Source organism: Megascapheus bottae, chromosome 5, assembly GCF_031878675.1.
Source record: "Megascapheus bottae isolate mThoBot1 chromosome 5, mThoBot2.hap1, whole genome shotgun sequence".
NCBI classification, from domain to species: Eukaryota; Metazoa; Chordata; class Mammalia; order Rodentia; family Geomyidae; genus Megascapheus; species Megascapheus bottae.
Window position 1 is genome coordinate 32,710,054 of NC_143513.1, and position 72,089 is coordinate 32,782,142.

Sequence of the window (72,089 nt, forward strand, 5' to 3'; positions counted from 1 at the left end):
CCACGCACATGTATGTGTTTGTGGGCTGATGTCACGGATTGAACGTAGGACCTCAAACTTGCCTGGCTTTTTTGCTTACCATTGCTGCTCTAATATTTGAACCGTATTTCCAGCCAGTATTTTACTGGTTAGTTGAGGATGAATCTTCTTATGACATTTCTTCCAGGTTGGCTTTGAATGTCTTCTTTGGATCTTGTCTCTTGAGTATTTAGAATTATAGTCTAGAGCCAATGGTTCCCAGTTTACAATTATATTTTAAATATTGAATTTAACAGGGTGATGTGACAGTTCTTAACTTATATTCACCTCGCAGAACATTTTAAGCATAAGAATGCAGCAAAAATAAATAAATAGCAAACATCCTATGATAATGGGATATTTTGACATATTTCCTTCCATTAGTAATTAGGGCAACAAAGCTAGAAAAATAAACAAAGAGAAGATGTGGACTGAACTCTACCCTGAATTCCATTTGCATTTGGACCAAAAACAAGTCTTTGTAATGCCCGAGCAATTTGTGAATTGACCCATTTTCTACCTTTGGCCTCCTCTCACACTCCTCTCTGTCTTGCTTAGATTGCTTCAGTTCTTGGCCTCCTTTTTTCTAACAATTCTAGGCATGCTTCCTCCCTTGCCTTTGCTCTGGTTGTTCTCTGTGTCAAATAGCCTCTAGCTCACTGCCTTTCTTCAGCTAAACTTCACTTTCTCAATGACCACTCTTTCTAAAATGCAATGCAGAATCCTTCCACATTCTTTGCTCCAGAGAACCCTTAATCTGTTTCACTTTTTCTTCACTATATTTTTCTAACCTGGTCTTTACTAAATGTACTTGCTTTTACTGTGATCCATCTTCCTAGCCCTACTTGAATACAAATTGTATCCAAGCTTATGTTTTCTTCAGTGACACATACCAAATTGTTGGAACAGCCAGGGACACAAAATCTTCTCTCTCTCTCTCTCTCTCTCTCTCTCTCTCTCTCTCTCTCTCTCTCTCTCTATATATATATATATATATATATATATATATATATATATATATATATGTATATTTTATTGAGTGAGAAGTTCTGGACAGGGCTGTGAAGGATTAATTCAAACCAAGTAGAGAGGATAAGAAAGTCAAAGGCAATTTTTATTCGCATAAAATTTTGGTTTCTAGAAAATGACCATCAGCAGTTGATAGGAAATAAGGAAGTATAGCCAGGTGAAACCGGCCCAGGATACTTGTTGAAGTCTGTTTTAATGCTCATATGTCTTGCTGTACTAGTTCTGTATTCCTTTTGCTTTGTTTTGTTTTGCAATACTGAGATTCAAACCAGAGTCCTCATCTTGCCAAGCAAGCATTCTATCACTTGAGTTACTCTCAGCCCAGGGCAGATTTTTTTTTTTTAATTTTCCATCATTGGAAACAGTAAGGATGACAGAATCTAGGATGACAGAATCTAGGATGTTTGAGGACTTAGAGGTAGGGCTTATTGCTGTGTATGCTCCCTGCATTCTTGATTTATTGCTAATCTCATACTGCTTTTCTCTATCAGTTTTTTGATCAATCTTTGTCCACCAGTGTATGTCAGTGTTATTAGCTTCCAATTCTACCACACAACGGTAACCATACAAATATATATGTAACTATTTAGGGTTTTTGACAACCATTATTAACATCCTTCTAATGGTAAATTTGTGATGAAATCCAGTGAAGGAAATCTGAACAAAGACTGTTCTAACATTTCTTGGCCACCATACAACCCTTAATCTGAGACTTTCCAGTGATCCAAGCACTGTTGTCTCTTTAGAGGATTTCATAATTTTGGTAATTAGGTTCAAGTTCATTTTGACAGTCTTGGCTTTATAAAATATTTGTGGAATTAGACAATAGTCATAGTTGGAAGAATGCCTAGTTTTTAAACCACATTTCTTTTTATCTTTTCTATGATTTCTTTTGCTTTGTCATTAATTTTTACAGCTGAAAATTTCTATATTGGACAGGAAATATGGTAACTTTAATCCCTGATCCTATAAACCACATGAGAATCATAATCACCCCTAGGGCTTTTGTTTCTAATTTGGTGAGACCTTGATTTTATACTACACCAAATTGTATTAGTGTAGAAAATGGAATTTTATTTAATACCATTGACCTTTTTCTGTTTCCACACTCAAAGAGACATTCACATGTATATGTGCAAGCCAAAACATGGCAACAAATACAAAAATAACATTTATATATGTAGTTTTCTCTTGTTGAGTAAAGCAAGGGCACATTTAATTTTGATATGACTATTATTGCAGGGATTAATTTCATTCAAAAGAATAATAAGTTGCTTCTACAACAGTTTGTTTTCACTCTTTCAATATTGTGTTTATAGAAATGTCTTTAAATTATTACTTCAAAGATAATTTTAGTTACAGGATAAAATATTGTTTACATGTTACCAGCATATCAAATATGCTACCAATCACTATAAAGCAGTGAGTAGTATAAGATAAAATATCTACTTTCACCACTTTGCCAATTAAATAAAAATATGTTAATATCTTACATACATTTTTGTTACATTCGTTCAATAAATTGGCATACACACATATACATACATGCATATACTGATTTCTGTGAAACTTTACATGAAAATCAGGGAAAATATCATTGATAACACTTTCACTTTTTTCTTTTTCAAGATGCAAACATTTTTAAACATTAATTACAATAAGCCAAATAATTTTATATTCAGTGTTGGGGACATAGGTTTGAAGATATTTTATATGTAAAAGAACTACATGTAATTCAAAAGTTTGGTGAAATAACTCCTCTTTCTGGGAGATAAATTTACTGGAAAGATTAGATATGGTAATTTCTGAAGGAAGTTCTGCTTCCAGTAATGATAAAATAGCTTGAGTCAGACTTTTCTTCCAACAACTGCAATCTCAGGGGGGAAAATTAAATAAAATAAAGCAATTATGTGAAGTGACTGGAGAATGACCAGAAGCAAAGCAGAAGATACCAAAGGGGAGTTACCATGTGGAACATGGAAATAGCACTGGATAAATTTACTTTTTTTTAAAATCATAGATAGTGTCTTATCCTGAATGCAAGCTCAGACTATTGCATGTAGGGTGACTAAAGTTTAGGAACTTGCAGCTGTCCGAAGTGGCCATCAAATCACTAAAACTTGCCTGGGATTAAAATCTCCAAAGTGCACGAATGCAAATGAACTCATTCCACACCTTGGACAGACTACTGAATAATTAAGGGCCAAATAAGCCTCAGATATTGGACATTCTGAACCTATCTACATCAAAAAAATTAAGTTTAGAAAATTCAGTGGCACTTTATACCAAACAAGACTCAATAAACTCTGAAGAAGTATTAACCAGCAGGAATGTCTATGGTATTCTCATTCACAATTCTTGGTGCACTGTTATTATAACCTGCAGTGAAGAAGACAGTCAACTATCTGGTAATGACTCAAATTTGGATACATGAACAGCTGTATAATTACATTTGTATACATAGATTAAATGTACTTTTCATCAACACACAAGAAGTCTCAAAAATGAAAATAAACAAAGCTATATGCTAATTTTTAATTAAAAATAGTATAACTGAGATGATTCAGATCATTTACAAGATGTCCTTATCTCATATTGTATGTGTGTGTGTGTGTGTGTGTGTGTGTGTGTGTGTGTGTGTGTGTGAAAGAGGGAAAGAGAGAGATGGGGGGGAGAGAGAGAATGGAGACTTAGCTCAGGAGACACAGTGTTTTGAGAGTCTCACTACATTCTTTAGTTCTCTGTTTTTTTTTCACGTTGGTAGTGTTCTGGTATATTTGTCAGTAATAACTACACTTAAAGATATTTAATAGATTCCATTAAATTGAATAAGTTACCTTATAGGATGAATCAAACATCCTTTAAATTTGTGTTGAATCTCAGTCCTCAGATTTTGGGATAAGATCCCCAAAGAGAATCAAATTAAGTTATCATCAGAAATCTTAGAAAAGAGGAACTGGCTATACCCTCACCATGGAAGGAACATGTGAACACATAGAGAAAAATCCACTACAAGGTAAGGAAAGAGGCCTTCAAGGTAGTCAGTGCTGTTGATCAAATCTGGACCTTCAAACTTCATAGGAGTTTGAAAATAAATTTCCATTATTTCCAACACCCAGACTACGCCACTCTGTCTAATTGTGTTGGGAAAATCTCACAGTTTAATTTTCAAAAAATGGTATTAAATATTCAGTATCCAGTTTTTATAGAGTTACAGTTAGATATGAGTATTGCTTTAGGCCATATGTTCATTTCCTCTAAACATTACTTTGGAAGAAAATACTTGAAATTACTCTCCAAATCCCTGTTACATAACACACAGACTGATAGTTCACTTTAAGAATATCATCAGAGGGCTGAGAGTGTAGCCTAGTGGTGGAGCGGTTGTCTACCATGCATGAAGCCCTGGGTTTGATTCCTCAGTTCTACATAGTCAGAAAAAGATGGAAATGGTGCTGTGACATAAGTCTTAGAGCACTAGCCTTGAGAATGTTCAAGGACAGTGCCCAGGCCCTGACATGGAGATCCAAGGCTCGTAAAAAAAAAAAAATGTAAAAATGTCTTATTTGCTCTGAAGACAATACAATAGAAAGGTTTAGAACTAACAAATAACTCAACAAGTCCAGTACTGGGTACATTTTCTGGGGTACGTATGCTTTGGTATTTATTCAAAGGCACCATGTGTAGAAGAAATTTTTGAATCCCCACGTTTATTTATTCACACGGTCATAAGAGTTATGATATTGTTACAAAATAAGAATCCACCACATGCTGAGCTAATGGAGAAAATACAACATATAAGTGAATGAGTAGATAGATCAATAAATGGATAGATGATAGATAAAGATGATAGATGAATGGATGGATAGATAGATGGATACTGATACATAGATACTTATGGGCATATATTCACAATGGAATAATATTTAGCTCTAAAATTTTTGAAATCTACTAATTGCAACAACATGGATGAGGTAGGAAAACATGCTACGTGGTGAAATGAAATGTTGTGGAATGAGAAATACAATATAATTTTTCTCATATATGAAATTTAAAAAATGTTGATCTGTCAGAATTTGAGAGTAAAATGGTGATAATCGGGATGAGGAAGGTGGGACATGTGAATTTTTGGCTAAGGAGCACAAACTTGTAGTTAGATAAAAGAGTAAGCTAAATGATACGCTGCAAGACTACTCCTACATCTAATTATGATATTTGTTATCTCTAATAAAGGTGGAGAGTGAATGATAACTGCTTTCATCACAAAAATTACAACGATGCTTGGTAATACTTATGATAATGAGCTAGACTTCAGCTATACATATATCATGTGATATATATTATATACATATTCTGAGACATACACTTATAAAATGTTATCTATCACTGGAAAATGGCGCTGAGACAATAGGGACGCTGCCTAACTCTCTCCCACAAAAAAGAGAGAAGAGAGAACCAGGGAATCCCACGAGCCAACGCAGGAAAACTAACCATCTGCCCAGCGTGCTGAGACTGAAGCGTGCAGATCCAACCCACGGCCCACTGTGAGGCCACTGGTTGGGCTGAGAGGTAGTCGTGCAGCAGCACACAGCCTCTGGGAACAGGCCAAACACCGGCAAAAACTGCAAACTCTGACCCAGTCAGCAGAGGAATCAATTTGGTAGAGAACCACAGATTTACACAGATTCCCAGAACTACTGGTCCCAATCCAAGTAAAGACCGCCACCTACCGACCAGAGAACGAACTACAACAACAGTTCTCCATGCCCAGGAGAGCACAAAGATGAATTATGACATACATAAATAATCAAAGTCCCACGCAAAGCCCAAAAGGAAACAAGAGTGAAGGGACGAGAGAGATGTCACCATCCCAAGAAATGACACCTGAAGAGACAGGAAATATGACTCAAATCAAGGAGATGATTTTGGAAATGATTAACGAAATAAAATCTGAATTCCAAAAACATAAGCAAGAAATTTCCAAGGAACTCTTCGAATTCAAAAGAGAAGTGGAACAAAAGTTCAATACCCTCTCAGCAGACATGATCAGCTCAGTGTCCACACATCAAGCAAAAATGGAGGCATTAAGCAGCAGATAGACTGAGATGGAGAATAGAATATCAGGAACGGAATATAAAACACAAGAGCTAGAATAGAGAATCGCCACCTTGGAAAAATCAGTCAGAATCCACTAGAGAGAGCTCCAGGAACTGGCAGATGCAGCAAAGAAGTCTAATCTTCGTATAATAGGGATTGAGGAGGGGGCCGAATTTCAGGACAAAGGTATGCAACCTTTATTCACCAAAATCATAGCAGAGAACTTCTCCAACTTCAAAAGGAAAATACTCATATTATTGAAGGTTTCAGAACCCCAAACAGGCAAGATCCTAGAAGGAACTCATCTAGACACATCATAGTAAAGACACTAGACCTGAATACCTAGGAATTGATCTTAAATGATATATCCAGCAAAACTAGCATTAATATTTGAGGGGAAACAAGAATATTTCACTCCAAAGAGAAGCTTTATGAATATGTGCACACTAAACCAGTGTTACAAAAAATACTAATTAATCGAGAACAAATTGTAGACCATCAAGAACCCCCATCAAGAAGAAAATATCTATAACTCACTAAACACAAAAGGGGGAAAAAGAGAGAGAAAGAAACTTAGAAGTAAAAATAAATAACGACAATGGACACTGACCACTTCTCCATAATTTCCTAAATGTGAATGGGCTGAACAATCCAATCAAAAGACACAGAGCAGCAGACTGGATTAAGAAACACCACCATCTATATGTTGACTCCAAGAGACCCACCTTACTGCCAAAGACAGAAACAAATTCCATGTGAAAGAATGGAAATGAATTTTCCACTCCAATGCACCATGCAAAGAAGCAGGAGTAGCAATCTTAATCTCTGACAAAATTAACTTCTCAGTAAAATCAGTACATAAAGATAGAGATGGCCATTATATATTAGTAAAGGGTACAATCCATACCCATAATATTACAGTTATAAACATTTACTCCCCCATCACGGGAGCACCCAAATTCGTCAAACAAACTCTCTTAGAATTACAGAACAAGATAGACCCAAACACAATCATTGTGGGAGACCTCAATACACCACTCAACAAATGACAGTTCAACTCAACAAAAGTTAAGCAAAGACACCATCGACTTAAATGACACCATAGCCCAGCTGGGCTCAACAGATATACACAGAGTCTTCCACCCAATGGTGAAACTTTTTACATTTTTCTCAGCAGCACATGGAACACACTCCAAAATAGATCATATAATAGTTCATACAGAAAACTTAAGCAGATACAAGAGGTCTGATATAATCCCATGCATCCTATCAGACCACAGTGGAGTCAGACTAATTCTGAACAATGCAGTCAAAGTCAAAAAACATTCAATCACATGGAAACTGAACAACACACTTCTGAATAACTCCTGGGTAACAGATCAGATCAGAAATGAAATTAAAAACTTCCTTGAATGTAACGACAATCAAGAAAACTCACAAGGGAACTTATGGGAAACAGCAAAGGCAGTTCTAAGAGGCAAATTCATCGCACTAGGAGCTCATATTAAAAAGACAGAAGAAGAGCATGTAAATAACCTAAAAAAAACCTGAAACACATAGAGGAGCAAGAAAAAGTGAATTCTAAAACAAATAGAAGGACAGAAATAACAAAAATAAAATCAGAAATATCAGAGATTGAAATAAGATCAACTATACACAAAATTGATAAATCAAAAATTTGGTTCTTTGAAAGAGTCAACAAAATAGACAGATCCTTGGCAAGATTAATCAAAAAAAGGCGAGTGGAGTCTCAAATAAACAAGATTAGAGACCCCACAGTAACAATCACAACTGATATCCAAGAAATCCAGTCCATAATGAATAGGTACTACCAGGGCCTACATTCAATGAAACAAGAAAATCTAGTAGAAATGGATGATTTCTTAAATAAATATAGGCTACCCACACAGAACAACGATGAGGTAAACAAATTGAACAAACCAATGTTTTACAATGAAATTGTGGGAGCAATCAGGGAAATGCCAACCAAAAAGAGCCCAGGTCCAGACGGATTTACTGCGGAATTCTACAAGACGTTTAAAGATGAAATAACATCAATACTCTTGAAACTCTTCTGAGAAATAGAAACAGAAGGAACAATACCAAAATCATTTTATGAAGCTAATATCACTCTCATCCCCAAACCAGGGAAAGAACCAACCAAAAAAGAAAACTACAGACCTATCTCTCTTATGAACACAGACGCAAAACTCCGTAATAAAATATTAGCCAACAGAATCCAGAAACAAATTTAAAAAATCATACACTATGATCAGGTGGGCTTCATCCCACAAATGCAAGGCTGGTTTAACATTCACAAATCAATCAATGTAAAACATCACATCAATAGAGCTAAGAATAAGAGTCAGATGATAATTTCTCTGGACGAGGAGAAGGCATTTGACAAAATACAACATCAATTCATGTTGAAAGCACTTGAAAAAAATAGGAATAAGAAGTACATTCCCCAAAATAGTGAAAGCCATATATAAAAAACCTACAGCCAGTATTATACTAAATGGTGAAAGACTGGAACCATTCACCTTAAAATCAGACACTAGACAGGGATGCCCACTCTCTCCACTTCTCTTCAATATAGTGCTGGAACCCTTAGCCAGAGCAATAAGGCAAGAAAAGGACATCAAAGGGATCAACATAGGGAAAGAAGAAATTAAACTATCCCTATTCGCAGATGACATGATCCTCTACTTGAGTGACCCAACAAACTCCACTCGCAAACTTCTAGAAATAATAAACCACTTTAGCAAAGTGGCAGGATACAAAATTAACCTTCAGAAGTCAGTAGCCTTCTTGTACACCAACAATACACAACAGAAGGCCAAATCAAGAAAATGATCCCATTCGCAATAGCCCCCAAGAGAATAAAATACTTAGGAATATACTTAACCAAAGATGTAAAGGAATTATTCTATGAAAACTACAAAAGCCTAATGAAAGAAATTAAAGGGGACACAAGGAAATGGAAAGATATCCCATGCGCATGGGTAGGGAGAACCAACATAGTGAAAATGGCTGTACTGACAAAATTGATATACAAATTCAATGCAATCCCCATCAAAATCCCAAAGACATTCTTTATGGAAATAGAAGATATAATCCAAAGATTCATATGGAACAAGAAAAGACCTAGAATAGCCAAAAAACTTCTAGGCAAAAAGAGCAATGCTGGTGGTATTACAATACCAGACTTCAAACTCTACTATAGAGCCATAATAACAAACACTGCTTGGTGTTGGCACAAAAACAGACCAGAAGATCAGTGGAACAGAATAGAAGACCCAGAAATAGAACCACATACCTATAGGCAACTTGTATTTGAGAAAGGAACCAAAGATATACAGTGGAACAAACACAGCCTATTCAATTATTGGTGCTGGCAAAACTGGGCAGCCACATGCAGAAAACTAAAAATTGACCCTAGCCTTTCGCCATGCACAAGCATTAACTCAAAGTGGATCAAAGACCTCAACGTCAGACCAGAAACTGTGAAACTGCTACATGATAAAGTAGGAGAGACACTGGAACTCATAGGCACAGGCAACAGATTCCTGAACAGAATCCCAGGGTCACAACAGATTGGAGAGAGACTCGATAAATGGGACTACCTAAAAATAAAAAGTTTCTGTACAGATAAAAACATAGTTGCAAACGTAGAGAGACAGCCAACCAATTGGGAAAAGATATTCACCAACAATACATCTGACAAATGCTTAATATCCAATTTCTACGAGGAACTCAAGAAACTAATCCCCCCAAAACCCAATAAACCATTCACTAAATGGGCAAGGGAACTAAAGAGACACCTATCAGAAGAAGAGATTAAAATGGCAGAAAAACATATGAGAAAATGTATCATCCATGGTCATAAAGGAACTGCAAATAAAAACAACCCTAAGGTACCACCTTACCCCAACAAGAATGGCCAAGATTTTGACTCAGACAATGACAGTTGCTGGCGGGGTTGTGGAGAAAAAGGAACCCTACTACACTACTGGTGGGAATGCAGACTAGTTCAGCCACTCTGGAAAGCAGTGTGGAGGTTTCTTAAAGACCTGAAAATAGACCTTCCCTAAGATCCCATCATACTACTTCTGGGCATCTATCCTGAACATCATGACCCAAGATATTATAAGGACACCTGCTCGGCTATGTTCATCTCTGCACTATTCACAATAGCCAGGCGATGGAAACAATGCAGATGCCCTACTGCAGATGAATGGATACAGAAAATGTGGTTTATATACACAATGGAATTCTACATAGCCAACAGACAATATAAAATAATGGCATTCGCAGGGAAGTGAATGAATCTAGAGTGAATCATGTTGAGTGAGACAAGTCAGTACCTAAGGATCAAAAGGCGCATGGCATCCTTAATATGTGGCTATTAAATCCAAAGAGTACAAGAGCGAGCAAGGACTCAATAATGGCATACCCAAAGCTATGGACATTGTAATGGAAATACAAACATAACTATATAAACATAAAAACCTATGACTCTATAGACATAATGTTTTATTTCATAAATTAATATGTTTTTATGACATACAAACCCTTAGCCTAATTTTGATTAAGTTCTAAATACTAAGTCACAGTGATTGTAAATAGAGAATCCCTCCTTGAACACTTGCATGTTAAACTTGTAATTTAAAATATGATGTAAAAATCAACATTAATAAGTTCTTTAAAAATGTTATCTATCATTTAAAAATAAATAAATAGAACTAAAAATTTAAGGTAAAATGTCTATGGTTCATGAAATGTGCATTTCTTATATTTAAGTTAGAGACATTAGAATGCAATGTTCAAAGAAAAGGGAAGAGTTTAGTAAATAATCATAGAATTTATACTGAAACATCAAATGTTCACATGCTATGTTTTCGTTGGCTAAATAAAGAAAGCCAGAGATCTAACGGATTGGTTTTTGTATGTGTTTGTTTTATTGTGATAAAAAATATTGAAGTTTGTATTTGCAATGGGCAAAGTAGGTACAGGGAGAATAAAAAATAGATCCAGGAAATAAGAAACTTTTATATTTTATTAAACTTTAATCTTAGCACAAGAAGTAGTTAAAACATATAGCTATAAAATGCTTTATTTTTCATAAACTTTTCAGTGATGCTTAATTCTTATATATAGATATATAGATAGATTACTTAAGGAACTTAGAGATAAATAATGCTATATACTTTAAGTCAGAAGTCCTTTCTGTTTTAAAATTTTGAAAAGAGCCTTGCTTTCTGCCTTTTATTTAACAATATGTCATAATTAACTTAATAATGACTTCTTTTTTTTTCTTTTTTCTTCCTGTCCTGAGCTTGAGCTCAGGTCCTGAGCACTGTGGTTGGACTTTCTCAAGGCTAGAGCTCAGCACCACTTCTGGCTTTTTCTATGTATGTGGTACCAAGGAATTGAACCCAGCTCTTCGTGCATGCCAGGCATTCTATCACTAGGCTAAACTCCTGGCTCTAATAATGACTTCTTTTTTTTCATATATTTTTATTGTAATTAATAGAAGGGTTACATGATATTTGCCAGATAGATGGTGCATTAATTCCCATACATTGATACCCTTTCACATGTCTTGGTCCCTATTTCCCTCTAATAATGACTTCTATACAAACCTTTTGTTAATGCTTTTTGAGAAAAGATTCATAAAAGAAATAGTGGGGTTTTAGTAAGCCTAGGCTGTCTGAATAAGTCTATCATTACAGGAATGTCACATCAAGATATATTACATACACACACACACACACACACACACACACACCCCAAGATAAGTTTTCACAGAAGAGCAACTCTTGCCAAAGCAACACAGATTCCTAAGATTCCTGAACTTCTTCTTTCCTCTATTTACAAAAGGCTCTCCTATTTACTTTACTAAATGCATTTGCCAATGTTTTGTGATTCCTGAGACTTAGACTGCCAACACCATAGAGGAAGAACAATGTTTCATTCGTCTTTATATCTTACTGTGATAAACAGTTGTTCTTTAATGACTGAAGGAAAGAAAGAACATAGATAATGAGATCATTTCTTCCAGATATTACATACACAATACAGGATGCAAAATCAAGATAACTTAAAATAGTTGTTTTTTTTTTTTAATTTGTTGCCAGTCCTGGGTTTGAGCTCAGGGCCTGAGCACGTTCCTTGGACTTTCTCAAAGCTAGAGCTCTACCACTTGAGCCTCAGCACCACTTCAGCTTTTTTCTATCTATGTGGTACCAAGGATTCGAACCTGGGTCTTCATGCATGCTAGCAAGTACTCTACCACCAGACCAAACTACCAGCCCCTACAATAGTTTCTTTACATACACCTTGTATGCCCTATAGGCCTCAATGTCTTCTGGCCCTCTTTGGATTTCAACTGCCTATTTTCAATCACCTAGCAGATAAAGGGATTTTGTTACTATTAATTTCTTTGGGTGAAAGCCAAATCCATATATCCCCCCACAATCTATCAAACAGATATGAGTTTACCACCAAATTCAAAATAATAGAAAACTATCATTTCGATTGTCAAATGACCCATTTCTCTAGTTGTGCTACAAATTTTCTACGTAGTCTATTCATGAGTTCTGTAATTTTTCTTCTTTTCTATACCATATGTTATGTTCTTTGTCCTCCCCATTGGTCTCATTTTGACATTAATTTGACACTAGTTTTACTTCAAATATCATGCCTAGATATTATTATGCATTAAAAGGTTGTAATATTTGATACAAGTTGCTCATCTGGCATTCTTCAAGGTTCAGCACTGTTATCAGGATTTAATTCCAGTAATCTGCTCACTTGGTGTAGTAGACTAATTTAACTGGGAAGTTCTCTTCCTGAAATAGATGCTGAGCTATTTCTTCCATAAGAAGTCAGGCTTTCCTCAAGGTTGAAAGCCTTCAATTTCATGATGCAACTAGTGACATATCTGGTATATTTCCAACCATATGTGATCCATTTGCCGCTAAAACTCTTCACACACTTTAATGATGTTAATTACAATCTGTCAGTGTCTTATCTATTTTTTATGTTACCTTAAGTGTGTGTGATACAGCTCCCAACTAACTCATCCTCCTACATAAGAACCATCTCCGTTCCACTTTGTGTTTATAATAGAACATAACTCTATGATTTCCAAAGTGGCTAACAGAAGAGTCACTGAAAGAAGATAGAAATACAGCAAGCTATATAAAACTCTCCTACCCACATTCATGCCTAACTGTTTTGATATTTATAGAAATCTTGGGTACTAACTTGGGGAATCCCTCACCACACGTGTGATAGCTTCCCTCTGACTCAGAATTGACATCTTCTTGTCTGCCTGGAATCTTCTTTGTGGTTTTATGTTCTTCGAAACAATATATTTGAAGGACTGTTTACCAAGGGAAACCCATCTGCATTCTCTTTTTCAGTACAGGTACTGCCCACAGAGGAGTCCCAGCAGTATAAATGGCGAAAATATTTACTCTTATCCAGTTATTCTTTGCCCAGAATGGTAGTGATCCCCCTCAGCCCATGTCTGCTGAATCTTGAAAAAGAAACGAGAAAAGGGAACCACTGGCATAGTTGGGCAGGTTGCCCAGACATACACCACATTACTGCCAGTTCTAGGAAGATGCAAAAGATAACTTAATACAAAAAAATGGCTATTTCTCTCTGTAGAATATGAACAGAGTGCTTTATATACTACGTTTAAAAAGGCACTAGTAAGCATACATTACAAAGTGAAATATTTGTCTTATTTTAAAGCAAAGGATTTAAGACAGGGTTGGTGGTATATGACAATAATTCTAGCTACTCAGAAAGTTGAAGCAGCAGGTTCATAATTTCAAGAAAGTTCAAGAACTGCCATGAAATACATTTACTTGACTTCTGAATATATATTTAAACTAAATAAAATCAGTCTTTGAAAGAGGAACCTAGGCTCTCATGTTCACATCAGGATTTTTCATAGCATCTATAATGAAAACTCAACTTTAATGCTCATAACTCTGAACAGATAAATGCTGTTTATCCATGAAGAATAGAATAGTTCAGTCTTTGTAAAGAAGGAAGTTCTGTCATTTGCTATGACATGATTGAGCTAGGGTGCCATCACTAAGGAAAACATTACTAGGGGCATATTTCTAGCCCAATAAGGCAAGCATAGAGAAACCAGTATGACATGATCTTACTTATTTGTAGAAACCACAAGCTTTGATTTCACAAAAACAGAAGGGAGAGGGTTACTGGTTCTGGCTGAGAAGGAAATTGGCAATAAACATTTATGTTAGCTGGGCGCCTGTGGTTCATGCCTGTAATCCTAGCCACTCAGGAGGCTGAGGCCTGAGAAATACAGTTCAAAGCCAGTCCAGAAAGGAAAGCTAAAGAGACATTTATTTCTAATTAACCACCTACACATATGTGAACCTGTGGCTTAAAGTGGCAGAGTGCTATCCTTAAACAAAACAACTCAGGGACAATGACCAAGCACTGAATTCCAGCCTTATGACTGACTAAAAAACAGTTGTATTAGACAAGATAAATAAATTCAGCACCTCTCTTCTACAGCATATGAACTGTATTAACAATTTTATTTTGTAAAGAATATCAAAATATATTGTGCAGAGCATTTCAGTATGAAACATATTTCAAGTTTTCACCACAAAGTTATAGCAAATAGATGTTTGATTTGATCAGTTTATGACTTATCTTACCAAAATATCATTTTGTGTACTAATAAATGAATACTACATAAATACATACATACTATTTTGTCAATTATAATCACTAAACCAGTTAGTGAAAAGGAAAAGAAGGAAGAAAAGTTGTGCCTACCAAACTCCAGTGTATGATAATTCTGATTGGACTTACTTTTTGTCTAATATTCAGTGCTAAATGATAATGTCATTTAATTTTCAATGACAAATGACAAGTTAAAACATAATTGATTGAAACATTTTATGGAATTAGGATTTTACCTTAGGAAGATTAATATATGTTAAATATATCTTATGCAAAACTAGACACTGATGCTTAAATTTTACTAGGACTTGGACTGGAATTTGGTGATAATTAAATACTGCCAACTTGCAGAAAGATGTTGAGTCAGTTCAGAGTTTTCTAGATTTTGTTAAGCTATATGTAGCCTGATTAAAATAAATGCACAGAATTGACATGTCAGTTCAAAATTATGTGATTAAATGTATAGTTTTACTCAGTAGTAATCTTTTTCTCTTGGTTATTTGAAATTGGATAGGGAAGGGGGGAAAACAAGATGAGGGGTGGGGGTGGGGGGAGGGAAATGGGGACCAAGACATGTGAAAGGGTATCAATGTATGGGAATTGATGCACCATCTATCTGGCAAATATCATGTAACTCTTCTATTAATTACAATAAAAATATATATAAACAAAGAAAAGTCAATGTCCCTACATGTTATATCCTTATACAATAGCAATATTTGTATTTGGTACATAATTGTTCAATTAAGATTATTGCTATATGTCAAATAAGAGATAGCTATTCATTCACAAGGCAGTAGTTGTCACGATTATGTAAATAGGTTTTATAGGTAGTTTTCTTATTAATAAAGTTGATGAGTGAATTACTACAGGTATTAAATAACCTTTCCTCCTATTCGTTCTCTACAATCTTGTAAATTCTCAGTACGTTACTGAAGCTCATCATCATTGAGGCCTTTCCCGGCCAATGCTGAATAATCTGCTATGGATACTGCTGGCTCTCACATTTACCAGCAACATCCAACCAGCCAGTTCCGAATATTTAGTTTGCCCATTGATATTGTGAAAAGGAAATCAATGCATATTAATTTTTCTGTCAACAGACTTACCAAATCCTTGCGAATTGGTATATTTGTATTAAGAAAATTAAAAAAAACTTCTGAAATTCTGTTAGCTCCTATTAATGTATGGAAATCCAGTTAATTAAATTTGCAAAAATCTAGCCACTGACAAAAAACTGTACATATGATATATGCTAACTTCTTTATTCAATAATTCAAGCTCAGATGTATTAAGTTAACTTGGAATAATCATTGCTGGTAGTATCAAGATGAAAATGATCAACAAATTTTAAGTAATAAAAGAATCCTAAAATCTATTATATATTTTTATAGATTCAATAAATTATACTTTTCATATCCACATTTATTTTCAAATGTCTGTATTTAGTATTGTTATATACATGAATTAAATTAATTAATATAAGACTTCACTGATGTCATCATAACTTTGATTGTTGTGGCTTTTTCTCATCAAAGCTTCTTAAAATTTTCACTACTGCATGATATTGATATTAAAGTCTTTGAACTTAAAAATATTTGATGTCCAAGTATAGTCAACCAAGTAATTGTCTTTATTTGATGAAATCTAATCCATTTCTTTTGTTGTTGTTTGGTAGTAAATGTTCAAAACATCTGGTTATGATGAAATGCTTACAATTTACTAACTAAAAGTTATGTGACACAATTTGAAAAAAGATGATTATGCTAGAAAAAAAAGAATAGTAGATCATGTGATTCTAAACTATTGTGAACTTTTTCAGTCATCATGGTAAACACTAGTAGCCTATTTATAATTCTTTCTCTTTTTTTTTTACCTGAAAGATTGTAATAATTTACACTTCAGTCTAAATTAGGCTAGCACAATGCCAAATGTAGGGTTGGCCAATTACTAGTACTCAGTTAGTGTTCAGCACATGTTAAATACTAGTAATTAAAATGATTGTACCCCAAAGCAAAACAATAATTTGTTTTTTTCCATTTCAAAAGGAGCTCATTGAAACCAGATGATTAGCTTGGCTCACAGAAAAAGTTGGCTAAAGCTATCCAATTCAAATCCTAATCTTATTGACTAACAGCCACAGAATTACATATATAAGAAGCTGGAGGACCCTATAGAAATTTTCTGACCCATTTCCTGACAGGATTGTACTGACAATATCCTAGAAAAATTGTTTCACATCATTCCTGTGTACCATGAAAAACATTCAGGGTAACTCATGTCTTTAAAAATGTATACATCTCTGTAGATGAAAAACCCAAAAGTATAATTAATTTATTCTACTAATAACTCCTCAAAAGAGTTACACATCATTGTTCACTTCAGTACAGTAAAACAGAAGTTTGTAAACAGGCTTCTAATCTACAATATCTTTAACATAATGATTGGAAACCATGTGCTCTTTGTGAGATTAGCTATGCTTAAACTTAAGCATGTCATGAAAGTTGTACTCAAATAATTAACCCATATTTGGTTTAATATGTAATTTTATTAGACATAGACTCATTTATTTATTTTTTATTAAGAAGAAAATAATAGGGCCCGGAGTTTGGCCTAGTGGTTAAAGTGCTTGCCTAGCATGCACAAAGACCCGGGTTCGATTCCTTGGTACCACATATATACAAAAAAGCTGGAAGTGGTGCTGAGGCTCAAGTGGTAGAGCTCTAGCCTTGAGAAAGTCCAAGAACAGCGCTCAGGCCCTGAGCTCAAGCCCAGGACTGGCAAAAAAAAAAAAAGAAGAAGAAGAAAATAATAAAACTCAGCATGAGTATCAGATTTTCTAGAGAATTAGTACTTCATGAAAAATCACATTTTACCTTATACTGAACACATATTACCCCATAGACAATTTAAAGCACAAGTTGAATAACCTCAGACTCTTTAATCAAGCAATAAAAATATGAATTCTGTATTGAAAAGAAGTTTATCTTGCTACATCAGTTGAAAGGCTGTTTTTGAAGTCATTGGGGATTTATTATTAGAAAACAATCCTAAATGCTCCCAATGCTTTTGAATGTGGTCTTTTTTCTGACCTTAGTTGTTTACACAAAATGAAAAAGTATACATTCTTCTGCCACTGTACTTAAAGTCAACAAAATTAAGTAGTTTCAACACAGTTTACTAAGAAGGTGTGATTGTTATGTCATAAAGCAGATGGCATAGGAGAGAAATCAGTCTTCTAAGGTAGAGGTAAGTTGTTTACTGAGCTTACAATCTGTTAGCTAACCAGGGTTTAGCTAGTCTCTCACAACCTGCCCCAGGAAAACTCATTTCCAAAAACGAATGCAATCAATCTTTAAAGCATTTAGTATATTTCAATTCCAACATCATATTCAGTTAGCACAGAATTTAGTTTCTCCATATGTCTTGTGAAATTTTTGATATGGTTAATGAACTGAATTTTTTATGTTTTCTTACTTAGCTTAGTGATGTAAGAAGGTAAATATCTAAACATTAAATATAAATTTTCATGTCAACGTAAGTCATAGGCTTCAGTAATTAAATTATTCCCTTATAATAACAAAACACACATTTCTTTTACATGTAGGTGCTTTTTCTTGATGCAGCCTATTTGGTGGTGGTAAAAGTTTAAGAGAGTGAAGTTTCATTCTCTTAAACCTGAGCAAAAGGCACCAATACCAATGTTAAACGTGCCTTATATATCTATTTTGTGAATATTTGATTCACTTCATGTAAGGATCCTTCCCTTCCTCCCTCCCTCCCTGCCTCCCTCCCTTCCTCCCTCCCTTCCTTCCTTCTTTTTTTTTTTTTTTAAATAATTTTTGTCAGTTGTGGGGATTGAACTCAGGACCTGAGTCCTATCCCTGAGCAGTTCAGCTCAAGGCTAGCACTCTAGCACAATGAGCCACAGCACCACTTTCCATTTTCTGGGCTTAATTGAGGTTTGTGGACTTTCATGCCCAGACTGGCTTTGAACCTCCATTCTGAAATCTCAGTCTCCTTGGTAGCTAAGATTATAGGCATAAGTCACTGGTGCCTCACCATTTCTTTCTTATTCTCTCTCTCTCTTTCTCTCTCCCGCTCTCTCTCCCTCCCTCCCTCCTTCCCTACTCCTCCTTTTCTCCCTCCCTCCCTCCATTTTTTCCTTCCTCCTTCCTTCCTTCTTTCCTTCCCTCCCTCTCTCCTTCCTTCCCTCCTTCCCTCCTTTCCTCCTTCCTTTCTTTCTTCCTTCCTTCCTTCCATCCATCCTTCCTTCCTTCCTTCCTCCCTTGCTTGTGCTGGTCCTGAACCTTGAATTCAAAGACTGGACATTTTCCCTGAGTCTTTGCTCAAGGTTAGCATTCTACTATTTGAGTCACAGCTCCACTTCTTTTAATAATTAGAAACCAAAGTCTCACAGTATTTCCTGCCCATACTGGCTTTAATCTCAATCCTCAGATCCCAGCTTCCTGTGTATCTAGGATTACAGGCACAATCCATCTGTACTCTACAAAATCCATTTCGATTGTAATAACCAGTCATAATAGTATTTCTTATACATTTAAATAGTTATTAGTTGATCAATATCTCATTATTCTCTTAAATTAAGTGTTGACAAAAGTCAAATTATATAGAAAACTGTATTTTGAACTATTTATTTCCATTACATGCCTGTCTAGCTTACATAAATATTTAACATATTATAATGAGAACAGAAATTTTAATTTGAGAAGCTAAACTATTTTTCGGTACAAAAAAAACCATTCAATTTCATTGTCACTATAATTTTCTAAGTGTCCGTGTCCTGCTGTGTTAAAATCACAGAATTTCTGTATTTGATTTGTTTTTCCTTTATTAATAGACCATAATGTGTCTATTGCAACATCTACATAAATATGTTGTGGTGAAGGTGAAAGACCTGTTTAGGTTCATAATTCTGTATCCTGTGTTTTCCCTACGTGCAATCATTATTAACCTGAACAGAAAACATAATTTCTGCATTTGGAAATTTTAATTAATCCAGACAAGAGTCTTTTAGACCATTGTTACTAAAAGTAAATAATTTCAGAGGAATGTTCTATTCTTTGAGCACCTTTGTATTCAAGTCTCAGAATAGAAATGAAGTATCCATTGAACTGAATAAGTCTGATTCAAGAGCATTGTAAGGAAGGAAGTCAGAAGAGATAGGGGTTTCAAGGATAGAGTTGGTTGTTATACATCTAATGTGTTTATATTAGATGTGGTGCAAGAAAGAGCATGCTTTCTTCATTTCTCCTCCAAACTGCTTAATACATACATTCACAGTTCAAAGAATAACCCCACCTTAATTTAATGTTAAGTGTTTCACTAACAGACAAATATGCCCATCCTCTCCTCTCAGGGCACAACCTAAAGGCACACTGTTCAGTCATTCTGTTTAAAGCCAGTGATTTTAGTTTAAGTGCATGTAGCTTAACTAAGACCAGATGTGACTCCTTAGAGAACCAAGGCCAAACTCTAATTATAAATGTAACCAGCTCCATCTCTGCCAACAGACATTAGGGAAAACAGAAACAGAACAATGAATATTCCAGTTTGGAAAACAAGAGGAATTAATTAATAACAGTCTCCTAGTTCTTTATACTGCTACATGTTTGCTATTTTTGAGCAACTCCCTCATCCACGGTTCTCTATTCTCACACGTCTGAGGGCACCTGGGGCACAATGTGTTTTTGCACAGGCTCTGCCACCCAAAAGTGTAGTGGATTCAGTGCTACTTTGGGTCTCACCGGTCCTCAAGGGAGAGGAAGCACATACCTGGATTTTCCTAGTGGAAATGTAAACACAATTTTGTGGCCAATCCTTAAATTATTGATAGGAAACTGAAGAAGAAATTAGATCAAAATCTAGGAAGAATACAAAAAACTGAATAGCTAGAGCACCTTTATATATCACTCGCTTTTTTTCTTTTAGCTGAAATAAAATGCTATAAAATATATTTATCAGAAAACTATGCATATATTATATATATTACAGGAATCTAGTCCACAGCTGTAAAGGCAAGGTTGTGCCTCCTCACCTTGCCTTATAGTTTCATAGTTACCTGTGAAGTATCTAAATAGCGAAATTTAAATTGCAAACATGCATTTTTGTATGTGTACTTTTCTGAATATATCATAAATCTAAAAATTGGCTACAAGATGCTCATAATTAGTAATCGTGAATAATAGTATGCTTTATAAGAAGCTTACATGAATGAGGTTAACTTATATTTAGCAACACAAGTATAATAATATGCTTAAAAAGAAAAGAATAGAATATGGGTTCTACAATATGTTCATATAATTTATAATTACATAACATTTTCTATTTACATGTCTGTATAATGTATTTATTTGTTATGTAAGTATTAGAGTATACCTAGTTTTATTTTGATAGGAATATATACATGTGTATATTTATTTAAGATATTATTGTGACGTGCATTAAGCTTAATAGGAGTTTAGATCTTAAGAAATCAAGGGGCTTTTTCATTTTACTTGCAAAATTTGTCTATGATTACATATATATATATACATATGTATACACATGTCTTACATAGACCAAATTAAAAGAAGAAATGGAAGCAAACCCCATATCACCAATGGTTTAATGGATAAATATAACATACATATAAAAACGATTATTATTCACCTACAAAAGGATAGAAATTCCATGATCTGTAACTATGAATGAATTATGAGGACATTGTGCTAATTGAAGTGAGATACTAAAAGACAAATATTTAGTAATTCCACTCATAAAAGGCATTCCAAGTAGTTTAAACTTATAGAAGCAGAAAGTGCAATGGTGGTGATTGGGGCTCAGGTAGGCGAGGGAGAAGGAAGCAGGAGGAATCTCAGCCACAGATTTACATGAGGAATTTTCTGGAAATCTGTTTTACAATGTGACTATACTTAACATTAATGAACTGTATGTTTAAAAATAGTTCTGATAGTAAATTTGTGTTCTTTCATAACACAATGAAAAAAATTAAACAACTTAAGTCCAAATATAATAAAAATTGGTAGAATTATGTTCTTGTGTATTGGTGTACAATTAAAATTCCAGAACTTCACAAATAAGGCAACAGAATCATAATTCTGAATCTAATCTAGGATATAGAAACTTTCTCAAAAATTTAAACTAATTTTGAAGTGACATGTCTTTATATGTAGGATATTAATTCATGAGAGCTAAATCAGGATAATTATAAAGGGGTTACACTTAGATTAGTCAGGTAATGGGTGCATTACTTCTTGAACCTTGATACACCATCTCATGTTTTTGTCCCCTCTTTCCCTCCCCTCACCTACTGGTGGGAAGGTATTTTTAAACATCATTAGCATCCATTAAAGGGGAAAATATTCAACAGAAAACAATTATTCAGTTTGCATTAAAATTTAAATACTTTACTTCTCCCTACTTATTTATCCACTTCCAGGCACATACGCCATATGTGGTCTACACGGGCCTACCGAGATATGTGGACAAATAAATTGATTTCAGTGTTTTATTTAATGGCCCTTTTTACTCCTTAATGACAGAGATGGAATGACAATGAGCATTGAAAACTGGATAAATGAGTCTTACTTCTCCCCAGGAGAGGTGCTTAAATAAGGTAGTCATACTTCATTGTCTTTCAGTCTGTAGGTGTTAGCCTTCATGACAGGACAGGTAGAATTTAGTATATTGTTCTCTGGTAACATTGCTTCCTTATAACTAAGCAGGCCAGAGAACTGTGGCTCTTGTTCAGTTGTGTCTGAACATGAAATTGTTATCTTCTGCCTTGAAACTTGGCAGAGACACACAAATATTTCAAAAGTAGCTTTCCATTTAGTATATGTCTAGTTACTTAGAGGTCACTTCCATTGTTCAGGGCCTCATGTAAGGAAATGGGAAATCATTGGTAATTCAAGAGAATTGATCCCCACTTTCAGTTTTATAAAGTTTTCTCAAAACACTCTGACAAGATTCTTTTTTTTCCTTTTTTTCATATATTTTTTATTGTAATTAAAAGAAGGGTTACATTATATTTGCCAGATAGGAGGTGCACTAATTCACATACATTGATACCATTTCTTTAAGGAGATAAGTCAATGGCAATAACAATTGAATTGAGGGAAAGGTTTGCAATGTTGTTTGTGTTCTGTTTCTTATAGCCCTATAGCTCAAGTAAATGTGAATATAGAAGGTGGATTCTAGACATTCAAAAATGTCTTTTCTGTTTATCTATGAAGATATACTTATTTTTTACCACAGGAGGCTGAGTGGAAAAGAACTACAGGATCAGAATAATTATAGTATAGTATCAGAGTAATTGTTATATAATTTCACAAGATAACATCAAACTAATTACATTATATACTAAATGTAACCACAATATATGTAGATTTTCATTTTCTACATGAAATATTTCATTTCATTTTAAATCACATCTAAACAATTAAATAGTCTTCATTTTAAGTAAGAAAATTAGGTTTCACAATTGGAAAGAGTTACGTATGAGCACTCAGATACACTGAATAGGAAATGTGAATGTTTAGATATTTATGGCTTCTGGTCTCTATTACCTTAATGTCATTTTGCTGTTTGAAAAGTTAAATTTCTGTCATTTCTATCTTTTTAAAGAAATATATAACTTTGAAGTAAATTTGTAATGTAGTCCTACAACAATTAGACTATTCACTCTAGTGTTCCAGTCTGTCCTCTTGTTAGTATGAAATGAGTCTGTAAAAAAAGATGAAAATTTTAATTTAAAATGTAAAACACATTTAGAATATAACACAGTTAAACTATACATTAAACACTGAATCTCTCTCTGGTCACAGAGATCATGTAAAGTTGAATGTGGAGTCAAGCTTGTTTGCTTACCAAATTTGGTATAAGTTAAGTGGTATGAAGCTCCCATAAATACAGGGAGCACAAAAGGTTTTCCCCACATCAGAGTCTCTGTAACACTTCATTTCACCAAACGCAAATATAGTATAACTTGTCTATTCTATATTTATGGGGCAGGTGTTGACCATATAATAATAACCTTATTCAAGGATTGTCATCTGGCAAAATATACCTCCTGAACAATATTGGTAAACAGTGTAGGCTCATAAGGAAATTGTGCTGTTTATTTCTGTTTTCCAAGCAGGGGCAAGAAGACAGAACATGGCAATTACCTTGAGGCTTTTTGCTTCACAAAAGGTGGCTTCCAATTTCATGACCACAGTTCAGGAAACTGCAGCCAGTTCTGGTGAAAGACACAGATCTGCCTTCCAGCCTTCCCTGCCAATGGGAACAGAGTATTTTTGTGGGTGGGGGCACTGAAAATAACAAACTAGCTCTATGGATGAGACCATTTCTGAAACAAGTCATCTTTTGACAGATTGTTTTCAATGTGTTTAGCAAGAAAAAGTAAAAACAAAAACAATAATAGCCTTCTGACACAGAACTTTAAAAAAATATGATGGAATTAACTGAGAAGATAAATGTCCATTGTTGTCTATGATATATACAAGTTTCTGGGCTACCATTTTAGACACTGTAGCATAAAAGATTAGCATTAAACTTTTTTGACTGTGATTGCTCTGTATTTAAATTCTGCTCTAAATTTAATTTCTCAGTTGATAGTTTTGGTAGGTGTCTCTATCAGTATTTTGAATGCTACTGCAGAATTGCTACACATAAAACCTAACAGTGTTTGGTCATTTCTGTTTTTATGTCCTGGAATGTACTATCTCTGTGCAGTGTTTGATGGAATGCTAATTAATTCTATGCTGTATATGCAATAGAGTAAATAAAACAAAATGCAGTATGTGAGCTATGGAAGGCTGATTATAGTGATTATCAGGTGGCAGGAAAAGAAGAAATTGTGATTATATCAGGTGATGGCCCTAGGGAACTGTACAAAGCAAAATAAGATGGTTTTAAATTGTTTAAACTTTATTCCCAATAGGGAGTTTCTGCTTAAAGGTTTCGTTCCTAGTTTTTCACATGTCAGCACAACTGAGCGAACTATTATAGAATTATAGTTGAGTATTTTTTGCAATCAGGTATTCAATTGTTTGTATGACAAGATAAATACAATACACTGTTTGAAAAATGAACTAAATAAAATATAATGTTAACATGAGTCTTTTATTCATTATAAACTCAGTTATTATATTATACTTCTATTGTAATTTGTTTAAATATTTTAGTGTCTGAAATTAATTTATACAAATATCTCATTTTTCTCAAGTTCTTTGTAGATTGATAATATACAATACAAAATCAAAATCTCCTTTTATCACCCTCCCTAGAAAGGCAATCAACCATTTCACTGATAAGTAAAGATCATTTGCCTTTCCAAAGGACAGAGAAAAAAATCAAAGCAGTGAAGATATGTGATGATTGTTTTTCCATTTTGTGTGATAATAGTCTACTGTGATTTTAGTTACAGCTGTGAGTAGGAGTTTAAAAGAATATTTCTTTCCTGTTTTCTTTGGTGACATAAGTGGCTTTGATATTTTTTTCTTGTATATTGATATGAATGAAAACTTTGTTTAGTCCAAATACTCACATTACCTCATTTTCTTTTTAGCATTTTCTAGACATTCAGAGAAGCTAACAAAAGAAACAATGGAAGCAAATAATTTTAAATTTTAGTAGAGACTAAAACTCTTAGGCAACTAAAGTGTTTATATTATAGAACCTTAGTGATCTGCTATGATGCCTATTTACAGAATGATAAGTTAGTATAAACTTTAGCTTCCCCTGAACATTGAATCCCGGTTTTTAGTCTTAGAAGAAGAGAACAAGCCCTAGGTGGGAGTCATTTGTACAAGTGATTTAATAGAGAAGCAATATACTTGAGCTTGGACCTGTGTAACCTCTTTCCTAGGGAAAAATGCATCTGTCTTAGTTTTTTTTTTTAATTTTTTAAAATACTTTTTATTGGAATTAATAAAAGGGTTACATGATATTTGGCCAGATAGAAGGTGCATTAATTCACATACATTGATACCCTTTCACATGTCTTGGTCCCCATTACCTTCCCTCCCATCCCCCATCTTGGTTGTTTTAGGTTTTATAAGCATCACACTGAGAAAACTAGTGGCCATGCAGAGCAACTACAAGTTCTAGGCAAAAATCACGTCAATAAAAATAACAATGATAATAATATCTTTTAGAAACATTGCTTCAGAAGTAAAACTGTAGTGGAAATGGTGGGGTGTTTTGTTTTCTTGAGCCATTCCCTCACCCCTTTTTCTTACTCTATTTCTTCTTCTTCCTTTCCCCCAATTTTTTTTTATAATTTTAATCCATGTTACCTAAAAAAATAAAAAAGCTTATGAACATGAACATCAATATATCATAGATGCACACTTGCATATTTATGACCTCATTCATGTCTGGCACTAGCATAATGTCTAAGTGAACAATTAAGGCCAGATCTGGAACTATATCAGACTAATAATATGATTTCCACTTTTACTCTGATATGTACCTCAATGGCCTATGCTTTCTCCTTTGTCATGCTTTGTTTTTCTTGGATGATTATAAATTAAGATTTTGGGTTCATCATATTTCAAAAGATCTATCTCAGTTGCTGTATTGACTAGAATTCTGGTAATTAATATAAAATGACAAATCTGGAAGTCAAGATGAGTCTTATGACATAGTGTTAGTGGTATACCTTGTGTTAAAACAATTCTTGAAATTGCAGCAATTCTAATTGTGCTTAGATTTAGCTACAATGACAAACACAAAGATCTGTATCTATATATCTATGTATTCACGTATCCACATACGCCTTTATCTGTGTGACTAGCTATTTTCCTAGCTAGCTAGCTATCTACCTACCAATTATAAAACATCTCTTCTGGAAACACTGCAGCTGCTAGTATGGGATCATCAAAACCCTGGCTGTTTAGGAACAGTAAACTCAGTCTGTTGTCCCGTTTTCACGTGGTCCAAATCCAAGTACTATGAGAACATACATTCCTGGTTTTACAAGCTACGGAGTCAGCCAAGCCAAATTATGATGACATATCCTTTAGTTTCCCATTTCACCCCATGGCATTTTTTCTAGGAATAAAATAAAAAAATTCGATAGGGAAGGGGGGAAAACCAAGACCGGTGGGGGGTGTGGGGGGGAGGGTAATGGGTAACCAGACATGTGAAATTAATGCACCTTCTATCTGGCAAATATCATGTAACCCTTTTACTAATTACAATAAAAAAAAGTTGCACGGAAAAAAAATGAAAAAAATTAAAAATTTCCTGGGCACATTTTGTTTACAGGTAGAATAGCTGTTTCAAGTAGTTTCCTCACTATAATGTACCATTTCATGTATGCTTCTAATAAACACTCATTTTGTAGTTTATCTGTGCTGTCAGAGAAGTCAATGAAATCCTGTTCAGCATAATGACTGGATCTGCCCTCATCACATATTGAAGGAATGCTTTGAGTTCAGAGAAGGAAAAATGACTCACATAAGATTGCTATAGTAAATTTTTCCAGGAGTGTTTATTCAAAGCAGACAGTGGAAGGCACTTTAAAAAACACAAGTCTGACTAGACGTTTTCATCACAGCAGTGGGCAGTATAAGTTGTTTTTAGAATAGTTGGAGTATAGAGGCAGATGACTGGATTTTCTGAGCTAGTTTACTTTCAGTGACATGAAAGGAAGCTGTGGCCCGGTGACTAATTCAAGTGGGAAGAGTGGAAAGCCTTGGAGAAACCAAAATAGAGTTGATGTTCAAGACCTTTCCTTAATTGTTGCTTATTGACCTAACAACCCCTTTCTTTTTCATCATATGGCTTTCAATTGCTTTTTGTATTTGAAACATTTGCTACAGCAATGATTATTTTATTTTTTTCATATATTTTTATTGTAATTAATAGAAGGGTTACATGATATTTGCCAGATAGATGGTGCATTAATTACCAAACATTGATACCCTTTCACATGTCTTATATCATACATGCAATGTTAGATCTCGAACACTGGCTCTGGTTTTAAGGTCCTGTTATATACATTTTAAAGTGAACATGAGTTCTTTACTGTACTGGCAATTGGAAATATCACAGTAAAACAATGAAATATAAAATCCAAAAGAGTAAATATTTTCCAAATGCATGAATTTAACCTGGAAAAGCTACCTCGCTTGAAATTCTAAAGTTCTTTCATAAAAGTAGCAAGTAAAATATGTGCAGCAAAGCCAACATTTCAATAAAAGGTTTAGCTGTAGTATTTTCCTAGGTTTACCGGACCATTCTTCTAATGCCTATTTACACTGATTTAGGCGTCATTCATTTCACTAATTTTCAGGAAGTGAATTTCTTCAAGCTTTGTTTTTTGGCTATTTTTCTCTCTAGTGTTGGCCTGTGTACCTTTCTATAGTAAAAATAGAATGAATATGGGGCCAGGAGTTTGGCCTAGTGGTAGAGTGCTTGCCTAGCATGCACGAAGGCCCAGGTTCGAATCCTCGGTACCACATACACAGAAAAAATCTAAATACATAGTATGACCTTAAATGAAAGGACCTCCGGGATATAGAAACAAAAGCCATATAATGAGTGATTGTTGTCCTTAATGTACTATGTTATCTCTCATCTTTTTTGTTGTCCCTTGGTTATCTCATATTGTTATAGAATTTCACTTTGTTATCTGATATATTGTATATATGCTTATTTGGTTATTTGAAATAGGATAGGGAAGGGGGGAAAACAAGATGAGGGGTGGGAGTGGGGGCATGGGAAATGGTGACCAAGACATGAGAAAGGGTATCAATGTATGTGAAGTAATTCACCGTCTATCTGGTGAATATAGTGTAACCCTTCTATTAATTACAATAAAAATATATGAAAAAAGGAGCTTGATAAAAAAAAGGAGCTTGGTAAGTTAAATTACTTTGGAGACTCAGAGATGTAGGTGCTACTGTGTGGTACAGAGTACAGAGGAGACTATGAAGGAAGGATTGCCGTCTGACACAAAAGCCACTGATAAAGATAACTGGGCTCACATGTATTCTTGTGAAATCTCTCTGCCTGTTAGATTTTATAACTCACTGATAATTCTTAAGACCAACATCTTTCCATATATACAACCTCTTTCTAAGCCTGTCTGAACTGAAGTAACAGGGAGGAAGCAACATAGCAAAAGTCTTTACAAGTAACAATTTTATAATGTGATGATTGATTGTGTTGGACACAGATTTATAAAAATTAAGGAAATTATTTTTCAACCACAGTACACATCAGAAGCCCTTAGGGAGCCTTTTCCAAATTAACTTTCCAAGGCTCCACCCAGACCTAATGAATCAGAACTTTGTGTTTCGTTGACATGAATTCTTTTGTGGAACGATGGAGATTTTGTATCTTGTTTTCTTCATACAGTAGAGACATCCATTTACATCCATTGTTCATCCAAATATTTTTTCATGTTTTCTATGTGTGTGTGTGTGTAGGTCATGGGGCTTAAACTCGGCCTGGGTGCTATATCTTAGCTCTTCAGCTCAAGGCTACCACCCTACCCCACAACCTAGGCGTGATCCTTGAGCTCTTCAGCTCAAGGCTACTGCCCTACCCTTGAGGTGAGCCCCACTTACCATTTTCTAGAGGTTAATTGGAGATCAGAGTCTCAGGTCCTTTTGTGTCTGGGCTGGCTTTGAACCTTGATCCTCAGATCTCAGCCTCCTGAGTAGATAGGATTACAGGCGTGAGCCACAGCATCCAGCTTCATGTTTGCATTTCGGAGAGACATTTTTAATTGAATCCAATCATCTAAGTCGTTCCTATTAATGAGATGTAACTCAACACAAGACACAGAGTGATAAATAGGTAAATGTGAAAGCATGACCCAAGGTAGGAGGATGCCTTCATGCTTCTCTTGGTAATTCTAAAGCCATGGACACGAAGTTATTCTATTTCAAGAGACATAAGAATATTAGAGGTATTTGTGTTTTTAGAAGAAAGATGAGATGGCAAGAAAACTACAAAAGTGATAGGAATCTTAAGCTAGTGTAGAATTGTATTTTTCTACAAATAGATTAAATTCAAGAGTAAAATCGGAAATCATTTTAGGAGATAGTAACCAAGAGCAAATAAAAGTCAACAACAACAACAAAAATACTAGAAGTGAATGGATGGAATGAAGTTGAAATTAAAATTCAGCATACATAGATTTTTGCAAATTCTTCTATCTTAAAATGTACCTTTGGAGCCAAGCATAAGCAGCTTATTCCTGTAATCCTAGCTACTCAGGAGGTTCAAAGTTCAAAGCTAGTTTATGCAGGAGACTCTATGAGACAATCTTCCAATAATCACATAAAAGTCACAAATCGCACTGTGGCTAAAGTGGTAAAGTGCTAGCCTTGAGCAAAATGAACGTTGGGACAATGCCCAGGTGCTAGAGGAAAAAACAGTGTTGGGAAGGGATTTCTTACTTTAAAACGCATTAATTCTCTTTTCTTAATACACTCTAGACAACTTCTAACTTAAGTCCAGATTTAAGGTATTTTAATTATTGGATTCTTGGGGACACTGAGAACTTACTTTGTGAGACTAGGAAAAGGACAAAGATAGGAAAAACAGATGTTTTTAGAAATATATTTTATATATGAGATAGAAAAGCTTGTAGTCAAATAGAACTTTTATAGTAAAAGCAAACCAAAACAAAAATAAAAACAGAAAAAAGAGAGCATTGCCCTTATTTGATTTTGCTAGGACATACACTTATATCAATAATCATTTCAGCCAGGCAGTTAGAGTATAGATAAGGAAATTCACATATTAAGTAAAATTTGAAAGTGATTCTTCTTAGCTTTTCAGCCTAGAGCATCAACTTACCAAACATACTACTTTTTCTTACAGCATTCTTTGCATACATCAAATTGGGCTTGAGAGTATCAGAAGGCTCCTGGCTAAACCAAAAATGTTCTGAAAGGGGTAAAACTAAATAAGCTTGGGCTAAAATATTATATACAATCCACAAGCATTTATGTTTCACTGTACAAATGTTAATCCTTAACTCAGACATTGTCTCACCAAATGAGAGAAAACCGAAGCCTGTTAAAACCCAGACAGCACAGCTGAACCAAGGAAATGGGGAAAAGTATAAACAAATCAAATACTTAACCTCACAATGAAGACACGTCAACATAAACATAACTGTACTTCTCGCTTCCCTCACATATGATAGTGGTAACAGTCTGAGAATGAGCTTTGCTTTCTGTGAAGTGAGCAGTGGCTCTCTATGAGTTCTGAACACCACCATTGGATACTTTCCTTGGACTGATTCGTGTGACCATTTATATTCGTACATTCCTACATGCTTTCTTTATGCCAAGAAGTGCAAGCCAAGTTTTCTGAAAGGTCTCTATTTACAATTGCAACAGAAACAACAAAGGAAAAGTGGGGAATGTATCAATTATCATTTGCTATGCAGAGAACTACCCTAAAACTTAGTAGCTTAAAATAACACATGTTCGTTATTTCTTACAATTATTTGGCCAGCTTAGACAATTCCTTCTGCCTAGGCAAGCTTGACTAACACTTGATGATTTGGAGTGCTCTCACTCGTATGTCTGGAGTTGGCAAGATAATTGGTATACAGAGTCCTCATTAAGAAAGCTTCTCATCCCCCAGGGTTCTCTGGGTAGCTGTACATGATAGTGTCAGGCTTCCAAAGAGCAGTAAGAGAGCAGAAACTGAGGCATAAAGAGTTGCGAAGTCTCTGTGAGCATAATATTTGCTAAATATTAGTCAGTGTTATATGGATATGTGAAGAGCTGAAGGATATAAAATATACTATTTCTTGTTAGAAGAGCTGTAGTTGAAAATGATGCCATATTATATTGCAAAGGGAAGAGTACATAGAAGGATGAAATTTTTGGCCACTTTTGTAATTTTCTAAAGACATTATATGGGTATAATTTTTAGGCCATGACTAAGCAAGTTAAAAATATCAATTTCTTCTTTCATAAATTTTTAAAATTAAATGTTATTATTAAATAGTTATTCTAGGCAGTTCCCATTCAGCATAGTAGAGTATGAATACAATAAATTGTGGTCAATGTCACACCTTTTGTCTGTCATCCTTCTGAATCCAACTTTTCCCCCCCGTTTTCTTAATTGTGTAAAATATGCATTGAATTTTATTACTGTTTTCCCCCATTCCTTTCTTCATTTGTCTACCTTCTCCTTCATCCCACACCACATTTGTATATAATAATGGAATAGATGGAAAGATTAAGATTTTAATATGCTGATACAATTTTTTTTTGCAAGTCCTGGGCTTGAGCTCAGGGCCTGAGCACTGTCCTTGGACTTTCTCAAGGCTAGAGCTCTACCACTTGAGCCTCAGCACCACTTCTGGCTTTTTGCTATGTATGTGGTACCAAGGAATTGAACCCGGATCTTTGTGCATGCTAGACAAGCACTCTTGCCACTAGGCCAAACTCCCGGCCTATGCTGATACAATTTAAAACAATTTTAGGGGCCTAGAGTTTGGCCTAGAGGTAGAGTTCTTTACTAGCATACACAATTCCTCTGTGCCACTCACATAGAAAAAGCCAGAAGTGGTCCTGTGTCTCAAGTAGCAGAGCTCTAGCCTTGAGAAAGCCCAAAGACAGTGCACAGGCCCTCAGTTCAAGCCCCAGGACAGGCAGAAACAATTAAAGAACACAGTTTTAATTTCTCTGTTGTGATGACTTTTCTTCAGGAAAAGACAGCTACCCACCTGTGGAGATCAGTACCAGCTTAATTCCAAAGCCTGAATTTTCCTTCACTGAACAACTCTTTTTCTATCAATGACCTTTTGTGACTAGTGCATCTTGGCAGTTCTGTGTTTAGTCAGGGTAGATACAGGGACTATGGAGTAGGTAGAGAAGGAAGAGTGTCACAAAAAGTCTCTGGAACCTCAGAAACACACACATAGGAGGAAGTTACTTTGCCTATGGGTAAGACCCATCTTGAATATGATGCATAAGTACTTGGAAATAAGTTATAAACCATTTCTCAAAAAGTACCTATACTTTTTAGTAGAAATGACATGATATGCAGGTAACCAAAAATCAAAGTCATTCTCCTAAAATTAACCTTTTATTTCGTAGGACAGCTCTATCAGGCATGAAAAGAACATGAGGTAGAAGAGGATGTCACTGACATAGCCTCGTTCATTCCCAGTGAGGTACTTACTGCCCTGAATAAGTGAAAATAAAATTGTATGAAGAACTGTAACTGCATGCCAGTGGTTAGAATAATAATAATAGCAACATCATCAATACATCAACATCAATATATATGTATAATTGCGAGATTGAATGTCCCCAAATAGTCAATAATTTTTTTTTACCTAAAATAGTGGCTAGTAAGAGGTCAAAAATCTAATCACCCCTGACTTCAATTTGTAGTCTGTCACTTAACATTAGTTGTGTTACTCCTCCGAATTTAAATTCCCACTTTGGGGGCTGGGAGTTTGGCCTAGTGGTAGAGTGCTTGCCTAGCATGCATGAAGACCCGGGTTCGATTCCTCGGTACCACATACATAGAAAAAAAAGCCAGAAATGGTGCTGAGGCTCAAGTAGTAGAGCTCTTTAACTTTGAGAAAGTCCAAGGACAGTGCTCAGGCCCTGAGCTCAAGCTCGTGACTGGCAAAAAAATAAAAAATAAATAAATAAATTCCCACTTGGTAAAATCATAATCATTCATTGGGAATGATAATAGTGTATTTCATTAGCAATCATGTTATATTATGGTTGCTAATTGTACTTTTAAACAAATGAGGTATTTACTCTCTTTTATTGAACATAAACAACTAGTATAACAGCTAACCAAAATCACAAATATTTCTAATATTTTAAAAGTGTGATTCTCCAGACTTGTTGTAACTAGCCTTGTGTTTGTGATTCCAGTTCTAATGATGTGATTGTTTGTTTGTGTGTGGGTATTTCAGCTGAAAACCAGGATCTAACTCTGCTTATTCTACTGTGATATTAGATAATCATTTCAAAGACAGAAGCTTATGTTCCATATGACCATTCAATGTAGGAAGCTGGAATACAAGTAAATGCTTGCATACCCTGGAAATAAACTAAGTATTTTATAAATTGCCATGCTTCCTGTTCATTGTCTCCAATAATTGGCCAGGTGTTCACGGAAGCCAACTTTGAGGTTTTTACATTCTTTCCATCCTCTCCAGACCCTTGGGGCAGTACTTACCTCAGCAAAAGATCAGATTCCCTCCGAGTGCAGGAAGAGAGCTGTTTATTATACACAGTAAGTGCCAAATACATTATTGGAAAAACAGCAAAGGTTATTGCACCCTATTACAAAAGAACACCCCAGAGTTTGTTGTTTTTTTGTTGGAGTTTAACTGCTTACATTTAAAGATGGAAATGTAATACTGAATACTAAACATGAATATAAAGTCACAACAAACAAAAGCCATCTCAACTTTAGCCACCTATTCTGCCTAACCAGGTAAATCAACAAAGAAAAAGCATTGTCAGTATACAAATTTCAGAAATACCACAGACATGCCACATCTGTAGCAGTCAAAACTTGCTATCAGCCAAGTTTAGAAGTTCACCTATCATCTCGTATTGCCAATATTCATGTTCAAGAGAAAAATATTCTTAATCTTATGCTAATGAAAAAATTTAAAACCATTCATGACTGATGAAACGGCACTAGAGATCTTTATCCTGTATTGATAAATGGTAATTTGCTTCTAAATAAATAAGGGAAAATAAGATTGATTTCAAACAGTTTTAAATACAGCCTTTCATTAATATTTTTTAAAATCTCAATTTCAGCAATATTTTAATATTATTTCTTGTAATAGTTTTGTGAAAAAGACATGAATGTTTGAAAAACTCAGAAAGGATTATAATTTTGTCTTAAAGCCTACTGACATATCTCATTCCCTTCTGGTCTGATTTTCTTTTTCTTTTTAAAATTTTGGCTTTAGTATAACAGTAGGATATATATAGTATAACAGTAGGATATTTTGCTGTTGTTATTCTTTTCTTGTTTCTTAACTCTTATTACAATGATAATAGCTCTTATTTTTTTTTTGCCAGTCCTGGGCTTGAGCTCAGGGCCTGAGCACTGTCCTTGGACTTTCTCAAGGGTAGAGCTCTACCATTTGAGCCTCAGCACCACTTCCAGCTTTTTTCTATGTATGTGGTACCGAGGAATCGAACCCGGGTCTTCATGCATGCTAGGCAAGCACTTTAACCACTAGGCCAAACTCCTGGCCCCAATAGCTCTTATTTTTAAGATAAAATTGTCTTTGATTCACAAAATAATTCTAATATGTTTTATCTATATTTATGAGGGAGAATAATTAAAAATTCCTCCCATGTAGGTTTTTCATAGAAAACATTAGACTATCTTGAGACTATAATATGTAATTTCCTTTTATATTAGTCTAGTAGTTTATATTAATGTGAATTTAGAAAAGACTTCAAGGCTTTATAGACCTATCTGTTATGTTTTTTTATTAAATTGTACGTATAATGTACAGAGAGGTTGCAGCTACATAAGTCAGGTAATGAGTACATTTCTCTTTGAAAAGTGTCAGCCTTTCACTTTTTTTCTCCCAGATTTTCCTCTCCTGTTTCCTCAAGTTGTATAGTTACTTTCTAATGTAGTATCCAATGAGCATCACTGCTAGTTCATTCACTATTGTCCCACCATTTCTGTGCTTTTTCTTTTCCTCCTTTAATCTGAAAAATTGATATACAAGACAAGGAGTACAGAGATGCAAAATAGTGAAAAAAGGAATAAATCAAAAAAGAAAAAGAAGAAGAAGAAAGAAAGAAACAAACACCCACAAAAGGGGCCCAGGAATTTGGCCTAGTGGTAGAGTGCTTGCCTCGCATGTACATCGATCCAGGTTTGATTCCTGGGTACCACATACATAGAAAAAGCTGGATGTGGTGCTGTGTCTCCACGTGGTAGAGCTCTAGCCTTCAGAAAGCCCAAAGACAGTGCCTAGGCCTTGCATTCAAGCACCAGGACTGGAAAAACAAACAAACATCAAAAATTCCCACCAACAGTTCAATAAAAAATTCTCTAGTTTCTATTTCTTGGAGTTCGTTTTAATAATCATCATATTATATGATCATATACATACAACACATGGATCCTCTCCTTTTCTCACTGTGTGAATATTTAAGGTATTGCTTAATTAATTACATCCAAGTGTAGCTTCTTTGTCTTTTACTATACATTGGATTGACTTGTGGATTTATAGACACATTCTAAGTATTACAAATGAGAAAAACCATGTAGCCTATGTTTCTTTGTGTCTGGCTGACGTAGCTTAATATATTTTTCCCAAAGTCTTTCCATTTTCTTATAAATAAGGCAAGATGATTCTTTCTGATGGAAGCATAGAATTTCATTGTTTATTTATGCCACATTTTCTCAATCCATTTGTTCACTGAGGGGCATCTGGACTGATTCTAATATTAGCTATGGTAAACAGTGTTGAAATGAATATGGTTGTGCTGGTGGTTTTAGTGTGGCCTGATTTGTGGTCATTTGGATGAATATTCAGGAGTGGGATTGCTGGGTCATAAGGGAACTCTACGTTTAGCCTTTTGATGAACCTCCATATGGCTTTCTGGAATGGTTGAACAAGTTTACCTTCCCACCAACAGTGCAATAGAGTTCCCTTTGGCCACATTCTCGACAGTGTCTGTTATTGTTAGCTTTCTTGAAAATGGCTATTCTAACCAGGGTGAGGTGCAAGCTCAATGTTTTTGAATGGCCAGAGAGGTTGAACATTGCTTCATGTGTCTACTGACCGTATTTCTCCTTCAGGAAAGTCTCTCCTTCAAGTCTTTTACACATAGTAAAATGGTTTTTGATTCTTTTGGATATGTTTTTGGGAGGTTTAATGATTTCACCTCTCAGTATAGCTTATAAAGATACTCTCCCATTCTGTGGGCTTTATAATTATCTTGCTGGTATGTCCTTTTTCATGCAGAAACTCTGCACTTTGATGCAGTCCCATGGATGCAGTCTTGCTTTGATTGGTTGTGATTCTAGATCTTTATTTAGGAAATTTTGATCTGTGCCAAGGAACCTTATTGTTTCCCCTATACCTTATTGTTCATTTTTGGGTTTTCTATCTTATTCCCTGGGTTCTCAGGGATATTCGTGTGCCAGTACCAAGTTGTTACTATTATTATGGTTTTGTAATAGTGTTTGAAGTTTGGTATTGATATTCCTTCAGCACTGTTCTTCTTACTAAGGATTGTTTTTGACTATCATTGCATATGAATTTTTAAATTCTTCTCTATCACTAAAGAATGTGGGATTGTGATGGGTATTGCATTGAATTGGTAGATAGCTTTGAGCAGTATTGCCATTTTCATTGTTAATCCTTCAAATCCAGGAACATGTATGATTTTTCCATTTCCTTAAGTCTGCTTTAATTTTCCTTTTCAGGTTTTTAAGTTTTCATCATAGAAGTCCTTAATGTCTTTGGTTAAGTTAATTCCTAGGTATTTCTCTCTCTTTTTTTTTTGAGGCTATTAAAAATGGAGTTGCTTTCTTGATTATAGCCTCACTCCTCTCATTGTTTACACAGAGAAAAGCTTCTGACTTGTAGGTTAATTTTATATCCTCCTGTTTTACAAAGTTTCAGATCAGGTAGAGTAACTTGGGAGAGGAATCTATGGGCTTCGTTAAATACAGGATCATGTCATCCATTAAGAGGGGTTAGTTTTGCTTCTTTTTCCCTATTTGAATTCCCTTTATGTTTATCTTTTGCCTTATTGTTATTATGGATTCCAGTACTGTATTGAATAGAAGTGGAAAGAGTGGACATCTTTGTCTCATTCCATATTTTAGAGGAAATATTTTTAAGTTTTTATCATTAAGTAAAATGCTTGCTATAGGTTTATCAAATTCAGACCAGTAAATTAAAGAATCCTGTCATGATAGTCTTAGGTTTGTCTCTCATTTTATTTATTTGGGTGTGTTCTCTACTTTTAGTGGACATATTTGTTAAAGTCTGCCATTTTTTTCAAAGAACCAACTCTTTGTTTTGTTGATTCTTTCTACTTCTTATTTTTTATTTTGTAGGATCCATTGTGCAGCTTGAACTCAGGGTCTGGGCACTGTGCCTGAATTCTTCTTGCTCACCATGTTGAGCCACAGCTCCACTTCCAGTTTTCTTGTGGTTATCTGGAGATGAGTCTCATGCACTTTTCTGCCTGGTCTGACTTTGAACCATAATCCACAGATCTCATCTCCTGAGTAACTAGGATTATAGGTATGAGCCACCAGCACCCAGCTCTTTATGGTTTCTAGGCTCTCTAATTCATGTATTACTGATTAAATTTCACTATTTGTTTCTGTCTACGGGTTCTAGCATCTTCCCCCAAGCATCATTTATGCTTCTTAAGAACAAGATACTATTTGCAAAAGTGCATCTTTTATACTCATAGGAAAAGGGAGAATACTTCAGATGGAAAATTTGAAAGGGACTTCACTTTGTAAATATACATGTATACATGTAAATGGGAAGATAGAAACAGAAGTTTTCTAGAATGCCAGGTTTATTTGTCTATTAAGTAAGGATTTCAATGTTTCACACTGTAGAATATTTTCAACTAACATTTTATTTGTCTGTAATTCTGTTTTATATCTTTTTAAATGTTATTTTATTGTCAGGCTGATGTATAGAGTGGTTATAGATACATTCATAAGGCAGTTCATTACTTCTTGAACGGTACTATCCCTTCCCACATTTTTCTCCCACTTTCCTTCCCCACACCTGTCCCACTGTCCCAAGTTGTAAAGCTCATTTCTAACATATTGTCCTATGGATATCACTGTTACAATAATTCATCCTTTGTCCATTGTCACATCATCTTGTTGTTCCTCTACCCTTCTCTGGTTCAAATAAGTAAATGAATATACAGAACACCAGGCATCCAAGTCAGATACAACAGGGGATAAACCATAGGTGGAAAATAACAACAGCAGCAGCAGCAGCAGCAGCAGCAGCAGCAGCAGCAGCAGCAGGGAAAAAAAGAGTAAAGAAATAATGTCACAAAGTGAGTTGAAAACAGCAACCACAAGGATAAATCTCTTGTTTCCTGATCCTGGAGTTCATTTTGCTTAGGCTCACCCTTTATGACTATATGCATATATCTTTTGATCTATTTGTTCTCTTCTGCTAGGAAAATCATAGACACATGCTAATTATTACAAATGAGGGAAATTATAAAGCCTGTGTTCCTTTGGTGTTTTATATCTTAAATTGACAGATAAATTTTATTTTGTTTTTGCTATAAAGCATGTTCTGTATGCATTCTATTGCATGTATTATATGAAATCATATAACAATACATAATATTATTTGGCAGTGTAACCTACTACTATCTGCCTTGAAAGTTTATAATTTGGAATCTACATTATCAAAAATTTAGGCCAACTTCTCCTTTACTTATCAATCCTTTATTTAGCCAATAACATAGTGTAGTTTTGTGAACAGACTGCAATTTGTAACAAAATTTTAGAAACAGAGAGTATAGTCATTTTGTCTCTGAGATTTTTATTTATATGCTTGTAGTAAACATAACTGAATAACTGAAACTCAAAATAAATTCCGAGCAAACAAATTTGACCTTGTTTATCAGGATACCATCTTACAGAAACCAATCTTTTCCAACTTTCAAACTGAATAGTAAAATATATATAGGCTACATGGTGGTTCCCACTTGTAATCCTAGCTGTTCAGGAGGATGAGATCTAAAGACCATGCTTCAAAACCAGACTTTGCTGGAAACTTTTTAGTCTCTTTTCTCCAATTAACCATCAAAAAGCTAGAAATAGAAGTATGGCTAAAGTTGTAGAGTCTATCCCAGGGTCAAAGCTCAGGCCCTGAATTCCTATCCTGGGATTGGTAATAATTAATTAAAATTAAAATTTGCATGATAGTATGTTTTAAGGTTCTTTGTTTTCAGAGTAACTATACCTTGGACCTGCACAAAAAACTAAAGCCTGCTTAGTTACTTTTAATCTCTTGAAACATGATAATAAGTTGGCTTCTTTCTGTTTGTTTTGAATTCTAGGGGAAAGTATTCAATCAATATTTCCAATCACTTGATGAAGAGAAAAATTATTGACTCAGTTAAATTATATCAAAAGAATAGCAGTAAATCACCAAAAAACAATCTGGACTTTATCAGCTCTGGCTTCCTAGTAACACATTCATATTTTTTTAAATGTGCAAGTTGATTGTAGTTGTAAAATCACTTTCATCCTTGACAATTGTGACTTGAAACACACCCACATATATCTGATGAATTATATGACATATTTGTGTGTGTGTGTGTGTGTGTGTGTGTGTGATTAAGTAAATTTCTACCTCCTTTTTTCTGGGCCTATTTCAGATTCAAAAATAATTATTTTACATAGCTAGACCAAAACAGCAAATTTAAATAGGTAGTAATATCGAAAGTTGTTTACTAATCAAAACGTTTTAAAATATCACAGCTGCTCTGATATTGCAATCATGCCAGCTATTTATGAGGATTAATTGATGGCAAGAAGCAGGGAACCCTTTTTCAGAAACTATTTTGCTAACCACATTTCAGTCATTATGGTATGCATTTATCTATCAGCGTGACGCATCCCATATGTATACATTGAACACATGCCAATAAGATGCACATGCTCTTCAAAACACGGAAGTTCATAAGTGTAGTTCTTGGTACTTATTGTACCAAGAGACTGCATACCATGCTAGTGTACTCACTTGAAGAAGTCAATTTTACATTTGTTACGAATAGCTGACATTCATTCTTTGGAATCTCCCAAAGCTAATGGAATAATAATTCAAACAAAATATCAGGAGCAGCTTGGCTCCACTGATGTGATTGCCTAACATATGCTCCTCAAGTGTTCTCTTACTCTTATGATTATGTGTGCACAGATACTAAGAAACTTGACTTGAGCTAAACAGCCTCATGTGATGTGTCTAGTAAATTAACTCACGTGGCTGTGCATGTAACTTCTAAAACATGTTTATTATGATAGTCTCTATTTAGTGGCTGCTGTGAGTCTTCCATGAGTATGAATAGTGTTTGCCCTATAGTAAGTGTACTATGTAATTGCTATCATTGACAAAACATTGGCACTGAATATGCATATATATATATATTACGTTTGTAACATGATGTGTAGATAGGTTTGTCTCTTGTTCATCTACTGTCATTTAAGAGAAAAAATGTGACACACATCTTGACCATCTAGACCTTTCCATCCATTCACATTGTCAACCAAAAAGTAGATGATAGGGCCAGAAGTTTGGCCTAATGATAAGAGTGCTTGCCTAGCATTCATGGAAACACAGCTTTCATTCCTTGGTAAGACATACTTAGAAAACAGATGGAGGTGGTGCTATGAGTTGAGTGGCAGAGCCACTAGGCCTTAAGAAAGCCCAAGGACAATGTTCTGGCCCTGAGTTCAAGCCCCAGGACTGGCAAAAAAATAGTGGATAATAGAGGACTGACCACTGGAGAAAGCAAAGCATGCATGCATACCTCTGGTTTAAAATCTATTTGTAACCTATAACCAGAATTCCAAACTTTAAAATAAATTATTTGATTAAAATACACCTACCAAGAAGTAATTTAGGTAAACTGATTATTTTTCTTTTTATTTCTACATGTATCCTATTAACTCTTCTTTTCAAGTTTTTGTACACTTTCTTTTGCAACTCAATAATCATCTATTGAGTGAGCTATAAAGTATAAGTTAATGTAAAAATGTAGGAAATGGACACCAAAACTATAGGAGCACAGAACGTGTTAACATTCCTTACGACGGAGGCCTTTGGACAGATAAAGTATTCATATGTACTGTAGAGTCTCCAAAGCTAAGTTCTCATTGAAGGAGCTGGGAACTCAATTGTGGAAAAAATGTCTTCCTTAGCTTTTGTAGTACAATTTACTTTTGTGTCTTCTCGCCTGCTCCTCTCCCTAATGGTGTACTGTAGTTTATAAACATCTAAAACAATGATGGCAGGGTTTATAATATCTGAAAAAGCCAGTACTTAACATGACTTAACTTCTCTAAAAGAAGTCAAAAAGAGCCAATGATTCTAAGCTATCTGTCAATTAGCTAAAATTCTGCATGAAAGTTTTCTCAGACTGTTTTCCAGCTGGCAAGGTTAAACAAATTGCTTGCGACAGAATATTTGATATTTAACTGAAATTGAAGAGCAGTCATAGGAAATAAAACCCCTCATGTTCAACATCAGCTCTTCTCAAGTTCATAGTATCACAACCCCTTTGAATCCTAAAGTATTTTCTATGTTGTTATAAAAGGATGTAATTTATCATTCTCCCCACAAAAGGGAAACCAGAATATAAATTAGCTTCAGAAAATATGTAGATTTACTTCTGCTTCCTGGAAGTCAAAGAATACAAGCATCAAAGGATATATGGAGAAAGATCAATATAAAAATTGACAGACCCAAAGGAACATAAGCTCAATAGATTCTCTCATTTGTACTAATTAGTACACATCTAAGACTCTCCCAGCAGAGGATTACAGTAGCTCAAAAACCTATGTATATATATACAACATCATATAGGATGAGACTAAATGAAGGGAACACTAGGATATGAAAACAAGAGCTTTATCTTGTGTGATTGTTGTTCATAATGTACTATATTATTTCTATTCTCTTTTTTTGCCCTTATGGCTAAATTCATATTGTTATTATTTCTTATTTTGTATATTGTATACATGTTTGGTATATTGTATGAATGTTTATTTGTTTATTTGAAATAGGAAAAAGAAGGGGGAAACAAGATAATTGAGAGGAGTGGGAGAGGGAGTTGGGGATTAAAAAACATGAGAATTAATTAATCTACTACATGACAAATGTAACTGTAACCCCTCTATACATTATCCTGACAGTAAAAAAAAATTAACATTGCAGTTCCCATAATGAGCAAAACCCACTTTTCACAAAGAATCAGAATCATATCATAGCAGGGATTTGAGATTCCTTGGTTTTAACACTTCCCAAGTTTGACTGTGGAAGTGAGGTTCCCTTGAATTCAATAGATTACTTATTTTAGGTGTAATATTAAAATCAATCCTAGAATTGCAAATGGAATTTCTATGCTTTTTGTCTTTTATTTTTATTGTAATTAATAGAAGGGTTACATTATATTCACCAGAGAGAAAGTTCATTACTTCACAAACATTGATACCCTTTCTCCTGTTTTGGTCCCTATTTTCCTCCCCCCATCACCAACCCTCATCTTGTTTTCCCCGATTTCAAATAACCAAATCAACATATATATATATATATATATATATATCAGATAAAAAAGTAAAATACTGTAACAATATGAGATAACCAAGAGAGAGCAAAAGAGATGAGAGATAACATAGTTTATTAAGGACAACAATCATTCATTATATGACTTTTGTTTCTGTATCCTGGAGACCCTTTTATAAAGTGTCATTCTGTTTAGCCTTATGTATCTAGGTTTTGCCGTATTGTAAACCTCTGGTAGGAGAGCCCGAGGTTTACACTAATTATGACAAATGAGGGAAACCAGTAAGCCTATGTGTTGGGGACCGACTGTGGGATCAATGACCTTGGACCTGACCTTGGACCTACACAACTGTATACACAAGGAAGTAACTCTTATCAGGATGACTTTAAGCAATGTCAATCAGTTCTTATCATGATGACTTTAAGCAATGTCAATCTGTTCTTATCATGATGACTTTAAGCTATGTCAATCAGTTCTTATCATGATGACTTTAAGCAATGTTAATCCTTTCTCAATTATCCTATATGTGATTTGTTTACTATTTTGTATGAATGTAGCCTCTGGCAGTTCCCTAGTTTTAAGAAGAGTATTTAAGGTCGGAACTTAAAATAAACGACACAGTCTTAGGCAGCAGTCTGGAGCTCACAGACTTCTTGGACCGCTGACTTGGGCTGTAGTCCTCCCGAACTCCATCTGTTTGTCTCTCTTCTATTTTTTCCTAGTCCTTGCCCCTATTTCAGGAATCCCAATCCGCGAACCCTGGTTTGCTGCCGGCTGGCCCCGGCAACTGGCGCCCGAACAGGGACCTGAAAATCTGGGACAAGGTGAAGGACCCCCCCTGTGGTGAGTAACACGTCGTAGGACTATTAGGAGAGTGTATAGTCAGGAGAAAAAATTATGGGTCAAGTTAATAGCTATATGTCATATTTACCAATCTTAACAAGCCTACTTGAAGCCCACGGAATGTGGGTGGAAAAAGGGGTACTTCAGAGCTTCCTACAGTTTCTCGAGGAGGCATGCCCGAGGTCTATAGAGGAGGAATTCCAAAAAGCCTGGCAGCGGATAGGAAAAAGAATTAAAGATTATTATAATGTATATGGCCCCGAAAAGACCCCAGTAGAGGCTATTGATGTATGGAATTTAGTAAGTGAAGGCATAGATCCTCAAGATGAGAATGCTGAACTTGAATTAAGGGAACTTTATGAATTAAAGGACCCTTCTGAAAAATCTGAGGCTGAGCCATATGCCGCAGCCCAAGAGAGTGTAAGTGAGATCTTGAAAAGGGAACAACAACCAGTAGATATTGAGTATCAGAATTCAAATTTTAATATGAGGGAGGAAAGTTATGATGAGCCGATGGAGGACCGGATAGCTACAATAGAAAAGAGGTTAGAAGAAATGCTACATCTACTATCTAAAATGGGGATAGAGCAGAGAGCCCCCGCAGAAGTAGGAAAGAAATATGACCCTCAGGCCACTATGGTGTCTGTTTCTAAACCTTATCTCTCACACCCACCGCCTCCGGCTGCAGCCTTACGGCCTCAATCCCTTTTCCAACCTTTCAAGCCTAAAGGCCCTAGCAATAAGTCCCTTTTAACAGGCACTACAACCAGGCACAGTGCATCGCAATTAAACCTGGCTCAGGCTGCTAGAGAGAGGGAAGATATTTCAGAGCCTCGATGCTTCCCTAGTTTAGTTGATCAGGATGAACAAGTATACCATCAACCTGTTACTGTTAAACTATTGCAGGATATAAAGAGTGCCTGCTCCCAATATGGGCCAACTGCCCCTTTTACTCAAGTAATATTAGAGGCCGCGTGTGCTGGTATTGTATGCCCAAATGACTGGAAGCGGCTTCCCAGAGCATGCCTTAGTGCGGGAGAGTACTTATTATGGGAGACAGAGTTCACTGCACAGTGTCGGGCTAAAATTGAAACAAATAGGTCTAAGAACCTGCCTTACACTTTTGATCAGTTGTTAGGAGAGGGAATCTATAAAAACACCGAAGATCAATTGGGTTATGCAAAGGAAGCCTATTTACAAATAAATGCTGCGGCGAAAGAGGCTTGGAAAAGGTTACGTAATTCCAATCGTACAAAAAATTTAGTAGAAGTTAAACAGGGACCGAATGAACCTTATCTAGAATTTTTGTCTCGATTAATGGAGACTGCAGACCACCTAGTACAAGATGAGAACGCAAGGAATATTATAGTTAGACACATAGCCTATGAAAATGCCAACACCGCCTGTCAGGCGGCTATCAGACCCCATAGGAATAAGGGAGGAATCACGGACTTTATTTCACTATGTGCTGATATTGGACCCTCCCATGTACAAGGCCTTACTTTAGCCGCCGCTCCTCAAGGAAAGACTGCTACTGAATTTCTAAAATATAGAGGCCAGAGGCCAGAGGCCCGGGCTGCTAGACCCCCAGGGCGTTGCTTCTCTTGTGGACAAATAGGACATTGGATGAAGCAATGCCCACGCCAGGCCAAGTTAAAGAGAGAAAAATTACCTGGCACATGTCCACGCTGTGGTAAAGGGAACCACTGGGCTAAAGATTGCAGGTCAAGAACAGATCGCAATGGCCGCCCGCTTTCGGGAAACTGGAGAAGGGGCCAGCCTCTGGCCCCGCAAAACCATGGGGCAGTCCCTCCCTCTTCTCGGCCACAAGTAAATCTTCTAACAACCCCCCAAAAGCAGTCTCCAGCCTCTTCCGTGCCACCCCAGGCAGCGCAGGATTGGACCTCTGTTCCTCCACCTGCTCAGTATTGACCCCAAAAATGGGGACACAAGCTCTCCCCACGGGGGTCTTCGGTCCCCTTCCCCCGGGAGTGGCTGGATTGCTGTTAGGGCGAAGTAGCTCAGCCCTTAAAGGGATACAGATTACACCTGGCAAAATTGACCAGGATTTCACTGGAGAAATCAAAGTTATGGCCTCTGCCCCGAAACACGTAGTATCAATCCCAGCCGGTCAAAAATTAGCACAAGTAATACTTGTGCCTTTATCTCATGGGGAGACTGCTAATTCTTCTGCCCCATGCGGACAGAGAGGATTTGGATCCTCTGATATCTATTGGGTACAAAGCATAAAACAAGAGAGGCCTGAGATGACTATATTTATACAAGAAAAACCCTTTAAAGGAATATTAGACACAGGAGCGGATGTGTCTGTAATATCTAAAAAGCATTGGCCAGCCCAATGGCCCCTGACAACCTCTATGACTTCCCTACAAGGGATTGGGCAAGCAACTGACCCACAGCAGAGCAGTGCGATCCTTGTTTGGAGAGATGAGGAAGGGCACTCCGGTCATTTTCAGCCATTTGTCCTGGATCATCTGCCAATTAATTTATGGGGTCGTGATATCATGGAAAAAATGGGAGTGTATATGTTTAGTCCTAGTGCTGCGGTTACTAAGCAGTTACTTGATCAAGGCCTCCTCCCCTTTAGGGGACTAGGCCGAGCAGCACAGGGGGAGCTAGAGCCACTCCAACCCCAGTCTCACCCCCAGAGGCAAGGATTAGGGTATTCTTTAACGGGGGCTGTTGTTTGTCCTGCCCCTCATGCTGATCCCATAAATTGGCTCTCTGAACAACCGGTATGGGTCGAACAGTGGCCTCTTTCTCTAGAAAAGATCATTGCAGTTCAGCAGCTGGTACAGGAACAGATAGACTTGGGACATGTGGCCCCTTCTAACTCTCCATGGAATTCTCCAATTTTTGTTATAAAGAAAAAGTCAGGTAAATGGAGGCTGTTACAGGATCTGAGAAAGATAAATGCAACTATGGAACTGATGGGAGCCTTACAGCCCGGCTTGCCTTCCCCCATGGCAATCCCAAAGGATACTTATAAGATTATTATAGATTTGAAGGATTGTTTCTATACTATACCCCTGGCGCCTCAAGACTGTAAGCGCTTTGCCTTCAGCGTCCCCTCTGTTAATTTTAAAGAACCCATGAAGCGATATCATTGGCTTGTGCTCCCACAGGGCATGGCAAATAGCCCAACTTTATGTCAAAGTTTTGTAGCTAGAGCCATTTCTTCCACCCGTGAAAAATTCTCTTCTGTTTATATTGTTCATTATATGGACGACATCTTGTTGGCTTGTTCTGACCCTACCGTCGTACGACAAGCCTTTGGACAACTAAAGCAAGATCTGAGCCGCTTTGGCCTTATAATAGCAGCTGAAAAGGTTCAGGAACATCCCCCTTTTACGTATTTAGGCCATATATTAGGCCCACACTATTTTAAAAGCCAAAAAATACAATTAAAAACTTCACACTTAAGAACTCTTCATGATTTTCAGCAATTTTTAGGAGATATAAATTGGCTTCGGCCTTATTTAAAGCTGTCCACTGGAGAGTTAAAACCCCTCTTTGATCTCTTAAAAGGAGATACCAACCCTACATCCTTGCGCAATTTAAATCCCGACGCCGAGAGGGCCATCCAAATCGTAGAAAAGGCAATTTCCCAGCAACAAGTGAACTATTGTGACTACTCTAAACCATGGGGAGTTTACATTTTAGCTACTTCTCACTCCCCAACTGCTGTATTGTGGCAGGATGGCCCACTTTTATGGCTTTATCTACCATCAACACCCGGCAAAGTGCTGACCCCCTACTACGAATTGGTAGCTAATCTGATACATATGTGCCGAGTGGATTCCCGTAAATATTTAGGTCAGGAACCTCATTTTATCTGTGTCCCATATAATTCACAACAACAAGATTGGCTATTCGCCCATTGCGATACTTGGGCCATTGCTTGGGCCAATTATACGGGAAAAATTTTGCATCACTACCCATCTAACAAACTCCTCCAATTTGCTGCGTGTCATACGTTCCTATTTCCTTCCATAGTACGGGCCTCGCCTTTATCTTCTGCCGCTTTAGTATTTACAGACGGATCCTCTAATGGAATGGCTGCTTTGACCATTAATGGGAAAACTCAATCTTGGGTTACGGGTTTTTCCTCCGCCCAAGAGGTAGAGTTAGAGGCTGTTTTACAAGCACTCGTCCTGTTACAAGACGAGCCCTTTAATTTATACTCAGACAGCCAATATGTAATTCGTGCTCTTCAAGTCATAGAAACTGTTCCCTTTATTGGAACTACTAACTCCAATATCCAGACCCAATTTCGCCAAGTACAAACTTTGCTTTGTTCTCGCAACCACCCCTGTTTTTTTGGCTTCATTCGAGCTCACACTAATCTTCCTGGCCCTTTAAGTGAGGGTAACGCAGTTACTGATTCTGCCACCAGAGTTTATTTAACTCAAGTCGAACTTGCTAAGCAGTCACATGCCATCCATCATCAAAACAGCCGAGCCTTGCGCCGACAGTTTAAATTATCTAGAGAAGCGGCACGTCAAATAGTTAAAACTTGCTCCAACTGTGTGCCCTTCTCACCAGCTCCTCATTTAGGTATAAATCCACGAGGACTGCTTTCTAATCACATTTGGCAGATGGATGTCACACATGTTCCATCATTTGGCCGATTAAAATATGTTCATGTTACTGTAGATACTTATTCTAATTTTATCCTAGCCACCCCCCTTGCTGGGGAAGCTACTAAACATTGTATTTCTCACTGCATTCGATGCTTTGCTGTGATGGGGATTCCCTCGCAAATAAAAACAGATAATGGCCCTGGCTATGCAGGCCAAGCATTTCAGTCCTTCTGCCATTCTTATAATATCACTCATATTACAGGCATTCCTTACAATCCTCAAGGTCAAGGCATCGTGGAGAGAGCTAATGGATTATTAAAACATCAAATTGCTAAAATACAGAAAGGAGAGTCGTATCCCGCTACCCCTGTGAATATACTTAATCATGCTTTATTTGTTTTAAATTTTTTGAATCTGGATTCAAATAATTTATCTGCTGCTCAGCGATTCTGGGAAAAAAGAGAGCAGCGTGCTTTTGCCTTAGTAAAATGGAAGGATCCCCTAACTGGTGCTTGGCACGGACCAGATCCTGTTCTAACCTGGGGTAGAGGGCATGTATGTGTTTTCTCACAGGAAGAAAATGATGCCCGTTGGCTGCCCGAACGCTATGTTCGGATTGTGGAGAGTGACAGTGGTCATCCAAGCAGCGACTCACTGGACCTTCACCCCCAACCCTCCAGTAATGCATCCAGTAATGTGGAAAAGACCTGAATTCATGTTTTTGTGTTAAGTGTAAAAGTCTCTGTTTCTTTGTCTTGTTCGTGTTACATATTTTTTCTTGTCCAGTTTTGTCTTTGAAATTGGTACCAGTTTTAAATATGGATCCTTAAGGTTTTTCTAAAGTTTTGTTTTGAACCTGATTCTCACCTGCAAGAGTAAAATTGGCAAAGTTCTCTTGACACAAACTTCCTTAAAATGAATGGCCAATATTAATTTTGTGCACTTTAAAATCTTTGAGTATGAATGTGTGTGAATGAGTGAGTGAACATGTTCAAGGTTTAATCAAGAAAATCATTTAGGTTTGAATTATTGCATTGTTTTAAAGAAGGGGGAGAATGGAACATTAGATCAGCAAAAAAATGAACTTGATGTTCGTATGACAGCTCTTAAGTCCCATTAAGAAGGTCGAATCAGTAAATTGGAGAGAGAACTCCGAGAGCATCAAGGGAGGCACTTAGAGCCGAAAAAAGAGCCTCAAGAACCTACTAGTAAGGTCCCAGAACAGCAGAGACAGATCACGTTGAAAACTACTGCAGCTTCTGAAGAATGAGGAATTGCCAGCACTTCAGGTCCACCAACAGCCAATATCAAGCCAACTGCTGTTGTTTCTACTCCAAGTAAAGTGACAACTGAAGCTATGGTTGGGAACAAATCAACACCTATGGCCAGTAGCCGTCCAATGGTCACATCTGCAACAGTCACCAATTGAACAACTCCGCAGATCTAAGCCCCAGATGGATGAAGTCCCCCCCGAGAGGAATCACAGTCAAGGATGGGATAAGAGGGGACGCTCTCTGACCAACCTAAGACAGGGCCTTCAGCTTGATCTGAAGAAGTTCCCCATGACGGGTAAGGCAGAGTCAGCGATCCACCCAACCTAAGACAATCAAGTCCGCATCTTTTAAAAGAAAGACGGGGGAGATGTTGGGGACCGACTGTGGGATCAATGACCTTGGACCTGACCTTGGACCTACACAACTGTATACACAAGGAAGTAACTCTTATCAGGATGACTTTAAGCAATGTCAATCAGTTCTTATCATGATGACTTTAAGCAATGTCAATCTGTTCTTATCATGATGACTTTAAGCTATGTCAATCAGTTCTTATCATGATGACTTTAAGCAATGTTAATCCTTTCTCAATTATCCTATATGTGATTTGTTTACTATTTTGTATGAATGTAGCCTCTGGCAGTTCCCTAGTTTTAAGAAGAGTATTTAAGGTCGGAACTTAAAATAAACGACACAGTCTTAGGCAGCAGTCTGGAGCTCACAGACTTCTTGGACCGCTGACTTGGGCTGTAGTCCTCCCGAACTCCATCTGTTTGTCTCTCTTCTATTTTTTCCTAGTCCTTGCCCCTATTTCAGGAATCCCAATCCGCGAACCCTGGTTTGCTGCCGGCTGGCCCCGGCACCTATGTTCCTTTGAGTCTGGCTTACTTCACTTAATATGATCTTTTCTAAGTCTTTCCATTTCCTTACAAATGGGGTGATGTCATTCTTTCTGACAGCAGCATTGAATTCCATTGTGTACAAATACCACATCATGTTGATCCACTCATCAACTGAGGGACATCTAGGTTGATTCCATATCTTTGCTATGGTAAATAGTGCTGCAATGAACATCATTGTGCTAGTGCATTTAGTATGTCCTTGTTTCTGGACGATTGGGCAAATGCCAAGTAGTGGAATTGCTGGGTCATAGGGGAGCTCTACGTTTAGTCTTTTGAGGAACTGCCATACTGCTTTCCATAGTGGTTGAATGAGTTTGCACTCCCACCAACAGTGGAGTAGTGATCCCTCCTGGCCACATCCCCTCCAGCATCTGTTGTTATTAGTTTTCCTGATCCTGGCCATTCTAACTGGAGTGAAGTGGAATCTTAGAGTTGTTTTGATTTGCATTTCTTTTATGGCCAGAGATGTCAAGCATTTCATCATGTGTCTATAGGCCATTCTTATTTCTTCTTTAGAGAAGACTCTAAGTCTTTGGCCCATCTTTAAATAGGATGTTTGTTTCTGTGGAGATTAGTTTTGGAGTGATTCAATTTTGGGGGCTGTTGATATATTTTAGATATGAGGCCTTTGTTGTATAGTTAGTGAAGATCTTCTCTGTTGGGGTTTTTAGCGCTCTTTGTCCCCTGACCCACAGTAGCGACAAGGAGAACACGCCCCTACTAAGAGGAGACTGAGGAAGGTTAGGGCGAACTGGCTGACTTCACCCAGCCTTCCCTCTCCAGAGGGAAGACACAGACGCGCCAGGGAGACTGTCACAGCAGAAACTCGTTTATTCCAGAAGTATAAGGGACTCAAGTAAGATGCAGGAGTCTATCAGCATAAAGGAGGGTAGGGCAAGGGGAGGTAGGTGCAGTCAGAGAGGGCGGCAGGACCAATCCTTGGGTTCAAGGTAGCCTTATTTTACATCACAAACCACAGCCAAACCTCCCAACAAGGTGACAGGCAGGTTGGATTTCCAAAACCAGGAAGTGAGCACTGGACCACGAGGTGGGCCTTTTACCCTTGATGTGATGTGCCCCACACTTCTCCCACTCTGTAGGCTTTCTACTTCGTTGCTAGCTATGTCCTTTGCCATTAAGAAGCTCTGCAGTTTAATGCAGTCCCACTTACCCAAACTTTCTTTGATTTGTTGTGCTTCTGAGTCTTTATTAAGGAAATTCCAACCTGTGCCAAGGAGACTTACAGTGTATCTCCTATTCCTTCTTGTGAAGTTTTCAGTGTATCTGCTTTTACCTTAAGGTTTTTGATCCATTTGGATTTAATCCTGGTGCAGGGTGATATAGAAGGGTCCAACTTTATTTTTCTGCAAGTGCTTAACCCGTTCTGCAAGCACCACTTGTTGAAGAGACTGGCTTTCTTCCATTCTATTTTTTTAGCTCCCCATCAAAGATTAGATGGCCATAGAACTGTGGGTTAATTCTGGGTCTTCAGTTCAATTCCATTGGTCCTCAGGCCTGTTCTTGTGCCAATAACAAGCTGTTTTGATCACTATAGCTCTGTTATAGAGTCTAAAATTTGGTATTGAAATTCCCCCTGCGCTGTTCTTTCTGCTAAGAATTGTTTTTGCTAGACTGGGTCTTTTATTATTCCATATGAAATTTTGGATTGCCTCTTCTATTTCTTTTAAAATGACATTGGGATATTGATGGGTATTGCATTGAATTTGTACATAGCCTTTGGCAAGATTGTCATTTTCATGATGTTAATTCCTCCAATCCAGGAGCATGGGAAATTTTCCCATTTCCTCAGTTCTGCTTTAATTTCCTTTTTCAGGGTTTTGAAGTTTTCATCATAAAGCTCCTTTACATTTTTAGTTAAGTTAATTCCTAAGCACTTTATTTTCTTTGAGGCTATTGCAAAAGTTGTTGCTTTCCTGATTGCTCCCTCAATCCTCTTGTTGTGGACATATAGGAAGGCGTTAGATTTTTGAGGATTAATTTTATACCTTGCTACCTTTTCAATGTTTTGAATTGACTCAAGAAACTTGGGAGTGGAGTCTATTGGGTTCTTTAAATACCAATCATGTCATCTGCAAAAAGGGACTTTTCACTTCCTCTTTCCCTATTTGGATCCCCTTTAGGCTTGTTTCTTGCCTTATTGCTTTGTCTAGAAATCTTAATACTTTGTGAAAGAGGAGTTCTCATCCTTCTTTTCTTCTTCAATCTTTTGGCCTTACTTCTTTTCTTTCATTTTCTCCACATATTATAGCGGGAATTACAGAGATTTTTCTGTCCCAATAATTCCCAAGTTTTGATAATGAAATTCATATTATATAAATCCTTCAGTACAGACACACAAGCAGTAGAATCAATATAAATCCTGGGTTTCATGATATTTTTATTGAGAATTTACATCCCAGATTGGTTATTACAATTTTTATTCCTTTCTTCACCTTGCAGTTGTGTCTAGGGTTGTCCCTAGACACAAAATTTCTTTACAAGTTAAGGTCCATTGGCTGATTATATAAGCTGTACTATAATTGCTATTTATACACACTTTGAGAATTTTCAATTTTATGATTAAAAGATTAGTTAACATAAGTTATCATACATGCTTGTCTTACTTTCAGGTATGTGCTATTTTTTCTTCCAGTCCTGGGCTTGGGCTCAGGGCCTGAGCACTGTCCTTGGGTTTTCTCAAGGCTAGAACTCTACCACTTGAGCCTCAGTACCACATCTGGCTTTTTCCTATGTATGTGGTACCGAGGAATCGAATCCAGGTCTTAGTGCATTCTAGGCAAGTACTCTACCACTAGGCTAAACTCCCGGCCTGTGTATGCTATTTTTTTACACAATGCTTCTTGGGAATTAATGTGAGAAAACAGAACAAGTAATGAAGGCAAAGTGAAAACAATTGAGTCAAAACATAGTTATGATCTTTTTCATTCTTCTGAGTGATAATCAATAATGAAATCAGAAGACTTCTCTATGTCTTATTCTTTTTCAGTATGTGGGATATAATTCCCACTTCACAAGATATTTTAAAAAGTTTAGTACAAATGAAATGACATTATTAAACTCAAGCCTTAAAAGAGCTATTTAAGTAAATAGTAAATCCTTGTTTTTCTGTTGACCAAATACATGAAAATCATATTCCACTGGATTTTATATTTCTTCAATTAAAATATACAATCTTTATACACCAAAACTTTATAGGCAGTAATATTTACAATTCAAGTTCAGATGTACTTCCTCTTGGTTACTCAGTGTCAAGTACATCTGGATTCTCACATTCAAGTACCTGCAAATGATACTTTGAAAAATCCCAATTGCAACATGTCCCATATTTTGCTGCATATTAGTTTCTTACAGATGGTATATAAATGAAAATTTTTAACACTAACCATATTTTAAAGGGTGTGCAGGGCAACACAGTACAATAAAATACAATTTAAGCTTCCCACCCACTAAGAACAGGGAATTTCTTGGATTGAAAAATACTGCTACCAATTTCTTATGTATCATCCATTAGGATCTCTTCACAGTACCATCTAATGCTAAGCTAAGTCAATATGAAACACCAAAGCGAACAATTTCTATATGAAAAGTTAACTAATGGCCATCAAAAGTTAAACATTAAAACATATGTAAGAAATATACAATACTGAGAATGTGAGAATTTATAGTGACGTTTAGGTTTAGCAGTAATATGATATTACTCTAATGTAGTGTTTTGTGTTGACTTCTTACTACAAAGCGATTCCTATTGGAGAGAATATTTCTAGTACATATGACTGAGACTTCAGAGCCAGTTGGCTATGCACATTACATAGATGTCCATAGATAGATGTGAATTTAAATAAGTATGCCTGATGCATTACAAAAATAGTTCAAGTATACGTCAATGTAGTTGCTGAATCTTTTTGTGTGTGGGGGGATCATGGGGCTTGAACTTGGCCTGGGTGCTGTCCCTGAGCTCTTCAGGTCAAGGCTATGACTATACCCTTGAGTCAAGCCCCACTTCTCATTTTCTAGAGGTTAATTGGAGATAGATAAGAATCTCAGGTCCTTTTTGCCTTGGCTGGCTTTGAACCCTGATCCTCAGATATCAGCCTCCTGAGTAGCTAGGATTACAGGTCGCTTTGCTCCTTGTGCTTAATCTTATTTTAAGCCTTCAGAAAAATAATGTGATGGATTATGCTAATCTAATACAGGTACAAGAGTGTTGGCTCACCCATATAATGCTAGCTACTCAAGAGGATGAAAGGAACGGGACTAGTTTGAGGCCAGCCCAAATTGAAAAGTCTTCAAGAGTCTATTTTAGAATTTATTAGTTCAAAAAAGAGCTGGAAATGTTTCTTAAATAGTAATAGTGTCAATGAAACGAGCATGAAATCTTGAGTTCAAGCCCCAGTATTAAAAAAAGTTAATTTATTATTCTTAAGGATAGTTAAATTGATTAAATTATGAATTTTGATACAATTTTAAATAGTATAGCCATACATAGTTAATAAAGTTAAATGCTACAAACTTTGAAGCCCCTGATATGCTGATAAAGGCTGAGGTCTGTTGTAGATGTACAGTGAAGCCTTGGGTTCAATTCCCACCAAACACAAACCTAACACATGAAAGTTACTAGGTTAATTACTAATTTCATATTAAGTAATATGGTGATCACATAGCACTATCATTTCTAAACTGTAGCAATAGGGGCCAGATTAGCACATCTTTTTACAATCATTTCTATATTATTTCTACTTTAATGTTCCCATATAATAATATTTAAAAATACACAGGTGAGAAATGGTGGCTTACTACTGCAATTTAGTTACTTGGGAAGCTGAGATTGTTTAGAAAAATTGTCCAGTGGGTTCCTTGACACAGCACTTGTTATGGTAACATGTGTCTGTGAGCAAAGCTGGCAGAAATGGTTCAGTGGTAAGAGCTCCAGTTAGCATGAGGTCTTGAGTTCAATCCTCTGGACCACCACAAAAAATGTACATATACATTTATGCATATATATAATGTATATCAGAGAAATATGATGAAGTCAAATAACTATGATTTCCTAATCTTTTACATAATTCTTCCACTGTTTCTGAAATGTTAATATACAAAGTAAATCTCTATAATATCAATCTGTGTAAAAATATGATATAGCATCTATTTTTACTAGTGATTCAATCTGAATCCTCTTTTAGAATACGCACTTTTTAAAGATAGTACGTTTTAAGGAAAACTGTGTCTTTGTAAATATAACAACACCATTTTAATATGAATAAGAGTAAGGAATAGGTATCATTTATATGAGTTTCACAGAGAATCATATCAACATTGAGCACTTCTATATAGAGATGATGATTCAGAAGAAAACTTTAACTGTATTGGCAAGTAGTCTTGAATTTCAGACAACTGGTATTTTCTGTATTCAAGTAGTTTAATGTTCAGTAGAGAGAAAAATAAAGAAGCACATGTTTTGAATTACTTTGGGAATTAGTGAATACTATCCCTTAACATTTTATTCCTTCCTTGTCTTGTGGATCAGTCATGATTCACCAAAGTACAGGGCCTTGTTACCCTGTTTACATATAGCTCCATGCCTGCATCAGGTGGCATGTGGCTGATAATTATTTTCCCTCTGTGAAGACTGCCTTAAGGCTGCCTTCCAATGGTTGCAGATCCACCTATATAAGAACACAGTCTAAGAAATTTACAATGTAAAACTTAACATTTAGGAATCAGAACAGGAATTAAAACCTTGTTTTCCCTCATCATCTGTGTATTAAATGACCATAATAATTAGCATTTTAAAGATTTGATTTAAATAATTTTAACTTAGTCATCATAAATTTAACAGTAATAAATTGAGATACATGATATAATGAATTTTCACTTTTCAGTCTATATGTGTAGACACAGGTTTTATATTTGGAATTTTATTGTTTTGGTATCTAAACCACCATTTGTGCATTTTATTCATTTATTTTCAAAACAACATGATCTGATGTATTTAGAATAACCAATTATAGTAGAAGCTATAAATTGAAGACAGGAAGGCTAGCAAGGTTTTTTGTTGTTTTTTAGTTTGTTAGTAATTTAGCTCAATAGGGATAAAGTGACAGGATTTAACATAAAGTTATTTGAGGAATAAAAATATAGATAAAGAAGTGAAGGCTAATGGCATTTTTTATTTAACCACTAAAAAATGAGAACTAAATGTGGAATAATGTAGGAGCAGGGATAATGATAACTTATTTGTAAGTAATGTTGAGACTGAGTATCTACAAAAAAGTCAAGAAAAAATTTAAAAGACAATTGAGTTAGTTCTGTAGAACTAATATAAAGATAGATTAGGACAGTTCAAACATCATATTCTACAAAAGAAAGTCAATGACATCAAAAGACATTTGTATAGTTGTATGAATTGTAATTAAGATGATTGGAGAACATGAAAATATGTGCTATGGTAAGTTAGGTAGAGGATTATATTTCATAGAACAATAACAACTAAAAGGTATCTATACATAAAACATAACTAAAAGATTGGGAAATGTGAAAGTTTGGCTCTCAGGGATCTGACTTTCATCTTAAGGATTTCATTTCTGCTGCTGCTGTATTATTGTGTCTTCTTAGCATTCACAAGGACATTAAACAGAAGAGACTTCCCAAGTTGTCTTGAGAATATAAATAACCATATGTAATGTATTAGCAACTCTGGAGCAATTTCTAATAAATTCAGACACAACGCCTCTTAGTTATTCCTTCCAGATTATAGGTTTCTAATTATTTAAATTCATCCTTATAAACAGATCTTTCCAATTCTTTGATCATTCCAATTGGGATTTAAATTCTTTTAAAGATGTTCCACTATAGCTTTCTTGAAATATCACAGTTCATCTTCGCACAGCCCATGTTTGCTCACCATGAAGAAAAGTTTGTTCCTTATAAATCTTGTCTCCTAGGTACTAACAAATTATTCTAAATTAAGAAGTTTAACAAATATGGGCTAAATAAGTAAATATACACCCAGTTTCTAACTGAATTCCAGTTTATGCCAACTCATGGTGGCCTTTTAGATTCTTTAATTTTTTATGGGCTTGACATCATCAGGAAAGTACACAGTGATACTATTATCCTTTCCTGTATTAGATTCGCCAATTATGGGACTTAAGTCAGATACAAAAAGCTGTCTGCATTTACGAATAACTTTTTTGAAAAAGTGCTAGTGTTGCTAGTGTTTTTAAACATATTCTCAATGACTCTTTTCATGTGATAATGGTGGAGCTGAGTAGATGTGACAAAGACCATATGGCCCACAAAGTCTGAACATTCCCCATTTGACCATTTTTAGAAATGATTCCCTACTCTAAATCCATATCTTAAATGGTATCTATAGTTTATCACTTACGTATTTAGTATCATTTTTTCTCTGTAAATGTAGGACATTTGCCTATGTAAACATATTTCTTTTAGCTTTCTGTTCATAACATTGTGAAATGCCCTACAGTTAAACACATTTGTAATTCAAAGAATGTGTCATCCTCAACTGAACAGAAAAACAAAAGAAAATTATTTCACAATTCATTTATGGAAAATTTATATAAGTGTCATTCAGGCAATAATTCCCAGGGGGTTTGGCTGTAATTAACTGTTTCAATTTTAATTGATAACATATAATGCAAAATTTTAATTCATATAAATCACATTTTATCTCATTTATGCCTCACAAAATTCCTGCTTAGTAGTCTCACAGTCTTACTTTCACATACTCTCTCTTTTCATGAGATTATGTCCTTTCTGGGGAAAATGAAAATCTGTGTAGCATGTTCAAATTAAGCTTATTTCAACAGAAAGCAATTAAGTATGAGTATTACTTAGAGGTTTTGTTTTTTTATCTTTTTAATGTTATATCTCTTCTACAGTTACTTGATATAGCCACCTGTAATTGTCAGTAGTTTTTAGGCATCTCCCAAACACTCCATTCTCAGTGTGTTCAGGCCCAACTAGCTCTTATTTATTTGATCTTTAATCTCATGATTAAGACAACAATGTAAAACTTGAAATCAAAGACATTCTTTCCTGTTTTGCTCTAGGACTTTTGGAAATGTTCAATTTGTCTCCTGCTGCTGAAAAGGAAGTTTGCCAAGAAGGGGGGAAAAAACAACAGGAAGATAACAGTGAAGGGTGAATATTTATACCTAACAACTACAATGCATCTCCTTCAAAAACATCAATGAATATTCTGGACTTTTGTTATATTTGTTTTTATGATAAAGCACTATTTTCTTCTTCATATTGTACGTATTGTTATTTGCAGCAAATTAATGTTCAATTATTTACGTGTGTGCTTCCTATTTAGAAAGCAATACTTCACTGGAATTTTTTTTAAATCTTCACCTTGGAATCTTTGAAAGAAACCTACAAAGATCCTGTAAAGAGTCAAATGATAGGGGCCAGGAATTTGGTCTAATGGTAGAATGCTTGCCTAGCATGCATGACACTCTCGGTTCGATTCCTTGGTGACTCATACACTGAAAAGAGCTGAAAGTGGTGCTGTGACTCAAGTGGTAGAGAGCTGGCCTTGAAGAAAGCCCGAGTACAGTGCTCAGGCCCTGTGTTCAAGCCCCAGGACTGGCAAAAGAAAACAAAACAAAAGAGTCAAATGATATATAATGTAATCTAAAGTAACTAAGGAAACAAACAGGATCCTTAAAAATTATGTCTAAATAACTTGTTTTAAACTATTTGTGCCTCATTAGTCTAACTGACCAGTCCTGTTTCTTAATAGTGCAGCTCTGAGAAAATATACAATTTTTAAGCAGATAGATCAGTTGGTTGACTACAAAAGCCATTTTCATGAAGCTGCTTTGCCCAGTCATTCCCTGAGCAAAAAGGTCCACTGGAGCCACAAAAACACCAAAAAAACAAACAAAAAAAACAAAAAGCAAGACTAAAGGATTCTCTGACAGTTCTACTTCCTCTCTTCCTCTCCTTCTTTTAATTTCTTTCTGAAAAGAAAAAAAAAGAACCCGTTCCATATGTCTGGGTAATTCTACTTTGGAAGCATTCACATAAAGATATTAGGCACAGTTTTTTTAGTATATTATTTATTATTCTCAGCAACTTTTAAACATCTGCAAAACATCCTCTCTCTCACTGTCTGCAAACCCCAAGTTAGATCTTATTTGTACACATCTTTAATCTCATGATTAAAATAATTCTGTGATTGAAACTGGAATGCAAAAATATTCTTTCCTAATTCTATGTACTTCTTGCAGGCTTGCTTGGGTACAAAGGACAATAATTAAAGATACAGTTCTTTCAGGACAGCTACAGTATGTTGGCAGAAATAAGAAACAAATAGAATGGTTTCAGTCTTGTGGAAATTGTGTATTTCAGTGGAGGAAGAAACCCAGCACTGATACATGCATTTGCTAAAAATGAATTGGGCCAATTCTTGTGGTCTGGTGTTGGAAAAATGAAATAAAGATTTATTTTTACGGTTTCATATCAGTCAAGTCTTGTTCTAATTTCAGTTTTCCAAAATAAGAATAGTACCATTGGAAAAAGAGAAGCTTAAGAAACAGTGGAAGTGTAATGGAAGATCATTCAAGTATCACATTTAAATAAAAATATACTAAAAATCATATGATTACAACGCCACAGACTGTCATTCACTGTTACACACATTCTGCTGTTGATCTATTAACGATGAACTCATAGTCATCAACACTAAAACTTAGAGCTGAAGAAACTTATCTGATGCATATATTTTTCCTTAAGATAAACCACAAATCTTGAGCCACTTTAAGCAGTAAAATCACCAACACAAAAGTATGAGGGGCCAGGAGTTTGTCCTACTGGTAGAGTGCTTGCCTAGCATGCACAAAGACCGGGTTAGATTCCTCAGTACCACATACATAGAAAAAGCCACAAGTAGGAGGCAAGGTGGCTCACGCCTGTAATCCTAGCTACTCATAAGATCTGAGGATTGCAGTTCAAAGCCAGCCCTCCTCTAAGGAATGTGAGATTCTTATCTCCAAATAATCACTATAAAACCGGAAGTGGTGCTGAGGCTCAAGTGGTAAAGCACTAGCCTTGACTAGGACAGTGCTCAGGCCCTGAGCTCAAGCTCAGGACTGCCCAAAAAAAAAAAGAAAGAAAAGCAAGCAAGCAAGCAAGCAAGCAAGCAAGCAAAGCTATGAAACACATTAACTATACAGAATGTAAAGAGATCAAATTTCATATGGAATAATAAAAGACCCCGTATAGCAAAAACAATTCTTAGCAGAAAGAAGAGCACAGGACGGGCCGGGAGTTTGGCCTAGTGGTAGAGTGCTTGTCTAGCATGCACGAAGACCCAGGTTCGATTCCTCGGTACCACATACATAGCAAAAAGCCAGAAGTGGTGCTGAGGCTCAAGTGGTAGAGTGCTAGCCTTGAGAAAGTCCAAGGACAGTGTTCAGGCCCTGAGCCCAAGCCCAGGACGGGCAAAAAAAAAAAAAAAAGAAGAGCGCAGGAGGAATTTCAATACTAAACTTTAGACACTATTATAGAGCTATAATAATCAAAACAGCCTGGTACTGGCACAAGAACAGACCTGAAGACCAATGGAATAGAACTAAGGACCCAGATATTAAATCACAGACCTATGGCCACCTAATCTTTGACAAGGGAGCCAAAAAAAATAGAATGGAAGAAAGCCAGCCTCTTCAACAAGAGGTGCTGGTAGACCTGTTTAAGCACCTGTAGAAAACTAAAGTTGGATCCTTCTTTGTCACCCTGCACTAGAATTAACGCCAAATGGATCAAAGACCTCCAGGTAAAAGCTGACACACTGAAAACTTTACTAGAAGGAATAGGAGACACACTAGGCCTCCTTGGCACAGGTTGAAACTTTCTTAATAAGGACTAAGAATCACAACAAATCAGAGAAAGGCTGGATAAGTGGGACTGCATTAAACTGCAGAGCTCCTGTATGGCAAAGGACATAGCTAGTAAATTAATTAGGAAGCCTACAGAATGGGAGAAGATCTTCACTAATCATACAACGGACAAAGGCCTCATATCTAAAATATATCAACAGCTCCAAAAATTGAATCACTGCAAAACTAATCTCCAAAGAAATAACCATCCCATCAAAAGATGGGCCAAAGACTTAAACAGAGTCTTCTCTGAAGAAGAAATAAGAATGGCCTATAGACATGAAGAAATGCTCGACATCTCTGGTCATAAAAGAAATGCAAGTTAAAACAACTCTAAGATTCCATTCCAGTTAGAATGGCCAGGATCAAGAAATCTAATAACAACCCCAGATCCTGGAGGGGATGTGGCCAGGAGGGATCACTACTAAACAAGTTGGTGAGAGTGAAAACTCATTCAACCACTATGGAAAGCAGTATGGCAGTTTCTCAAAAGACTAAACATAGAACTCCCCTATAACCCAGCAATTCCACTACTTGGCATTTACCCAACCATCCAGAAACAAGGGCATACTAAATCCACTAGCACAACCATGTTCATTGCAGCACTATTTACCATAGCAAAGATATGGAACCAACCCAGATGTCCCTCAGTTGATGAGTGGATCAACAAGATGTGGTATTTATATACAATGGAATTCTATGCTGCTGCCAGAAAGAATGACATCTCCCCATTTGTAAGGAAATGGAAAGACTTAGAAAAAATCATATTAAGTAAAGTAAGCCAGACTCAAAGGAACATAGGCTTGATGGTTTCCCTCATTTGCCATAATCAGGAGAAACCTTGGACTCTTCTAGCAGAGATTTGCAATAGAGCAAAACCTAGATACATAAGACCATACAGTATGACACTAAATGAAAGGACCTCTAGGATACAGAAACAAAATCCATATAATGAGTGATTGTTGTCCTTAATGTACTATGTTATCTCTCATCTCTTTTGCTTTCTTTTGATTATCTCATATTGTTACAGTATTTTACTTTGTTGTCTGATATATTGGATATATGTGTGTTTGGTTATTTGAAATTGGTTAGGAAAAGGGGAAAAACAAGATTAGGGTGGGGGTTGGGGGGAGGGAAATGGGGACCAAGACATGAGAAAGGGTATCAATGTATGTGAAGTAATGCACCTTCCATCTGGCGAATGTAATGTAACCCTTCTATTATTTACAATAAAAATTATATGGAAAAAATACTTACTGAATTTGGGTGGTACTGGAATTGAACTCAGGATCTCATGCTTGCCTATAACTTCTACATCTTGCTTTTTCTGATACACGACCCCTCCAAACCGTTTTTGTGGTTAATTAAAGCAAGAGTCTTCAGGACTTTCTTGTTTAAGCTGGGTTTAACAAATGATGCTCAGATCTCAGCTTCTATCTAAGCCATGTATGATGTAATGTACTCATGCCTGTTATCTTAGCTACTCAGAAAGCTGAGACTGGCAGAGTGTATTACTGAGTCTAGGCAGGAAAAATTATGAGACTGTGAGACTCTTCTCACTAACCCCTCCTGTTCATCACCTTTACAATAAAACAAAACAAAACATAACAAAACCAAAAACTTCAGAAAAAAAAAAACAACAAAGCTAGTGGTAGAGCACTAACATTGAGGCTGCTCCCCAAATAAATTAAAATTTATAAATTGTATTGACACCTTAGGAATCCAAGCAGTCATTAATACCATGTGTCACTTTTGGCTTTCCTTAAATCCAACATTTGTCTATATACAATTATTAAAGTTCAAGCACAGAATTCATAAAACACAGATATTGAAGAAATAAATAAAATGATATCAGACAAAGGGAACCAAGGGTACCAATTTGTTACTTTCTTACTGCATGTCATTTTCTTGACTTATGAAAATCATTTGGTATGTTAGCAACTCAAGAAGCCACTTTCTTAATGATCTTATGAAAGGAAAACTGAGTTTGTAAGCACTAGAGGCCTACAAAATGCAATTTACTAATGACAGAGCCATCATATCGGTGCATTGTAATAGAGTCCAGGTAGAGAAAGAGAAAGAATGAACCAAAAAAATCACTAAAACTGGTGATTATTTCAGTATTGTCCCATGTGCTTTTTACAAGCCTAAGAGCACTTCACATATCCTTTCACTCTACATTTGGCTTGCCAGATTGTAAGTGACCCTGTTAGAAGAAATTACATCAGAGAAATCAGAAAATGTTATGGATGCCTGTTCCCTAAAAAATAACAAACAAACAAACAAAAACCAAAAAACCTTTTCAAACAATACCAGGAGAAACCTGACCAAAATACATAATATTGTACTTACATCATGTTAAATGTACTTTGTTTTCTTAAATAACATACTAGAAGTAATCTCAATATGTGATAGAGTGGGGGATCAGAGGCCATACAAAAGTCTTAATGTGGCAGACAGTTTGCCATGTAGCTTCAGTTAGTTTTCATTTCTGTTTTTAGAACATAATTTTCTTCTAGAATCTGATGAAATTCGATAGAAAGTTTAAGCTCCTGGATTATTAATAGCTTTCAAAATGGTAGTGATCAGCTGAACACAGTCCTACTTTATTAGCTGTCAGAGAAGTACTGAATTGTATGATAGCTACTTGTAGCAATTATGTAGGCCTACTACTAAGTATACAAACCAAAAAGGGAAAGAGTACAGTATAATTTAGATTTATTTTGACTTTGCAGTTTTTTTTAATAAATGAGAAATTTTTAAAAGAAGATACTGAAGTTACTATTTAATCTTAGTCCTACTATTTCAAGGTAACTCAATGACATGCATAATTGAGCTAATCACATTAATTCTGTTTCTTTAATTTCCAAATATACCATGGAAGCAGGAAAGTGTGCTGTAAATAACACAGAACTGAGGTCACTCATCACTATTTCCGTCCAGGCATCAACACCAGTGCTGTGACCTGTTTCTTTAGTTGTAAAATGAATGTCTTAATTAAGTGAGTGTTAAGGTTCCTGTTTTTGACTCTTCCGATTGTCCATTTTCAAGTCTAAAAAAAAAATGTGGATATGATGTATCACAGTGACACTTGATCTCACTTCCTACTCTGTTCTCAGAGAATGTGTGTGTGTGTTTAAGTTAAAATCATGATAAAAGAAGCCATCTCAAATGAAAATATGAAGTACGTTCCTTCTAGAGAAAAAATACATTAAGTATTACAAAAAGCAATATATATGTATGTATGTACTGCAACAAAACATATTAAAATATTTTGGCTGTGGCTTATAGCACAATGAAACAATTATTCTCACTCTTGAAAAACAGGTTTTTACTTTTTAACTAAAATTCTAAAATGTTCAGTCTTCTGGGACAAGTGGCGCCACAGAATGACAGGGTTACCAGACAGCAGATAAGCTCATGCTTAGTTTCCATCAAGGGAACAAAGAATATCTTACAGTTCGTTCTTTTAAATCCACAGTTGAAAGGGCAAAAAATGTGGAGGATTTTTTTGTTTTTTTATTAAATTGCATACAACATCTAGTTTTAAGTTCATTTGATTCTCCACATTTTATCAGTGACTTAGAAATTATTTCTGTAGGTGCCAGTAGAAGCTTGCCACTCTTCTTTGAATTCTGTCAGAATGAAACATTTTTACACAAAACAGTACACAGGAAAGTTGGAGAGCCATTCCCTAGTTCATGAATATTTCTAATATATTTTTAAGGTGATTTATTACACTAGTCATCACTGATTTAAATAGAAGCTGAGATCAAAGAATTTTCCTTGGGAATACACTGAGGCATTATCATTCTCATACTAGATTACAACTTTTAGAATGAGCTTTCTAACAGATTTTGTAGGCACTGATTTCTTTATTTTATTGTAAGCCCTTTCTAATCTCTTAAAGTACAATGATTTCTTTAGCATATATGGTGTTGAAGGAATTGGAATTAATCATATTCTACACTCACAACTATCTGGACAAAGTTTTTTTTTTTTAATCCTGTGTTATACAAAACATAAAAAAAGAAAGAAAAATAAAGGAGGAAGGAAAAGGAATCAGAATCAGCTTTAGTCTATCTCCTGAAAGCTGAGAATGTAGTATCCATTATAAACATCAATAATACTTACCTTTAAACACACCTTGAGAAGAACACTGTATTGAATCTGAGGAATACAATGTATAGCCTATTGCATTTCTGCATTTTGTTACAATAGAAACTTTGGAAGAACTTGGTTCTATAACAATTTACCATAAAGCTGAAATCTATAATGTTTTAAATTATTTTTGTAGTTCATTGAATAATAAACAGCAATGGAATTGTATGCTCCTTTGACTATGAAGCATTAGGTTGAGCTTTCCAAAGATAATCCCTCTCCTTATATAATAGAACTTGAAGCCCTTAAAAGAATATACACTTAATTGTGGGTGTACTGTGTAGGTCGGTACATCATGACTCTGATTAATTTATAAATAAGGACAATAAACATCAGTGAATTGTATAGTTTTGGTATTTCTATCCAATTATTTTAATTAATTATTTATTTTCTGTAATGTTTATGTGCTCATCAAAATTATAGCACAACTATCAAGAATGTGTAGAAGTCACAAAACAAATTGGGTCAAATACAAGCTAGTGACATTTTCTACCTTCAGTGTCCTTCCCTTCCTTCCTTCCTTCCTTCCTTCCTTCCTTCCTTCCTTCCTTCCTTCCTTCCTTCCTTCCTTCCTTCCTTCCTTCCTTCCTTCCTTCCTTCTTTCCTCCCTCCCTCCCTCCTGTCTCTGTCCCTCCCTCCCTCTCTCTCTCACTTCTTCCCTCCTTCCCTCCTCCCCCTCCCTTCCTTCCTTCTTTCCTGTCTTCCTTCTACTTTTCTTTTTTTGTCTGCACTGGGGCCTGAACAAAGAGCCTGGGCATGCTGGTACTGTATTACTTGTGCTACACCTCCACCTTCATTTGCAATAAGAATATCACAGATTTCTATTACTAGAATTGGTTTTGAACCACCATAATCCTCAAATCTCAGCTTCTTGTGTGGCTAGGATTATAGATGTGAGACACTGGTACCTGGATCACCTTTAATTTTTTTATATAGAAAATAAAATTCATTGTAATTATTACTATGTGCATTTCTAGTTCTAAATTTTCTTTTACACAACCAATAATCTCATGTTTCTCAAAATTTCGTGGTCAGGTTTAAAATAGTGCTAGATATTATTCAGAATGTGAAAACAAAATGGCTAATGATGTAATTTTATATATTGATGTCCCTTCAAAACATTTTACACTGGGTGAGGAGGCATAGGCCTGTAATCCTAGCTACTCAGGTGGCTGAGATCTGACGATAACGGCTCACAGACAGCCCAGCACTACAAAGCCAAGAGACTCTTATCTCCAATTAATCACTAGAAACCAGGAAGTGGGGCTGTGGCTGTAGGGTAGGGCAGTAGCCTTGCACTGAAGAGCTCAGGGACAGTGCCCAGGCCCAGAAGTCAATCCCCATGACCCACAAAAAATATTTACAAATAATATAAAGTATTTACTACATATGCAAATGTAAAACTGTCTGTGATGTTATACCAGTTCTAATTCCATCAAAGCATAAGATAAATTTGGAAACAACCTACTGGCTACATGATGTGGAATAAATTTCTATCCTAGAATTAAAATATGTATGTCCCTTCGTTTCCATCACACACACACACACACACACACACACACACACACACACACACACACACACACCACACACACATACACACACACACACACACACAATACTCATTGAGTATTGGTGTAACTATTTTCTTGAGTGCTACAGCAAATGATACTCAGATTTTATGTCAAACAACATAAAATTCTTTCATGAAGTAAGTTAACATTCTTTCATTTATTACTGAATTTATTCAGCCAACATGGATTGATTTCCTTTGTTATCATCTGTGGATTTTTCATTTTAGGAAGAATAGACAAAGAACAGACCATAGTGACTCAGTGCATTATGAAAAGTTCTAAGGAGATGTGTCAGAGTGATTTCTTTACATTAACTGGTCAAGCAGAGCCTTACTAAATTAGAGTTATCTCAGCTTAGATTAGAATAAAATAGCTTTTTGAAGTTTAAGAAGGAGTACATAAGGTATAGGAAATATCCTCAAAACTGCCAAATTTTTAAAAGCGCATAATCCGTCTAGGGAATGATCAACTTTGGTGTTTGTTGATGGAGGGGAAATTTAAAAAAAGGCAAGTTTGAGGGTACCTGATTGGAGGCTAAGGGTCAGAAAACAGAGTTACAGAGTCAGATACAATAACAATATGAGATTAACCAAAGGGCAACAAAGGAGAAGAGAAATAACATGGTACATTAAGAACAGCAATCACTCAAAATAAAGCTCTTGTTTCTATATCCTAGAGACCCTTTCATTTAGTCTCATCCTATATGACCTTATGATCTAGGTTTTGAGCAATTGTAATCCTCTGCTAGGAGAGTCCTAGGTGTATGCTAAGTATTACATATGAGAGAAATCATTGAGCCGGTAGCTAACTTTGTTACCTGGCATATTGTATATATGTTTATTTGTTTATTTGAAGTAGAAAAGGGAAGGGGGGGAACAAGGTGATTGGGAGGGGGTGGGGAGGGAAATGGGGGCAAAAACATGAGAAGGGGAATCAATGTTTGAGAATTAATTCATCTTCTATCTGGTGAATGTAGCTGTAACCCCTCTATACATTACCTTGATAATGAAAAGTAAAATAAAATAAAGCAGAATTACTTCTAGAGTTAATAGATGTGTACTATACTCCTTTCCATCGAGATGAGTGAGGTCCCTACGGGGATTTGGTTTCCGTGTACAGCTGTCCTTCAGATATCCACATGAAGTAGATGAGGTCATCTACTATTAAAATGAGTAAGTTTGAATTGTTTTTTACATTTTTATTGTAATTAATAGAAGAGTTACACTACATTCGCCAGATAGAAGGTGCATTCCTTAACAATCATTGCTACCCCTTCTCATATTTTATCCCCATTTCCCTCATCTTGTTCTCCCTCTCCCTATCCTATTTCAAATAAACATATATGCAATATATCAGATAATAAGGTAAGATTCTCTAACAATGTGAGATAAACAAGGGACAAAAAAGAGATGAGAAATAACATAGTATATTAAGAACAACAATCACACATTATATGGCTCTTGTTTCCATATCCTAGAGGTCCTTTCATTTAGCCTTATCCTATATGGCCTTATGTATCCAGGTTCTGCCCTATTGTAATCCTCTGCTAGGAGAGCCCAAGAAACCTTGGACTCTTATGACAAATGAGAGAAACCATTGAGCCTGTGTTCCTTTGAGTCTGGCTTACTTCATTTAATATGATTTTTTTTAAAGTCTTTCCATTTCCTTCCAAGTGGGGCGATGTCCTTCTTTGTGATGGCGGCATAGAATTCCATTGTATATAAATACCAAATCTTGTTGATCCAATCATCAAATAAGGGGCATTTAGGTTGGTTACATATCTTCAATTGTTTAGATAAACCAAACATTACAATAAGATAATATAAGATAATGTGTATAAGTTCAAAAGCATTTATATGGATATGCTCTCATTTCTATTTTTTGTAGACATTCTCATTTTATTTTTAACTAAGAAAATTGCATGTATTTATAATGTGCAACATATGTTTGGTATATATATATCATAAATATATGTGACATATATGTATAGATGATATGCATATATACATGATATGGTTGTAATGTATATGATGTACACACATAGTATAAATGATATCTCTCTCTCTCTATATATATATATATATATGTATGTATATGTATATAATGCCCTTTTTTGCCAGTTGCGGCCTTGGACTCTGGGTCTGGGCACTGTATCTGGGCTCTCTTTTGCTCAAGGCTAGCACTTTAGATGTTCTGCCATTTCTAGCTTTTCTTGTGATTTATTAGAGATAATAGTCTCACAGAATATCCTGCTGGCTTCAAACAACAGTTCCACACATTTTAGCCTCCTGAGTAGCTAGGATTACAGGCCTGAGCAACCAGTGTTCAAACACACACACACACACACACACACACACACACACACACACACACAATTATCTATTCTAAGTTTAATTTATACATGCATTATCTCTGATAATTATATTTTTTGTAGGTGGGCACTGTATTTGATTTTCAGTCCCAGTGATTCTGTAAACTTTTTTTTACTAATAAGAAGGAAGAGCATATCAAAACAGAAAGAGAATAAGTAAAGCTTTCTTTATTCTCATTGATATGAATCATGTCAAAGTATTTCTGATAAGTTTGTACAGGACTCTCTAACCCAATGACTGGTTTAAATCTGAAAAGGGAAAACTGATCATTCCTTAATGCCCAAAGTTCTGATACAAACCAGAGAGCAATGTATTTTATCTTAATATAGGAGGATTTTTATGCATATAGTATTTCAAAATTTATGGAAGGAGAAAATGTTGTCAGAGAGATTGGGGAGCTTTTGGAAAGACCCTCATGAATTGTAGTTCAGTGTGGAAATCTTGGAGAGTTGCTCTGCTGTTTTTTTCTACATGTGACCTCAGCATGCCATTTGTAAGTTTATTCATAGCTGATGACCACAATGTTGACTAAATTTTCCCTTCTTAAGAATACTTGAGATATCATTATAAGTTTCTCAGATATTAGATTTGCTTTTTGTTTTCATCCAAAGGAGGGAGAAAAAACATTTGTTTCAGTGTCTTTCATCTTAATGTGCAATTTGCTTATAATAAATAGAAGGCACATATTCATATAAAAAAGAAAAGAATTGATATGTATTTCATTAGAGAGCATCATAAGGAATAAAACATAAACAGTCTGTCAGTATAAATATTAAATACCTCAGAGTTCTGATTTAATTTTCTTCAATGTCAAATGGAGGAACAACTTTCCAGTTCCTTAAAAAAGGAATTCTTTATTCTCCTAAATAAAATACATTCTGTTTTGGTGGATAAAATTCAATGGTCATCAAATATTTGACTGCCTTCTTTGTGTCTAGTGATTCATAAAACATATATGTATGCATATCCTACATAAATATTATTCTTTTCAAAATGTTTTTAGTAAGGACAGAAATTTGCTTCCAATCCTTTAAAGCTCTTTTTCAAGACAGATTCTCTGATAAAGCTGGTATGCCTGGCAAAACCAACTATTTAAACAAAATATTTAAGCAGTTTTTGAATATTGGCTTGATGTACTTCTTTATCATATCTTGGATAAGAATCAGCGAAATGAATGAAGATTGCTAGATCTGACAGTATTTATAATGGAAATTTGGAGCTACATAAGGCTGTTTTGAATATATTTTACTATTTAAATGTACATTATGTATGTACATATATAATATAATATTTGGAAAGATCTTAATAATAGTTGCTATCAAAATAAAAGCAGCTTCAAAAATTCTATTTTGAAACCTTTTTATAACTTTGTCAGTCTTTTTTTACTTACATAGGTTTTCTGAGACTTATCTTTGAAAGAAATGACTTTAATATAAAATTACTCATAATAAATTTGAGGCAAAGTTAAAATTAGAGCATATAACCTTCAGTATTGTACAAGTCCATAAATACACATGATCAACTGAAATTTAAGCCTTCCTAGAGTATGACAAGGTTGAATCAATTCTTTTGTTCTAACATACAATTATTTACTTGTCTAAATTAAATTTAACTCATACAATAAAGGTAAATGTCATACATATTTATTGGTAACATGTTTTCACCCATTGCATGATATATAAATCATAATAAGCACCTTTATCTGTGAAAGTTTTTTTAACATTTATTTTCTAGGAAAACTTTAAAAATCCTTTTCTCCATCTCTTTGAAATGTACAGGATATTATTACTGTCTGCAGTCATTCTCCTGTACTATCATACAAAGTAATTTTTGTCCTATTTAGTTGCAAGTTAGCATCATTGGTAAAGCTTTCTCCATCTTTACTCCACTCTTACTCTCATCTTCCATTCTACTACTGGTTCTACTATTAACTATAATACTACTCTACTATCAACTTTTATGAGATATTTAGGTCCTATGTAAGAGTGAGATTCTGAGGTACTTTTCCTCTTGTATCTGCATTATTGTCATACTCATGACCATTTAAATCTGTGTCATTTCAAATGAAATGATTTTTTTTACTTTTATGACTCAACAATATTTTGTTTGATACCCAATATGTGTATCTCCCTTTTGATGGACATTTAGGTTATCTATTTTTATTTTTACTGTAGTAAATTGTGCTGCCACAAGCAGAGGGATACAGATGCCTGGAACATGCAG

The 72,089-nt window shown here is 35.7% G+C and overlaps 1 long non-coding RNA gene across 1 annotated transcript; it reads left to right on the forward strand.

The window, feature by feature from the left end:
- Window positions 1-18,081: 18,081 nt before the first annotated feature.
- Window positions 18,082-59,027, forward strand: LOC150063198 (uncharacterized). The gene is made up of 3 exons (XR_016535408.1): window positions 18,082-18,135; window positions 32,997-33,073; window positions 58,928-59,027. It is a non-coding gene; the product is annotated as an uncharacterized LOC150063198 (long non-coding RNA).
- The last annotated feature ends 13,062 nt before the right edge of the window (window positions 59,028-72,089 follow it).